The sequence below is a fragment of the Vitis riparia genome, chromosome 7 (genome assembly GCF_004353265.1).
Source record: "Vitis riparia cultivar Riparia Gloire de Montpellier isolate 1030 chromosome 7, EGFV_Vit.rip_1.0, whole genome shotgun sequence".
NCBI lineage: Eukaryota > Viridiplantae > Streptophyta > Magnoliopsida > Vitales > Vitaceae > Vitis > Vitis riparia.
In genome coordinates this window covers 29,259,621-29,331,709 of record NC_048437.1, presented here as the reverse complement: position 1 = coordinate 29,331,709, position 72,089 = coordinate 29,259,621, and the positions used below count along the sequence as shown (strand labels likewise).

The 72,089-nt window shown below is 33.8% G+C and overlaps 4 protein-coding genes, 1 long non-coding RNA gene and 3 pseudogenes across 9 annotated transcripts in view; all 8 read right to left on the bottom strand.

Annotated features, from left to right (window-relative positions):
- Window positions 1-3,192, bottom strand: part of LOC117917942 — a 4,215-nt gene extending 1,023 nt beyond the window's left edge. For 3 of the 4 annotated variants that reach the window (XM_034834420.1, XM_034834421.1, XM_034834423.1), the window contains exons 1-6: window positions 2,664-3,192; window positions 2,275-2,424; window positions 1,717-1,827; window positions 1,135-1,257; window positions 678-1,019; window positions 1-286 (exon numbers count right to left, since the gene is read on the bottom strand). The exon at window positions 1-286 is cut by the window's left edge. In XM_034834420.1, coding sequence (XP_034690311.1) covers window positions 1-286; window positions 678-1,019; window positions 1,135-1,257; window positions 1,717-1,827; window positions 2,275-2,424; window positions 2,664-3,180 — 1,529 coding nt within the window. In that variant the 5' untranslated portion in view covers window positions 3,181-3,192. The remainder of the gene's footprint in view (window positions 287-677; window positions 1,020-1,134; window positions 1,258-1,716; window positions 1,828-2,274; window positions 2,425-2,663) is intronic. The other variant, XM_034834422.1, reaches the window with a different exon arrangement.
- A 1,253-nt stretch (window positions 3,193-4,445) lies between these two features.
- Window positions 4,446-9,489, bottom strand: LOC117917503 (annotated as a pseudogene).
- Window positions 9,490-11,366: 1,877 nt separating this feature from the next.
- On the bottom strand, window positions 11,367-12,659 carry LOC117917504 (annotated as a pseudogene).
- Window positions 12,660-16,514: 3,855 nt separating this feature from the next.
- LOC117917506 lies at window positions 16,515-17,144 on the bottom strand. Its single transcript, XR_004651698.1, has 2 exons — window positions 16,894-17,144; window positions 16,515-16,786 (listed from the first exon to the last, which is right to left on the bottom strand). It is a non-coding gene; the product is annotated as an uncharacterized LOC117917506 (long non-coding RNA).
- A 5,915-nt stretch (window positions 17,145-23,059) lies between these two features.
- Window positions 23,060-25,604, bottom strand: LOC117918249 (annotated as a pseudogene).
- Window positions 25,605-45,643: 20,039 nt separating this feature from the next.
- Window positions 45,644-50,234, bottom strand: LOC117917915. Of its 2 annotated transcripts, none has more exons than XM_034834384.1 (8): window positions 49,321-50,232; window positions 48,983-49,132; window positions 48,682-48,813; window positions 48,012-48,071; window positions 47,585-47,698; window positions 47,257-47,490; window positions 46,591-46,937; window positions 45,644-46,505 (listed from the first exon to the last, which is right to left on the bottom strand). In XM_034834384.1, exons 1-8 carry the CDS (start codon window positions 49,829-49,831, stop codon window positions 45,897-45,899), a joined length of 2,157 nt encoding a protein of 718 aa, XP_034690275.1. In that variant the 5' UTR covers window positions 49,832-50,232; the 3' UTR covers window positions 45,644-45,896. The 2 variants fall into 2 exon arrangements, with proteins under 2 accessions (XP_034690275.1, XP_034690276.1); XM_034834385.1 differs by having other exon boundaries at window positions 46,423-46,510; window positions 49,321-50,234.
- Window positions 50,235-51,492: 1,258 nt separating this feature from the next.
- LOC117918248 (ankyrin repeat-containing protein ITN1-like) lies at window positions 51,493-53,332 on the bottom strand. The gene is made up of 4 exons (XM_034834754.1): window positions 53,176-53,332; window positions 52,467-52,804; window positions 51,828-52,212; window positions 51,493-51,716 (listed from the first exon to the last, which is right to left on the bottom strand). The coding sequence occupies exons 1-4, from the start codon at window positions 53,330-53,332 to the stop codon at window positions 51,610-51,612; spliced, it is 987 nt and encodes a 328-aa protein (XP_034690645.1). The 3' UTR covers window positions 51,493-51,609.
- A 9,381-nt stretch (window positions 53,333-62,713) lies between these two features.
- Window positions 62,714-66,886, bottom strand: LOC117918247. The gene is made up of 4 exons (XM_034834753.1): window positions 66,644-66,886; window positions 65,662-65,845; window positions 63,795-63,982; window positions 62,714-63,558 (listed from the first exon to the last, which is right to left on the bottom strand). The coding sequence occupies exons 1-4, from the start codon at window positions 66,884-66,886 to the stop codon at window positions 62,947-62,949; spliced, it is 1,227 nt and encodes a 408-aa protein (XP_034690644.1). The 3' UTR covers window positions 62,714-62,946.
- Between the last annotated feature and the right edge of the window lie 5,203 nt (window positions 66,887-72,089).

Genomic DNA, 72,089 nt, shown 5'->3' with positions numbered 1-72,089 from the left:
CTATAATCTCCTAAAGTTGCTGCAAGATGTAATGCACTGTTCCCCTCACTATCAACCATACGAAATGCACTTTCTTCCAGAGGTTTCCGATTGAGTAATAGCTCATAAACACTGATTTGTCTATTCTTCACTGCCAACAGCACTATATTCTTCTGGTCTGAATCTACATGGCGAATGGCTGCTGGAAATAGTTTGAGGATCTTCTCCACCATTTCTATGATGCCATTCTCTGCTGCAATTAATACTGGTGACTTCCTTTTTCCCATCCCCCAAGTTCTCTTCAATGCTGACAAGATTCAATATCTCAAGGTTCAATTCTTGAGCCAAAGTGGCCAATGTTCTGCTGTTACAATAAGTATCTTTGTTTTTCTACTTCAAATATATCTTCCTCTTCATCAGTGATACTGAAAGTAAAAGTTAGTATTTTCTTTTTTTGGACGTCTGTGCATTAGTAACTTGCTAAATATATTGATTACATCACAAATATATGACAATAGGTTTTTCAGTTCAATCCACCAATTGCAGGGGCAGTAGGTGATTTAAGCAAGGGAAGTTAAGCTGTATCTTTCATAATTATATACCTTATATAGATAGTACATCTGCTGCTAACTGCATATACATTTGGCTTTATTAAGTTATAATTTGGACTTTCATAGTAGGCAATGTGAGAAAATTACCTTCTTCCTTCTGTTTAATTTCTGAAGAATGATGTGCAGAAGCCTTCGGCCTTGGCTCTTCCTCAGACTCACTATCATCAGGGTTTGCTTCTCCATAATATGCCAAGAGTGATGTTTCCTGATCAAAAACTTTCTTATAACGTTTTCCTGGTACCATCCAATGTGATGTTGGGTCAATTTGATCATAAGGTACTGTTTCTCCAGATCTCGGTTGTGAGAGCTGGGGAATACTTCCACTATCATATTCGAAAGGTTCAACATATTTAAGCATTTCATCCATGATTTGAACAGACCATGTGTGCTTTTCTTTCTTCTCTTTTATCTTATTTATATGTCTTGATCCTGTCCACCACAATCAAACACAACATACATTGAACCAATATTAGCACTTTGGATATGAACAGAATATGTGTATATCATTCTAGTGTATGAATATATATATATATGGTGATCATACCAACTATAACAGCCGGCAATGTCCATGCTTTAGCTACAAGCTTGATGAAGTTCTCATAGCAAATGCCATAATAATTTGGATGAGGCCGCTCTTGTCTTCGAGCGTTATGGCTTGATTGTTTACCTGTAAATTAAAAAGAGGTTTGGAGTATTCTCTAGTTTATTTTCAGAGCAAGACTCTTACACTAGTGTTCATTTGGGATATACGTAGCACACAAATTGAGAACCCAAAAAATAAATAAGTAAATAAAGGTTCTCAAAAGAAAACATTTATGGACTAATTAAACTTGTTGATTAGGTGATACAAGCAAGAAATTTATTGGAAGATATATCTCAAGCTCAATAAATTAATGATTTAATTTGTACTCAATAAATTAATGGTTCTAAAAAAAAGTGCTCAATCAATTAAAGTTTAACCAGATTGTCTAGAATTGAACTTTTCGTCCTAATTTGCTCTTGAGCTGAATTCAAGAAGGTTCTGGATTTACTTATTAGCCCAATGCAAATTCATGAGTAACTATCTGGTCAAAGTCTCCTATGCATAACTAAAATGATGAATTAATATGGGAATCACTTAACCCACCTGATGCTTTGATCATGTTCCATAAGTTGGTTAATATATAGAAATTCTCTGTATGGTTAGGGTTCTCGTCAGCTTCATATTTCTGTGGAAGGAGCTTTTTGACAGGCACACCTTGCAAAATAACATTGCAATGAAACATTTTCACATAGTAAACTAATGCATGATTGCCCCAAAATTATCCTACAAAAACCTTCATTGAAAAATAGATATGGGATTCTCAATGGCTTCAAGGCAAGTGATTTATGGATGTGCTTCTCTCACGCACACCCTAGGCTAGATTTGTGAATAAAAACTTTTATTATAATATAGTTTAGATTATTATATAAATTACAGATACATAATGACTTAGGATAATGGGGTAGATGACTTTAAACAATAAATATCAAACATAGAGCATGAAGTAGATCTGCATCAGGCATTGATCGGCTGGCTGTCGTCACTGGCCCTGAAAATTAGATATCAAAACCTGTGGGCAGCCCTAGGTTCCAATTCAGCGACTCCTATGTCACAACTTTACAAGTTTATTGGAAATCCTTTGGTCAGTGGAAGGATACTTACAAAGATAAATGATTTCATCGAACCAATTCAGTCGAGTTCCGCTTCTGAATAAAGTAGCCTTAGAAGCAAGGAGGTGGAGAGGGGAGATTCCTCTCTCATTGACATAATTGACGAGGTCAGGATACTCATGAATAATTGTAAATGCCAAATCTATCATGCACAACAATGAAAATGTTATATAAATAAAAGCATGAGCCTTTTGTTATATATATATCAATTGGTCAATTCTGTTGAGATGATAACATTATAACAAATGTATAAAACACAAATGAAAATAGAAAATATGTTACCCTAAGTTATAAGGCTTGAAGCAAATAGATTATCTATTCCTATAGATGTTCAGATGAATGAATAGAAAACAATAAATAGGGCCTGAAAGCATTGCTCACCGAAGTATTCTCCGGTGATGGCACAGTGAAGACTATTTTCTCCATCACTCCTCCGAAGGTACTCATACACTTTGTTGTTAGCTGTACTGCTACAAATGTTAGAGAGGCAAAGGAAAGCGTCTTTCATACCATGGAGAGCTGTTAAGAAGAGAGGGGTCTCATTTTCATTGTTGCGAACACCCACCAGTTCTGGATACTCAGCAGCTATGCACTTGCACATGCGAACGTTGCCTACTGACGCCGCCAAATGGAGAGGGGTGTTCCCTCGATCATTTTTTATATTAACCAGATACACGTTGCGATGGGCCATCAGTTGGACTAGTTTTACCACTACATCTTCTCTGCCATCTGATACTGCTATATGCAATGCCGTGTCCCCTGATGTAGTGGTCTTCTCATCATGAGCCCACGGATCTTCCTTGCATATATCTACAACTTTTTCCCATTTCCCTTGCATGGCATATGAAATCAAGCTTGGTCCAGTGGCCCCTTGTTCTGTGTCTACGACAAATGCCATTCTTCCTCTTCTTAGAACAACTACTACTGTTCTATTGCTGAAGGTACCAAGGATGATTATTGTATATGTAGAGCAAACAAGCTGTCCCAACTGTGGCAAGCCACCATAAACTGAAAGTGATACCTTGCTCTGGATTCGGGATGAGCACAATTTTATGGACCCCAAAAGAGAACATCCATGTTTCATTATCCTCTTAACTATCATATTTTAAAATTTTATTTAGAAATTTTGAAAAAAATAAAAATGGGATATTTAAAACGAATCAAATTGCTTTTTAAATGTGAATGACTCGTTCAATTATCAAATGTGAAATGAGTTATAAGTAATAACCTTATAATACTGATGAATAAAGTAAAGCTAAACTCTTGCACAGAAGAACATTCTTTTCAATGAATTCAAGGAAAGAATAATTGTGGAATAAAGTAAAATCTAGTGAGAGGATCTCTATCTGGCAACAAAAACTCAAGGAAAGTATCATCTTGAGGAAATTAAAATAAAGAAAAGAATAAATAATGAGTAAAATAAGAGAAAAATTATTTTCTTTGTCATTCTACATCGAGACAAACAAAGAAGAAGATCCTTGGTCAAACTCTGTCCCTAACACCATCAATGAAGAAAATGAAAAGGATAAGGGTTCTTCAACTTGGCTACTAAAATACAGATTTTTTTATTTGTAATTTTTCTTTTTCACTAAAATCCTTTTTGTCTTAATTTCCTTCACAGAATATTTAAGCTCTAAATCTAACCCATGGATCGAAATCTTAATTTCTGAAAACGAAAAAGTCTAATTATCCATTTCTCCTTACCCTTCATACAAAAAATTAAAATTTATAAAACTATATATATGAATATTGCAACAATGGTGCATTTTTTAAGCAGTCTTTCCTCTTTGGACAATTTTGAGATTAATTAAAATTTTGAAAAATGAAAGAGACGTGTTGTTGCATATAACCATTTCAACAATTGAAAACCAATAAGCCACGATGGCTGAAATAAGGCTACATAAAATCATGCAAAAAGATGATGGTTTTCAATAAACAAAACTCAAGGGAGCACTGTATCTATCTAGGAATGAAGTTAAATTAATCTGTGCTAATAGAGATTTTTCTCAACAAGCGCAAGAAAAGCATAAGGAAAAACTCGAAACACATATATTCATACCTAAAAATAAAAATAAAAAAATAAAATAAAAAATCCCAGATCTTCCTTTTCCCTGGGGCATCTTGCTTTTTGTAAGCAAGGTTTATAATGGCTCAACTCAATTGTAACCACAAATTCAATAGTCCATCATATCATTTAATCACATAACATTTAATATAGAAGAAGACACTTGTACATAAACATAATATCGATAAAATCTCTTCTCACCATCACTAAGAAGACACCACCCGCTAAAACATGGAATCCACAAGCCCAAAACAACGAAGTCAAATCTATATAAGGCAAAACATTAGAGAGGAGCCACCTTGTAGCTTCGCTGTGGCACCTTCTTAAAAGTGGCCCACATAAGATCGAAGTACAGAGGAAACTGTGCCACGGCAAAGAAGATTACTGGAAGGCAGGTTACTGCATATACAAGAATGGCAGTGTATTGCAGTTTATCCATAAGGACAAAGTAATGTCCGGCACAGAAAGAAATTAGCATGGAAGCTATGGACACAAAGAGCGATGTCAAGCCTACTAGAAGTTTCCTTGGCAAGTAGATGCGAAAATCTCTCTCTTGGTATCGAGAGGTTAGAATGGCAAGAAACATGATCACAGCATTGACTGAGAAACAAAGCGCAACAAGAGAAGATATGGCAAAAATGTCAAATGCCGGCTCGTCTTCTAGCGTTGGTGTTCCAACTTTTTCTTTCACCCCACCCGGCACAGTGGTAGACGTTGCAAAGGCCACGGTTGCAATGAGGGCTGCTACCACGGAGCATGACTCAGAGGTTTTGAACAGCCATTCACCACCAGCTTGGACAAGATCCATGTGTTTCTCGGTGAAGATATCCTTTGCAGTCTCACCCTTCTGGTTGCAGCGTACAAAGAAATGTTGTGGCACGGACCTCTTGACAAACTGCATAGTTCAAAGTCCAAATTAACAAGGAAAAGGAAGAGTTCTTCATAAGTTTCTCCATCCGTTTTCTTTTTTTCTATATAGCAATATATCATATAATTTTACAAAATTAAAAACATTTACGCATTTTGTCTGATCATAACTTCAAATATTCTAATTAATTTTCTTAAGAATCTGGTATTACTCGATTATCTAGAATGATGCAGCCAACAGAATGTAAACTTCTGAACCTCACATTGTTCAGGCAAGCATTTCAACCACAATTAGTAGTGTCCCTGAGAGTAGCAGGTTTAGGGTTTAATCCTCCTACCCCAATATATCGTACCCTTCATTTCTTATGGTCTACACCATTTAAAATGGAAAGTTAATACTGAAATCATAATGGATAATTGCATACCTCGTACCACTTTATTTCCCACTGCATCTGCAAAGCGGCACCAGGTATAAGCCAAGGCTTATTCTCTCCAAGCATTGCAGCCAGATGTAGTGCACTATTGCCATCTATGTCCACGTGCCGAAACACGGCGTCTTTGAGGACTTTTCTTTTGACTAACAGCTCATAAACATGGGGTTGCCTGTACTCCACTGCCAACAACACAATGTTCTTTTTTTGGAAATCCTTGTCATGGATGGCCACTGGAAAAAGTTCTAGAATTCTCTCCACAATTTCCACCACACCATTCTTTGCTGCAACTAATAAGGGTGTCTCTTTTCTCTCCATTTCCGATGGTTCCTTCTTATCTGCCAACATCAGATGATTAAATTTTATTTATTAAGAAATTCTGACCATATAATGGATGACAAGTATTCGATCAAAGATAAAACTCTTGCCAAGAATAAATATAATTGCTAGAGATAACTGTTACCTTGTTCATTTTTCTTATTTTTACCATTGTCATTCTGTTTTCGCTGAGCTTCTGGCGAGCTTTGATCAGCGGGAGCTCCTTTATCTTCACCCTGTTGATTAGTTGCTGAAGAAGGTTGAGCTGCTGTGCCTCCCGGTAGATGCTGACTTTCTAAGGTGTTGTCAAAAGAAACACCATGATCATCCGAGATGCAATAAGGTGTTGTGTCAGCATCCTTCTTCTGTGATGGTTGTTGAGGATTTCTTCCATTATCTTCGTACTCATAAAAAGAAGCATGACAAAGAAGTTCATCCAAGATCTGTGCAGCCCATACGTGCTTCTCTTTTTTCTGCCGTACCTTCTTTACGGCCTTAAATCCTTAGTACCATCAGATATAACAACCTTTGAGAAAATTGAAGTCCTGCATACTAGACAATTGAAGTCTAAAGGATTGGTGTAAAGGATGGTATGGAAAGGCTTACCAAATCCGAGAATTACTAATATTGCCTTGGATACAAACTTGATTATATTAAAGCAAGTGTGGTAATTGGAGGGAATCAGTTGATGCCCTTGTGACTGCAGTTCTCCTTTCGCCTTCATGTTTGATTGGTTTCCTGCACAAAATAATTGGAAAATTCTATTTGAATTGTCACAACACAAAAATTAAAAAGGAAACATAGAGATCATTACAAGCAACCTATAATGTGCAGAAACTTAGGCAATTTTACTAGCGGAAACCAACCCGAATGGTTCTTTCAGAGATCTTGTAATTGTTTTTTATATAAAAAAAAAATGACGCATTCAAAGGATATAGCCCAAAACAAATTTTAGAAACGTATTGCTAAACATGTTCCTGCATTATTTTCACTTTTCATGTTCCTGGAAATGGAAGACAGTAGTATGCACTTCCTCTAGGAGATTGGTCCTTTACATAGCAAAATTGGATATAACCATGTGAGAGCTAGCAGAAAAATCTATCCCTTTTTTTGTTGCATGTTGGCTCATTTTAATGTCTCAAAATATTCTTTTTATGATCTTACAAAGGTTCTGAAGTGACATTTAATTTCAATGTAGGCTGCCCCCCGTGCACAAGACAATGCTCCATAAGCTGCTCTGAGTATACTGTGATAATGCATATAGGAACAGGTCATGCTTTTTTTCTGAAGCCCATTAAACATAGATGCCAGATAAAGAAGATGATTGCTAACCACTGGGATCCTCCAGATCAGCTTGCCCACCATTTCTTGGATCTTTTCCGGTATTAGCTGAAAATGGGAAGTAGCTTAATGACTACTTTTCGTAACAGAACATTCAAAAAGCAAGGCATCAGCTTAATGCTGCCAATTCACAGATCCATGGATATCACCATGCAAATAAGCCTATTGCTAAAGAGTATTACTACATGTACAGAGGCTTCGCATAAGAGATTCTCCGCACTACACTCAATGAAAAGTGTCACCCTCTATTTTGCAGAAGATTATTTTATGTTCCAGAGTCTGTGAGAGAATCAATAGAGAGAACCTCTAAAACAAACTTTATTCCTCCTACTACTAAATATGTATCTTTCTAGGCCAACATGCATAATTTACCTCAACTTAGGCTTGCACTGACTTCTTGCATTTCACGTTTCTATGATAGCTAAGCTGCTAACATCTCAGCAAAATAATTTATAACTGGGGATTTTTTTTTTCCTTTATAATGTTTTTAAAATTTTAAAACATAGTTAATGCACAACAAAAGAGATGATACTTACCATTGGTAGTCTTCTGTTCTGATTGCTCAAGATTTGTGTTTGGACGGTTTCCAGGATCAACTGAAAATGGGGAGAGGCTCAGTGAGGGCTTTTTTATTAGAATACAGGAAATGGAAGTGCCAAAGACAAATATATAAGAACAGTGCCTAATCCAGACCCGAATGAATTTAAGCCTGAAAGCCTAGCAAGAAATAACTTCAGTGAATTGGTCTGATGGCCCTGACTTCGGATGGAAGTACACTGATTTTGATTTGTATTTGCAGTCTTCATAGAATATGCGAATTCAGGGTCGCATGCTTCGATGGTGCTCATCTAGTCTAAGATTAATAGATGGGAGGTCCCAGAAAAATCACCTCCCAAAGCAAAATTACTTATATGGTAAAACACTAAAACTACTTAGTTGGGACAACACAAAATATGATTAAACAAATAAAAAGAAAAAGTGTAGTTCTATGATATCGTCACCCACATAGTATTGTCAAGGCCGACCAGGGCAATCGGAGGAAATTGATGCATGTTTGGTAGTTCTCTGGACATAGAGGATCCTTTTCTTCATCAAAAGTTTTTACGATAGCTTCCTCCTGCTTGAATGTTTCCTCCTTAAGCTTTTCAACAAATATACCTTGAAAATAACAGTCAATAGAGCAAAGTGAAAACTGTAGTTATGAGACAATGTTCATCATTGCCAAAATACATTTAAGGCCTTGTTTGTACAGGCTTTCAAAGAGAGAAAAGCTCTTTTACTCAAATGGAGTGTCAAAAAGATAAAATCCTATTCCCATGAAATCCACTTGATTTGCCACCAATCCCGTGCAGAGGATTGTGCTTAATTCACGTCTAGGCAGAACTGGAATACCAAAGTAAGGCCTATTGAGGAAAGGGAAATGTGCTGCCAGACATTATTTGAGGAAGGAAGTAGTTTTGAAGGAAAAGTGATTCTTACAGTGATATATGATGTTGGTGAACCATCGAAAATGACTCCCGCTTCTGAAAGCAGAATGCTTGGTGGCCAGGAGATGGAGAGGCGACAATCCTTGCTCATTTACGGAGTTAACAAGATTCTTGTACCGGAGAATTATTTGAAAAGCCAAATCTATCAAACACAATGATAAATCTTTAATCAGATTATTTTCAAAGGATAAGATATACTTTAATCAGATTGAGTTGCTTATCGATATAGAGTTATTTTCAAAGGATAAGATATACTTTAATCAGATTATGAACAAGATTCTAGCAAAGCACTCACCAAAGTATTCTCCCGCGATGGCACAATGAAGAATGGTATCACCATCATTCCTCCTACAGTAAGTGTTGCCCTTATCCAATCCGCATATTTCATCGAGGCAAATAAAAGCTTCTTTCTTCCCATGTAGTGCAGCCAAGAAGAGAGGAGTCTCACTGTCATGGTTGCGGGCGCCAATCAGGTCCGGGAGTGCATCAGCAATGCACTTACACATCTCCATGCTCCCCATAGATGCTGCTAAATGGAGAATGTATTCCCTCGCTCATTTTGTATCTTGAGAACCTCCTTGACCTTAGCTTTACCCCGGATAATGAGTAGTAGCTGTTCCACAATACGCTCTTGGTCATCAGAAACTGCTACATGTAATGCTGTGTCCCCTGATTTTGTGATTTTGGCCATGTGAACTTCTTCATTTCCTTATATATGTTCACAACTTCATCCCATTTACCCTGCATGGCACTTCTGAACAGTTTCTTTTTAATCACCTCCATATTTGGTCTTGTCTCCCGAGTAGAAGCCATTTTTCCTGTCTTCTTCTTAAATGTAACTACTTCTGGAACTTAATTTGGATGGAAAAGAATGGGGTAAGGATGATGATATTTATGCTGTTTAGTAAAGTATGTTTGGATTATAAAATTCAAAAGAAGTTAGCATGGTAGGACTGAGATAATAGGATTTCTACTTTATCTTGCATCGAAATGGCTAAAGAATATATGATGAAATATTCCTAACTGCTAAACCAAGAAACCTTTCTGCTTTAGCCACAATCCTCTTGATGTGTCGCCCACATTTAAATACAAAAGTCTGCAGTTCACAACCTTTTTTTTTTTTTTTTTACTATTAATTGCATATTGTCTTTACTCTCTCTCTCTCTCTCTCTCTCTCCCACATATAAATACAAAAGTCTGCAGTTCACAACCTTTTCTTTTTTTTACTATTAATTGCATATTATTTTTACTCTCTCTCTCTCTCTCTCTCCCACATATAAATACAAAAGTCTGCAGTTCACAACCTTTTTTTTTTTACTATTAATTGCATATTGTTTTTACTCTCTCTCTCCCACAACAAAATACAAAAGTCTGCAGTTCACAACCTTTTTTTTTTACTATTAATTGCATATTGTTTTTACTCTCTCTCTCACCCACATTTAAATACAGAAGTCTGCAGTTCACAACCTTTTTTTTTACTATTAATTGCATATTTTTTTATCTCTCTCTCTCTATATATATATATATATATATTAACTCGTATTACTTTTTAGATTTAGAGCTAGCTAAGATCTTGACGTACATTATTTTTTATATTCATGCACTTGATCGATTTTCCCCTATTAATTAAACTCATAATATTTCAAATTTATTTTCTTCAACATCATGACTGTGTGGCCTTTTTCTTTTCCAAAATGCATCCTTATCTCATTTAAAGTAAGATAAGAGAAATAAAAAGAAAGTGAATGCAACAGAAGCTTTGCAATGCACATAGTCAAAAGCAAATGTCTGGTGCAATTAATAAAATGGTGGAATGTGTGAATGGGAAGCAGGGCTTTAGATTGGCTACCTTTCTTTTCTTTTGATTTTATCACCTTCTCTCCCTTTTTCTGGTCAAAGAAAGGGCAGTGTCATATTCTTAGACTTGATTTACATGATCTGTTGAATATATAAATATTTATACCTACCTGCACACCATAGTGATAGATGAAGATATGACCATATCACCATGCAACTTGGGGGAATTGGTAAAGTTGATTATTAACGCAAGCCCAATCTTATTGAAGAAACAATCAAATTCAATTTAAATTCAACCCAAACTCTAATATGAGGTACTCGACCCTAGTCTAACCCAACCTCATTTTTCTAAATTCGGTTTAAATTCGAGTTAGTCAAGTTAAACTCAAATTGATCGAGTTAAATTCAAATTGGTTGTGTTGATTAGGTTATAAGATTCAAAATACATTCATAGTAGTGTAAAAAAAAAAATCTATATATTTATATCAAAATTTAAAAATATAAATAATATAAAATTTTAATATAATAATAAATAGTAAAAATAAACTTATATATTTTTTATTAAAAATGAAAAAGCACATAATATAATTATAATTTGGTATTTTTTTTCTTTAAAATCTAAAAGAAAAATGAATATTATCATATAAGATAATAAAATTATAAATATTATAAAAATATTAAATCAAATTCGCGTTAAACTCGATTTGTTTGAATATTGACCCAAACTCAATCCAAATTGAGTTTCAATTGTAAAAACTTAACTCAATTTCAATTCGAATAATGAAAATGTTTATCCAAATCCATCCAAGCATCAGGTCCAACTCAAGTTGGGTATCAGGTTGGGTTGGGTTAACACTTCGAAATTGCACCCCTAGCTATGGAGCAAAGAAAACAAACCACAACAAATATTGAGATATAGGACAAAGGAAAAAAACAACTAGCAACAAATTTGGAAGTTTATCTATCCCCAAAATACTAAAAACCTCAATAGCCACACCCATTAGGGCATTCCTCATGAACATTAACTTATGGTTCTGAGTCCTCCATAACCTCAAGCTTGACAGGAGCATAACCAGGTTCATCAACAATGGCGTCCAGGTCTCCAGTCTCCCCTTCCAAATGAGCCATCAGCATGGCCACGACAAGCCCACCTACACACTCCATCATCGATGTTTTATCACCCTTCCCACTCTTGCACATGGAACCCATAATCGCCCCAATGGATGTTCCAATGCAATTGGTACAATAATCATCATCTAACATGTCCATGTGACCATAATCTGGAATAACAAAGCCAAGGCAATTATCCTTGCACTCGTTGAAAAACGCCGCGTAGTTGAGCCCATCAGGAGCACAAGAACATGGTATGCAACCGATGACAGACTCGCCCCCAAGACCCGTACCGATTACCATAACCGGGATATCCAGATTGTAGGAATGAGGGACACCAGTTAGGATCTTTGGACACATTTTCATGCATTTATTTGCCCCAGCAACCGGGTCTATACCTATTAGGGTTAAGAACTTGAGATTCATGGATACGTTGGCATTCCCCAGTGCAAGAGCAAATGCTAGATAACCCCCTCTGCTATGGCCTGCAAGGGCGAGCCTGCTTAGGTCTGGAACAACATTTTCTGGGAGCACAGGTTGAAGGCCCTAGCTTAACCAGTTGGTGACTTCCGCTGCAGAGTTGATATCCGGTCGGCCGTACAAAGAACATAGGCTGAGTAACTAGACAAACCATCAACCATTGCATAATATTAGTTGATTATGAAAGAATGTAAAAATAAAAATAAAAAAATAAGGGAAAAGGGAGTTGGACAGATACCCTAGGAGCCACAACAATATATCCATGAGAAGAAATATGCTCAAGGAGGTTCGTATAGCAGCAGGGGCAGATGTTGTAGCCATGAAGAAACAGGAGAACTGGGTACGTTCCTTCAGTGTCTGGTGTTACAATAAACAATGTCTTTGGAGCGTTACAAGTTATTATGGGTTTCGCTGTGTACTTTCCTCGCTTAAAAACATTTGTTGCTGCCGCCGGTACAGGCCTAGCTTCTAACGCTGCCATTTCTCTCCCTCTCCCTCTCTCTCGGCATGTTGATGTTAAAACTCAACCAAGGTGAATACCCTAATTTCATATATACTGGAATATTTCTTGTTATAACTCAACCAAGGTGAATACCCTAATTTCATATATACTGGAATCTCCTGATTAAAAAAATGAGTAGAAAAATAATAGCGGAAACATACCTGAATCCATTGAAGGAGAAACCTTATAGGAAGAAAACCCTTTGAGATGGTCTTCCAATTCTGGCCACTAGATTCTGTGTCAATTTCTCTCTGAGAGGATTTTCGGAAATTAGAATGCGTAGTGGTAGAATAGGGACCATAACCCTATTTATAAACTGCTAGGGCAGTTTTAATTTTATCACAATTATATTTCTTCCCCTCATAGAAATAATAATTATCTAATGGTATCTACACAATAATCTCATGACAATTATACCCTTAAGCCAATTAATCAATTATTATTAGATCACTATATTTAGGCTTAATTAAATGATAGCACACACATTTTAATTATTTACATGTGTGGCCCAAATTATAAATTAATTACAAAAAATTAATCTAACAATCTCCACTGGGCCACATGCATATGTAATCAAATAAATGTGCTTAACCTTATGAGCTCAAAATTTGCTATCATGTCCTTAGGGTATATCCGAACAATCTCGTCCATTAACTATACTGACATAGGATCAAGGTGGCCTTTGTTACATCAATCGTTACTAGACCAATCAATGGTCACATATATCTACACAGCTAAATGACATAGATCAATCATGAGTGCATAGCATGGAAATTACATGCAATGTGATCTGTTCATGCCTATTTCCAACTGGTCCTACTTAACTTATTGAGATCAAATCTTTAGCATAATTTAACAGAGTGCAATAAAATGAATACTTTATTTCTGCAGAACACAATCCAAATTTATAGATAAAGTCTAAACATAACATAGAGCAATATACAATGAATAATATAAACTCCCACTAAATTTGGATATCCTCAAATGAGACAACACCCATATGAGCAGTGTGCTCATGAAAGACCTTGGGTGGTAATCCCTTTGTAAGCGGATCCGCTATCATGGAGTTTGTTCCAATATGCTCTATGGATATCTGTCCACTCTGTACTTTTTCTTTTACAACTAGGAACTTGATATCAATGTATTTGATTTTGTAGAACTCCTGTTGTTATTGGAATATAAAACTGCTGATTTATTGTCACAAAATATCTTCAGTGGTCTTTCAATACCATCCAGAACACGCAGCCCAGTGACAAAATTTCGTAGCCATATTCCTTGATTGGATGCCTCATAACATGCTACAAACTCTGCTTCCATGGTGGATGATGTTACGAGTGTCTGTTTGGCAGACCTCCATGAAATTGCTCCACCAGCCAACAGATAAATATAGCCTGATGTGGATCTTCTGCTGTCTTGGCATCCAGCAAAGTCGGAGTCGGAATACCCAATGAACTCCAACTGATCCAATCTCCTATATGTAAGCATGTACTCTTTTGTTCTCTGTAAATATCTCATAACCCTCTTCGCTGCTCTCCAATGATCCATTCCAGGGTTACTTAGATATCTGCCTAACATGCCAACAATGTACGCAATATCCGGACGTGTACATACCTGAGCATACATTAGACTCCCCACAGCTGAAGCGTAAGGAATCTTTTGCATTTCTTGACTTTCTAAACTATTTTTAGGGCATTGATTAAGACTGAATTTGTCTCCTTTAGCGACAGGGGTATCACCTGGTTTGCTATTTTACATGCCATACCTTTGGAGGACTTTATCAATATAGGTCCTTTGTGACAATCCTAAATACCCCTAGAACGATCTCGGTGTATCTGGATTCCTAAGACAAAGGAGGCATCACCAAGATCTTTCATCTCAAAATGTTTTGATAAAAATCTCTTGGTGTCATGCAATATGCTAATATCATTTGTGGCTAGCAATATGTCATCGACATATAAAACCAGGAAAATATACTTACTCCCACTGAATTTGTGATACACACATTCATCCATAAGATTTGCCTCAAACCATATGAGACAATAATTTGATGAAACTTGAAGTACCACTGACGAGAAGCTTGCTTGAGCCATAAATGGATTTAGTTAATTTACAAACCATATTCTTTAAGTCTTCGGACACAAAATTTTCTGGTTGTACCATATAAATTGTTTCATCAATGTCACCATTGAGAAACGTTGTTTTAACATCCATTTGATGTAACTCAAGATCATAATGTGCAACTAGTGCCATGATTATCCTGAAAGAGTCCTTCGTAGAAACTGGAGAGAAGGTCTCTTCGAAGTCAATTCCTTCTTTTGAGTAAAGCCTTTAGCTACAAGACGTGCTTTATACCTTTCTACATTACCATTTGAATCCCGCTTGGTTTTAAATATCCATTTACAACCAATGGGCTTCGTACCAACTGGTAATGGGACAAGTTCCCAAACTTTATTGTCTTGCATAGATTTGTACTCTTCATTCATGGCTTCCATCCATTTCTGAGAGTTGGAACTTTCATGGCTTGCTGGAAGTTGATTGGATCATCTTCCATCATTCCACTTTCTACCTCACGTTCCTGGAGATATACGATATAATCGTCCGAAATTGCATTTCTCCTCTCTCTAGTGGATCTCCTTAATGGCATATTTTCTTGACGTTGTTGAGTTTGTTCTTCAGGAGCAATGTCCTCATTTGCAATTAAGGGTTGAACAATATTGTCTGTTGGTTGAGGATCCAAATTTACTTCTTGATCAATGATAGGTAGTGAAACCTGTACATTATCAAAAGCAATAGTAGATCCCTCTTCCTCCTCAAAGACAATATTCCTAGCCTGATTTCTCCCCCAAACTCAACATCCTCAAAAATGTTGCAGTTCCCGTCTCAAAAATTGACCTAATAGCAGGATCATAAATTTAAAACCCCTTGATCGCTCTGCATAGCCAATAAAGTAGCTGCTAACTGTTTTAGAGTCCAATTTCTTTTCATGAGGCTTATAAGGTCTCGCTTCAGCTGGACATCCCCAAATATGAAATGCTTTAAACTGGGCTTTCGACCCGTCCAAAGCTCATAAGGCGTTTTAGCAGCCGCTTTAGTTGGCACCTGATTTAGGATATAAGCTGCCGTTTTGAGTGCTTCACCCCAGAGTTTTTCGGGTAAAGTAGAATGACTAATCATACTCCTTACCATGTCCTTAAGGGTTCGGTTTCGTCTTTCTGCTACACCATTCATGCTAGGTGATCCTGGCATGGTGTATTGAGGGACGATCCCACATTCCTCTAGGTATTTAGCAAATGTCCTGGACATTGTTCACCTGATCCGTCATATCTACCATAGTATTCACCACCACGGTCAGATCTGACGCTCTTTATTCTTTTGTTGAGTTGTAACTCAACTTCTGCTTTAAATGTTTTGAACACATCCAATGATTGTGATTTCTCATGTATAAGAAATAGGTAGCCATATCTTGAATAGTCATCTATGAATGTTATAAAGTACTGTTGACCATTCCAAGATGCCGTAGGGTATGGTCCACAGATATCTGTATGAATTAATTCTAAGACGTCTGTAGCTCTATTTGCACCTAATTTCTTTGTTTTGGTCTGTTTTCCTTTAATACACTCAACACAAATATCAAAATCTGAAAAGTCAAGTGAATCTAAAATCCCATCGGACACAAGTCGCTCAACTCTAGATTTAGAGATATGACCTAGGCGTTTGTGCCACAATGAGGCCGAATTATCTTTATTCAATTTACGTTTTGTACCTCGTGATTCCACATGCAAGGTTTCATTATAGGACGGAATAGTTTCCAACAAATATAGATTATCATAAACATTAAGTAAACCGGTTCCTACAATATTTGAATTAATAGATAATGCAAATCTATTGTTTCCAAATGAACAAGAATAACCTGATTTGTCCAAAACAGAAACTGAAATTAAATTCCGTCTGAAAGACGGTACAACGAAAGTATCTATTAAATCCAAAAAATAACCAGATTTCAATAATAATCTAAAGTGCCCTATTGCCTCCACTTCTACCGACTGACCGTCTCCGACATAGATGCATCTTTCAGCATCACTTGGTTTTCGGTAACTCAGGCAACCCTGCATAGAAACACAAATGTGAGTAGTAGCACCAGAATCTAACCACCATGTGTTTCTAGATACTGAAGCTAAATTAACTTCAGAACAGACCAAAGTAAGAATTATACCTTTCTTAACACGCCAAGCAGCATACTTGGTACATTCCTTCTTAGTATGTCCAGGCTTATTACAGAAGAAACATGTTACCTCAACTTTCTGTTTCTTTTGTTCTAGGCCATTAGAAGCAGCAACCTTATTATCCTTATTCCTTCGTTTGCCCTTATCCTTGGAAGTGCTAGCCAGATGAGCACTTTCGGTCTTGTCTTGCTTCAATCTCTCTTCCTCTTGCACACAGAATGAAATGAGCTCATTAAGAGTCCATTTATTCTTTTGACAGTTATAACTGACCTTGAATTGATTAAATTGTGCAGGAAGAGAGATGAGAACCAAATGCACGAGTAAATCATCAGATAACTCAAGTTTCAAAGCCTTAAGTTTTGAAGCAAGATGAGACATCTCCATGATGTACTCCCGAACATTACCCTTGCCTTTATACTTCATTGAAATCAAGCTTGCTAAAAGCGTGCTCGTTTCAGCCTTATCGTTTTTGGCAAAACGTTTCTGAATTTCCGCAAGGAAGTCACTGGCATTAGTAACCTCATCGGTTACCGCACCCCTGAAAGCTTCTGGAATTCCGCGCTTCATGATCATAAGACTTAGCCTATTTGAACGTTCCCACTTACCCCAATAAACCTCATCCTCTTGAGTACTTTGCTCATTAAGTTCATCGGGTTTGGGCATTCTCAAGGCTAAGTCTATATCCATGCAGCCTAAGAGAATCATCATATTCTCTTTCCAGTCCTTAAAATTAGTCCCATTTAACATAGGGACATTATTGATGTTGGCAGATATAGAAGTAGTTGATATAAAAGCTGAATCCAGAACAAAATAAAATGAATCAAATAAACCATCATGCTCACATAAAATAAGCAATTAAACACATAATCTTTAAATTTAAAAGCAAATTATGACATTTCAAGATACCTAGCACAACATTAATATCAAGTCTTTGGACAGTAATATTAACTGTAAGTGGTACTCTTGTTGTAGTGATCAAACATTGATGATAAGTTATGTCAAATAATAAATCTATCTTTGGATTGATTTATTATTCACATTAAGTTACCTTTATAATCATCACATATTTATCATCACAGGTATGTATGCAATTTGACCAAATATTAACTTTCCTTTGGGCCAATCAATACCCGCATGAATCACATACACACAAATATCTAACACCCCGAACAGACTAATCTACACGAAAGATGTCACTTTGGTGATTTTCTGCTTTAATTAGCCTATTTAAAATGTTAGATCAATAACTTAAATATTAATATCATAAAATGCTATTAAATAATAATAATAATAATAATAGTAATAAAAAAAATTTATCAACTCAATATTTCATAAATCTTAATCCATTGACATATATATATATATATATATATATATATATATATATATATATATATATATATTAAAATAATAACTCAAAAATTAATCAAGGAGTTGGCTCTGATACCACTTGTTAAAACTCAACCAAGGTGAATACCCTAATTTCATATATACTGGAATATTTCTTGTTATAACTCAACCAAGGTGAATACCCTAATTTCATATATACTGGAATCTCCTGATTAAAAAAATGAGTAGAAAAATAATAGCGGAAACATACCTGAATCCATTGAAGGAGAAACCTTATAGGAAGAAAACCCTTTGAGATGGTCTTCCAATTCTAGCCACTAGATTCTGTGTCAATTTCTCTCTGAGAGGATTTTCGGAAATTAGAATGCGTAGTGGTAGAATGGGGACCATAACCCTATTTATAAACTGCTAGGGCAGTTTTAATTTTATCACAATTATATTTCTTCCCCTCATAGAAATAATAATTATCTAATGGTATCTACACAATAATCTCATGACAATTATACCCTTAAGCCAATTAATCAATTATTAATTAGATCACTATATTTAAGCTTAATTAAATGATAGCACACGCATTTTAATTATTTACATGTGTGGCCCAAATTATAAATTAATTACAAAAAATTAATCTAACAGTTGAAACACACAGGCGGTCTTATCCTATAATGGGTGGAGGATCGGCGTTCACCCCCCACATGGTGATCCAGTGCGATATTTTTCTATTCTAAATAATAAAAAATATGTTGATTGATAATAAAGGGTTTTGTCAAAAATATACTGATTCTAAATACTTAAAATAGTCAAAAATAGATTATTCTTCAAACAATAACATAGAAAATGTCAAATTCAAATGAGAATTATTTCATCCCTTTTAACCAATTAATTCTAATAAAAAAACACGTTTAAACTACAATCACCCGATATTTCCTTCACACACACAGCCTTGCGACATGAGTTTGAAGAAATATGCAATAGAGCTTCAAACTATCAGAAGTGTATACCTTAGAACACGCAAAGTATGTAGTGTTTGTGCTGCATTCAATCTGCATAATTAATGGGATTCAGCAAAACCCCATTAGTTATACTTATATCTTTATCTCCATCTCCATTTATATTTTTTTGAGGTTTTAGCTCAAACTCTTATGATTTAACTAATGTTTGGTTGGCGAAAAATTTGAGGAAAAATGTAAAAGAAAAAAAATAAAGATGAAAAGTATTAAAAAAAATTAAAAAAAAAGTAGATTTAAAGTCATAATTTTTTTTTAAGTGTTATCTTAAACTCATTTAACTTACTTTTCCACTTGTACGTGAAGATAAAATAATTTTAAAGTGAATAAAATTTTAATTAATTTTAAATATATTTTAATTTATTTCATATTTTTTCATAATAAAACTAAACATAAAAAAATTATTTTCATAGGTATTTTTTTTTTCTTTGCTTTGTACTATTAAGAACTAAACACACCCTAAATGAACTTGGGGGAATATTCTTGGCTAAAATGTCACCTTAAACTTTATTTTTAAAAACATAGCATCTCTATTTCAATTAAAGATTAATCTTTGAAATGGTCCCCACCCCAAAATTAAAAAAAAAAAAACAAAAAAACAAAAAACTTTATTTTTAAAAACATAGCATCTATATTTCAATTAAAGATTAATCTTTGAAATGGTCCCCACCCCAAAATTTAAATAAATAAAAAAACTTTATTTTTAAAAACATAGCATCTATATTTCAATTAAAGATTAACCTTTGAAATGGTCCCCCACCCCCAAACAAAACTCAGGAAAGTGACCCAAGCCAAGAATGACAAATTTCAATAAAGACAGTTTGGCTGCACTTTGCAATGAGTTAAGACAAAGTATTATTGATCTTCATGCAACAATTCCTAGTGAAAAAATTAGAGGGAAAAAAAAAGACACAAATTTAACGTGGTTCAATAGATTGCCTACGTCTACAAGAATAGAAAAGAAGATTTTCACTATATTTAAATTAGGGTTACATAAAATGGTATTTATACTAATCCTGAGGTATTAAAATTTCAAAAATATTCTTGAACCGTACTACATGGGTATTTGCCCCTTTTTCTCTATATGTTTTTCACTCAATATAAGCCACATATTACAAGTATCTTGGGTTTCATCTTCAATGGGTGTGTCATTTTCTTTCTTTGAACAGAAAGAATAATAATAAGTATAGACAAAAGCATATTGTATGGACAATATGGATCGATCCTTTCATATTTGCATTCTCTGATTTCTCTTTTAGATATTTTAGCACCTATATATTGGTTAACCTTGAAGGGGACACAAAGGATTTGGGTGTCATTCTCAAAAGAATTAACCTTTCTTGTCTCTCATAAAATTTGTGCTAAATCCAAGTAATCATCTTGGATTCATAAATAATGGTTAATTTTAAGTGATCTTAGACTCACAATGTGATAAGGAAAGGTTTAGTAAGAGCAGGTTTAAAAGCTTCGAGCGGTTAGCACCTCCCAATACAACCCTGAGATGAGATGATAAATATGTTTGATGGATGTCTTACTTTTCATGGAGCAAGTGTTTAAATACAAAAAAATACTCACACAAATGACCACTAAAATAGAAACAAACCAACTACGTAAATGAATGACCCATATCTCATGCAACTCACTAGCAACTAAAGACTAGGACAAATAGTTAAAATGTAATCAATGCATATCTTCATCTATTTAATTAATAAAATAAAAGGTATAAAAAAATACTTAATACATATTCTTAAGCCCAAGAGCGGGTTGTCTTTTATCATAGACTACCTTAATCTTCGACCATCCTAAAGCATTTCGTCTTGATCATTTGACTATCCATCAAGTGAAACGGTTCCTCACTAAAGAAAACCAAAGTTCCACTCCAACCAAGGAAAGAGATAAATCACATCTTGGCCAAATGTCAATCCTCCTAGTTTGACTATATGATGAAGTTACTCAATATATATATATATATATATATATATATATATATATATATATATATATATTATGTTTTTCATCAATTATTAATTTATATTTTTTGGGGCCTTCAAATATTTTTTAAAATATTATTATTTTATGTATTTAGTGAGTTATTAACTTAGTATACTAGTCCAAGTTAGAATCGAAAAAATTCATTATTTAAATGAAATTATTAATTTATGAAGGTTTTACTGTAATGTTTCAATCGTACATATTGGGAGCAAAGGTTTCATATTGTTATAGTTTATTTGGTTGACTACAAATAACTCATCAATAGAGAGAATTACCCCCCTAAAGAAAAATAGTTCTTAGTCTTTTACAAATTTTTACTTATGTCATTAATTTGGTAAATTCTCATCTCATCTATAGAAAATATTGTTAATAAAACAAGTTCATAGTATTATAGCATAAGATTGTACTTCTACATGGTAGCATACTATTATTGTCGACAATTACACTTTAGTCCATTAATTTTGAAAAATTATACCAACACCCCATGACCAGCCTGATTAGAGCAAGACCACCCTTTTGACCAACTATGACCATTGACCTATAGGTGATTGTTAATTATCGCCATTGAAAATTTAATGAAAATATATCCTTAAAATACCCTCAATTACCTTATTTAATATAAAATACCTAAAATACCCCTTAAACCTTATCTTACATAACCTTATCTCATCACATTAATAAAATTTTATTCCAAAAGAATTGAAATTAAAATTTTGACAAATATAATGATTAAATGAAGTTAATATTTGGACAAATATCATGAACGTCTTCCTCGATTCCTCTCCTGTAACAAAAGAAGAAGGATGTTTGTAGTCATCTAACTAGCAAACCTATTTCCAACGTTACCCCACCAACGACAATTTTCACCAACACACAACTTTAGTGAATAAATTTTGATGGCCCATAGCCTTATAAGCTAGAGGAATTAATGAATAAAGGAAAGCCCCATATGAATGTTGACGACCATTGTGCATCTTCCCCATCAACTCATCATCAAGTGAATTTCAAATGTCAAAGTTTAGTGCTCGGCAAATTAGGTCCTACTTGATAACCATCTTTTAAAATAGTTTCCTATTTCTCCAAAAAAAAAAAAAGGAAAAAAATATATTTAACAACCAAAAAAACAGGAAACAATTTTTTTATTTTTAAAAACATAAAACAATTTTCTATTTCTAAAATCAGAAAATATAATATTTTAAAATAATATATTTTAATTGTTTTAAGTTATTTTTTCTTATTTTCTTTTTAAGATTTTTTTAAAATAATTATATAAATATAAAGAATAACTAAAAATAAAGTATTATGGATAAAAATTATTTTTAAAAACATATTTAAAAACAAAGAAAATTAACAAGTTAAAAATATTTCAAGATTTCAAATAAAATTTTGATTTACAAAATATGATAAAATTATTTTTCTAAACCGTTTCCAAAAATACTCCTCAAACATAGTCTTTCCACACGCCTTCATATGTTATTTGCTCCCAAAGGTATATATACCCAGTACTAGAATAATGCAAATTCCAATTAATCAATGGTGCTTTAGCTGAGTTGGATGGCAGTGTACTGCATTTTTATTATCAATTAAGCATTGCCATGTAAGAGAAAAAAACAAACATAATAATTGGAAACAATTAATGATCATCTATTGAGACCCCATCAAAAATGACCTAATCCACATGTGATGTTCTTATAATATGGAACACCTAATCCCCCATTCTTAGTCTAACACAAATGATGGGTCTTGAGAATATTAGAGGTCACTAGCAATACAAGTACATAGTTTCGTTTATTTCAATCTTTGTTCCCAAAGAGGAACAAAAAAAAAATCTGCTGTCACACTCTTTATAGCATAGCAAAGAATCCATGATTTCATGCTTCTATGAACTCAACAGGATCAAGCTTCACAGGAGCCAGATCAGGTTCATCAACAATGGCTTTGAAATCTCCACTCTGACATTCCAAATAAGCCTTCAAGAATGCAACAAAAAGGCCACCCACACATCTCCTCATGGGGTCCTTAGGACCCTTCCCACTCTTGCAGATATAACCCGAAATCGCCCCAATGCAGCCTGAAAGATGATCATCTAACATGTCCAAGTGACCATATTCAGTAGTCACAAAGTGGGAACAAGGAGGTTTATACTCACTGAAAAACTCCACATGGTTCACCCCATCTGGGGCACATGGACATGTTAGGCAGTTCCTTGGCTCATCGCCCAACCCGGTGCCGATTACACAAACTGGGATTGCTAGATTGAAGGAATGAGGAACATAGGTTGGGATTTTGGGAACTGTTTGGCAACATTTACTCAACCCACCAACAGGGTCTAGTCCTAGTAGGGCTGAGAAGTTGAGGGATGTATCAGCATACCCTAGTGCCAGAGCAAATGCTGTCTTTCCCCCTCTGCTGTGGCCTGAAAGAGCAAGCTTGAGTAGGTCTGGTTTCACATTTTCTGGGAGCACAGATTGAAGGCCTGAGGATAGCCAATTTGTGACTGCTGCTGCTGATTTGATCTCTTGAATTCCAGAAGGAGGCAATAGTCCGTATAACTATATAGAAAACCAATTCACAGTACTGCATGTCAGAGATTGGAGATTAATAGAAAATGTGTTTGTGCATGCGGTTATTAATTGAAAGTTCTCCCAAATGCCTTGATTAAAAATATTAAATCAAGTTCGGGTTAAGTTCAATTTCCTAAACTTTGGTCCAGTATAATTCAAATTGAGTTCAAGATTGAAAAACCCTAATATAAGACCAACCTAGATGTCAAAAATGATTAACAAAGCTCATCTAAACATTGGGTTAGGTTGGATTTCATTCGGGTCAACCTGTGAAACAGGTTGCACCTCTAGTACGGGATACTGATGGGAAAATTGAAGCAATTTGTCCAACAGTGGGGTCTCCAGCCCAGCCTTGGTAGATGTTCCCACAAATCAGCCAATAATTAGTACTTTAAATCCATAAAAATCCAGCTTACCTCACACGTTTTTCTTAAGATTCGTGGCTTAAGCCACTGCAAGACTTCCACTAGGTACTAACTGTTTATCTACCCCAATCAACTTGTAGCTCGTGGACCCACTTAGACATTTTTATTTTTTCAATTGTTATTAATTTTATTTTATATGATAATACCAATCATTTGGATTTTATGAAAAATAATAAAATACAAAAATAAAATGTACAATTTCAATTTTGCTCTAAATCAAATTAACTAAATTAATTCATGTTGAATTAAAATAGTTTGAGTGAATAAATAAATCGATTTTAATTGGGGTTAACCCAATTTAGTTGAAACTAACCAATTCAATTTAATTCTTGTAGTGGTTCAAGCCGATCTAAACTCAATCATGCTCGAACCTACTCTTATGACACTAAGGTTCAAACTCATAACCTTTCGATGATTAAACCTATATCTTTTAAAATTTTATTAAATTATATATTAAATCATTATATCAATATATTAAAATATATTGAACTAATTTGGAGCGCAATACTTCAATTACAAATATCATTACCTTTAATTTTATAACTATATATAGGGATGACAATAGGACGGCTTTTTTCGAGTACCTGTTCCACTCCACCCCGCCTCTAATGGAATAAGTTTGAAATTTAAATAAATGAGTTTAAGACAAATTTGGAATTTTTTTAAAACCCAGATAGGTTCAAAGTGGGTTTAGGTATTGTCTAGTCTTGTCTCGTTCCATCCCATCCAAAATAAAATAAATTATAAAAAAATTATAATATTTTTATTATTTACAAACCATATTTATTTTAATGTAATTAAAATAAATAATTTTTTCAAAAAAAAAGTTAAATAGGCGGGGCAAGGCGAATATGGTAAATTTGCATACCCACCCTGTCGGTTTAACTTTTTTAATAAGATGGAAATAGAAACTATTTTGAATAAACAAAACGAGGTTGAAATGGGCTAACTCATCCTGAACATGAACCCGCCCTATCATCCCATATTATATATTAAGTACAACTAAATGGGAAACTAGTAGAAGAAGAAAAAGAAAAATGGGGGGAGGGGGATAGTTAAGAGGGAAGAGAGGTTGAGAAAGCACCTGAGGAGCCACCACAATGAATCCATGGGAAGAAATGAGTTGAAGGAGCTGAGTGTAGAAGGTGTTGCGGAGCTCGAAGCCATGAAGAAACTAGAGTACTGGGTATGTCCCTTGAATGGTTGGTGTAACAATCAACAATGGCTTGGGAAGGGAAGCGATGTTTGAAGTCTCCACTCGAATGCAACTCACACTCAAATCTCCTGGCTCAAAAACACTGGTTGTTGTCTTCAAATCAAGCTTGATTCCCTGGGTTGAAGGATTACCTCCTAATAGTGCCATTGCTCCCTTTTAGAGTGTGTGGAAATCAAGGTATAGATCTCTCATTTTATAATTGGAAAGAATGATGAATTGCAGCCATTGGGCAGCTATGCAGCTGGGCCCAAGAGGAAGAGCCCCCACTCCAAATAATTTTAGCAGCCTTCTAGTCAATCAATACTAGTCAAGTACACCAACTAACAAGCCCCCACCCTAACTTTTAGCAATTTGGTGACAAACTTTGAAGGTTAATTATGGTAAAAGAAAATAAAAATAAAAATAAAAAGGAATGAAAATAAAAGATATTTCAAACTAATTTCACTTAACTCTTAGACTTAAAACTTAAATAATTTGAAAATATATAAATTTTTAACTAATTTTAATTATATTTTATTTTATTTCATATTTTTTATAATGTAATTAAATATAAGAAATTCATTTTTCTTAATTTTTTATTTTTTTTAGTATTTTAAGGTCTGGTAAAAAAATTTAAAGGCGAACTAAAATAATTTTTAAAATTGTTTTTTAAAATTGTTTTAAAAAACAATTACGACAACAAAACCTAATAGGATACAACCCCACTTGCTTTTCCCACGATTTTAGCAAGACGAAGAAAATAAAATGATCAGTGGTTGAATCTTTGTCAGTACATGGCTGCTTTATCAGTAGCCGCCCTATGGTTTGTAGTGATAAATTGATAACATGCGGTTTGTGTACACGGCTTTAGCAAGAAAAGGGAGGAAAATTCCACGTGGAAGTTCATTTTTAGCCGGAAAGTCAAGCGACGAGGTCGCCTCCATTAATTGTCGCCCTCGCGTTTGGTATTTCAAGATTAGGTACGGATGATCTTATCCAATGATTCCAACTGATTACTACTCAAAAAGAGCATATTTTAGATAATAATTTTCATGAGTTTCACGTCTTTTGAGTAGTAATTATATCTAAAACACTCAATTAGCATGTTGTTGTCCTTGCAAGAGTTACTAACAAGTTTTATGAAGTTTTGGAGTCATTTCAAGGTATGATTTTGATAAATTGGTGACAAAGGAGATGAATCAAATTGAAGAAAACAAATAAAGTTGATGATAATCCAAATGCATAATGAAAGAAGCAATGCAATCGGTTTGGATTGGGATTTGGAGCTTAATTGAAGGTGGTGGAGATGGATTAAAAATGAAGAAATGGAAGAAATTGCAAGGAGGAGTCGGAAAAACATGTTTTTCAATTTCGCATGACCATGCGAAATTTTCGCATAGTCATGCGAAATGAAACAGAATAGGCTTGGCTGCAGCACATAAGGGAAATGTGAAAAGTGATTTCTCATGACCATGCGAAATTTTCGCACAGTCATGCGAAACACTCCAGCAAAACGAAAATGCAGCTAATGGACTTTCCACTTCGCACCATCATGCGAGATTGCTAGGGGCTCGTGCGAAAATGCATTTTCTCCAGATTCCTTGATGAAGAAGCCTCCGGAAGACCTCTTAGATGATGCCAAGAGTCCACTTGACCTTGGCCTATAAATAGAAACGTGATTGACTCATTTAAGCACTTTTGATACATTTTCTATTGTAGAACTTTTCATACTTCTTCTCTCTATATAATTCTCCACTTTCCTTCAGTTTCTCTTATTTTCTTGGTAGCCAAACATGTCTTGTGAGATCAAATCTCCAAGCATGAGTAGCTAAATCTCGTTTTTCTTGGAGGAAGGAGAATCTAAAGGCAAGATCTATGGTGAATGAGAGAATTGAGCTTGAATTGCAAAGGTAATTTGATCCAATTGATTGATTAATTGAAATTTGGGGATTTTTCTCTTCAAAATGTCTTGGATGATTATTACAATGCAAGCTAGGTAGATTCATCAAATTCTTAATGCCAGATTTGATGAGATTGAATAGTTGCATTGTGTGAATCATTGGAAGATAATTTAAGATGAATTGAATATATGATTCAAATTGATTTCTTGGATTAGATTACCTAATATGAAGAGAAATTAGATCTAGACCTAAAGCTAAATCAAAAATCGGTTTAGATGAAAATTTAGGTTTTCAATCTAACTTGATGAAAATTAGATCTCAACACCCATTCACCATGGAAATTGCTTTCTAGAAAATTCTAACTCCGAGAATCTCACATCTTATTAATTTTCTTTTCTTTTACACTTTATTTTCATTTCAATTTGAATACATTGCTATCTTGAGATTTTATCATTCAATTTCAAGTAAATTTCACTTGATCACCATCATTTCTTATCATCTCATTCAAGCCTTAATTACTGAGAATAATCCATCCTTGTGGACAATACCTAAATACCACTATACTACAGTAATTTGTACTAAAACCACTTTTTGATCGGGTACAAATTGCTATAGAATAGTGAATTAGGTTATAAATTTTGTTTTGATCCAATAAACGACAAAATCCGAGCGATCACCAACCCTCCTCCCTTTATTTAAAATAATTTTTATTCATGTTTAATCGAAAAAATTAAATAGTACCCATCCTTCAACTTTTTTCTGAAATTTTTTTAAATTTTTTCAAAAAAATTTATTTTTAAAATTTTTTAATTACATCAAAATAAGTAAACTTTATAAATAATTAAAATATTATAAATTTTTATAACTTATTTTATTAAAAATCATTTATTATTATTATATTAAAAATAAGAAAATACAAATTAAATTAAATTAATTTTTAAAATCAATTATTTGTCATCCCTATTTAAGCCCAATATGGAGTTGATGAGTGTACTTAATTGTATGCCATATGTATTTATTACCAATAAAAGTTTCTTAAGTATGATTGAATGAAAAAGAATTTCTACCATAACAAACACTTTCCTAAGGTTATGTTGAATTCCCAAAATGTATCAAAGAAAGAAAAAATATTAAGCAAAATTATTTTCTCATTTGGTTGTGGTATGAAAAATATAAATAAAAAAGATCGAATATAATTAATACTAGTTACAAATTTATACATTTTCAAATTAGTTAATCTTTACATTGATGGGTTAAAATAAATTAAATAAATTTACAGTAGCAAATAAAAATAATTTGTTGACTTTGAATCTAATCTTTATTTTTTTTTTTACTTTTTCTTTCCTTTTATTTTTTCCCTTACATTTTCTTTCAAATTTTTTTAGAACCAAACATAGCCTAAAAATTATTTCTTAGAGAAAATGTATTATAATAAAATTATTTAAATAAGTTATAAAAATATTGCTTCTTGTTGAATGTTTGTCATGACTTAAACCAAAAGTTGCTACTTATTTGAGAAGGAACTTTTGCTATCTCGATATCACTAGCTCTTTCAAATCTATAAAATTTGAATTTTACGAGTGAATTTTAATTGTGGATTATATGGCTAAGATGGAGTAAACCAATGTTATAAAAATCTCAAAGAGTACCTCACAATTTTAATCTTCTCCCATTTTTCTCTTTCTTAATTTTTTAACAAATACAAAAGAAACATGCAAGGGAAATCATCGTTCTAATATGGACTTGTTTACAAATATGAAATTCATGCTCTAACTATATTAAAAGAAAAATATAAAGGAAATTAGAGATACAAAAACACAATAATATAATGTGGAAATCTTTGAAGAGATTAAGAAAAATGCACAAAATTTACTATAAAAAAAATACTAAATACAAATTTTACTTCATTGAATACTTTTAATCACTCTCATGGACTACTTGAAACTTAACTTCTCATGGTCTTCATATAGAACTCTTTGGAATCCTTCTAAACATGATTTTGGCTTATTCCTTATAAAGACTCTTAGTTTGACATTAGTCATTTTGGTACAGGCAAGTAAATGCTCAATGTATCAACATTGGGAGAGAAGGAGCTCATGTTCATATGGAACAACCTCCACACCAAGAAAGTAGTCAAAAGGTCCAAGGTCCTTAAGAGAAAACCGTTGGGTTTCTGTGAAAAGGCTGTTGTGTTATTTATGCAGTACTTCTAACCATGGACTCCTCTTCCACAATAACTCTACCATATCGCTTCATGCCTTCTCTGATGCAAATTGGGTCAGTAATAAGGATGGCTTCACTTCAACAAAGTGAGTGTTTATATTGTTTATCTGGGTCGCAATCTCATCTTATGGAGTAATAAGAAACAGTGTATTATTGCTTGTTTCTCTACAGAAGCTGAATATAGGTCGATTGCTACTACAGTTGTCAAAATCAATTAGGTGTGCTCTCTTCTCACTAAGCTTAGCATTCAGTTTCCCCAAGCACTTAGGATTTATTGTGACAATGTTAGTGATATTCATGTTAACCAAACATTTATAAACTTTATAAGAAAATAATTATTTTAAAAAACACTTTTGGATGCATAAAACAAAATAAATGTAAGTACTAAAATAATGATCATATTATTACCTTGATCCATGATATCAATAACACTTTTGAAGTGAGATTGAGTCACCTTATGAATTAGATTGTCAAGGTTTTCAACTCACTACTCTCATATAGTGAATGGGTCCCTTGTGTGGCGTATGTTGTTAAAAATAAAACAACAAAAAAGACATGAGAATGAGAGTGTGGCTTGGGACCTCAACTTATAAAAAATTGTACATCTCTTAGTCTTCCCATCAAAGACTATATGGGAGTTATACTCATTATTTACACCCATTATGTACAAATTAATGGGTAATGGTGGGTTATTAACTTGAATGCATCTCTATAATTGCATAGGTTACACTTTTCCATTTTCCTCCATTACTCATAAACAGAATGTACCAAATAAATTTCATAATGATGGGGTTATAAAAGTTGTAACACCACATTCATATAAATTAAATTTTCTAACTCCCTATTTTTAATTTGAGTCTTACATACATAAGACTCTTGGATGCCCAATCAATTGATTCACCTACCTGTCAATTGATACCCTTAAATAATATTTACACAAATGTAATTATACATGGCCACACATTATAGGAAAAAAGCTAACAATTCATCTTTTCTCTTAACCAATTTTTCTTTCACGTATGAAACATATGGCCATTAATTTTAACTTCATTCATGACCAAGCTCAAAACGGTGCTCTTCACGTTGCTCATGTATCGTTTGAAGATCAATTAGTGGATGCTCTAATAAAACCACTTCCATGCGCCCACTTTGTTTCTCTCATGTGTGTTCAAGATTGGACTATTGACCGAACTTCTCTATTGTACCAAAATACTTAGTCTTTTTACGTAGTAACTCTGGTAAAGAAAAACTAGAGAAAGAGTCACTACGACTTTTGTAGTGTTTCGGGTATCGTCCTCAAGGACTGGCTTATGAAAATTTTCAATACTAGAATAAATGAATTGTTTTTGTTTAAATCCTAAAGTGAACAACAATATGTGAATAATGTGAAACTAAGTAAAATAAATTAAATTAATAACAAAAATGAATATTGATTTTAAATTCAATTGATTCAAGTTTGGGGTTTTCCACAATCCAACCTAGGGTATAGAAATTAGAGAAAACAAGGGTCTTTTAAGTAATATGATCTTAGGGTTTTGGAATCCTTGGCTACTCGCGGTTGAGTTCTGTAACTCAAAATTGCATCTGAAACCTAATTTTTCCTTTTTAAAACAGATTCCTAAAACCATCAAATGAATGAGATTGATTACCAATTTAAGATTTAGCTTTTTAACCTTTCCTACTCCTTATAGCTTTGTTTAGGGGCAAATAACGATAAGGAAGACAAGGATAACTAATGATCAAGAATTACCAAGAATCACTAGTATCAGGTAATAACCTACCATATAATTCTCTAAACGAACTCACAAAGATAGGATAAAAAAATGATAAATTGTTACCCAACCAATAATTAATCTCATTATTATAATAATTTACCCATTGTCCCTATAGGTTTCCTAGCCCTTAGGTTTTCATGCTTCAAGCCCCAAGTTGGCTCTTAGCCTCTCATGGGGGTGATGTCACATTCACAATCCATAATAGGGTAAAAATCCATAATTTAAATCAAAAGAAACTAAAAACAATATATTTAATAAAGAAGAAAAAGAAAACAAACCAAAGTTCTCATTTTCTTCCATCTTCAATGTCAAACTCTTTGGAAAAAAATCCAAGATCCCTAAAACCTAGAATTAAAAGAGTTTATATAATATCATCAATTATCTAACATGTGACACATTCTCATTGGCCACTTATTACAAAATAATTTCCTAAAAATGATTAAAAAAATAATAAAATAGTGATTTCTAGTCGTGTGGGGTCCACTTAGGGTGGATGAAGTGCCCTAGATGCAATTCCCGAGGTAGAAGAGGCGAAACATCAAAGTGGCAGTGAGTGAATTCGAAATTGGTGTCATTTCGAAGTGGATTTCAAATTCATAAGTTGAATAGATGCAATTCTCGAGGTAGAGGAGGCGGAATATCAAAGTGGCAATGGGTGAATTCGAAATTGGTGTCATTTCGAAGTGGATTTCGAAATCATAAGTTGAATTTCGAAATCATTTCGAAATGACCCTCCAACTTGGTGCAGTTGTCTTCAAATGGCCATAACTTCTTCATTTCAGCTCCGATTTGCACGCTGTTTAAAATATTGGACTTCTAACTTCCCGAGCTTCAAAATGATATATAGTATGTATATAATGGACTCCAAAAAGTGCTTTAAATTTTTCCTCAAATTCAGAGTATATAATGCCATCAGATTTTTGAGTTCTAAATTTCCATGCAATTGAATCTTGCTTCATGCCTCATTTCCCATGCTTTCTTGCCTTCTTTCTTACTCCATAATGGTCATTTCTCATCTTCCAAACACATGATATCCTCGTCTTGCCTTTCCTTACGTTCAATGAGTCTTGACTCACTTATTTCCTCTTTTAGCCCTTTCTTGATCTTTCAAAATTTAAAGTGATTCAACTTGCACCATTTTCTTCCCTTGAACCTGAGATAAGTCTCCAGAGTAAAAATTAAACTCATGGCTAGGGCCTTAGCATTGATTGAGGTCAAGTTGGGTGATTTGAATGTCCTTTGGTGCACAAATCATGTAGAATATGTGCCATTAGAGCACATATTTTGGCTCCAATCAACTCTCCACCTGGGGGGCATAATAAAGGAAGTTAATATATTCTCTTCCAATCACTAATTTGTTTCCTTTTGTAAATAACATATTGACTATAAATAAGTTATGTTCTAAGTTATGATTTTAGGTAATTAGGAAACTTTCTGAATTCATATTCTTTATACATACATATATATATATATAAGGAAAAATATACAATAATTTACCATTTTCATTCATCTTCAACAATCCCAATAGATGAAGAGCAAGAGTAGCTAGTAAGGAGAGGAAACCAAAAATGAATCAACACATTTCATTGAAAAACTTCTCATTGGTCAAATTTAATATTCAACTCAAATATTTAAATTTTTTCTAAAAATGAAAAATAAACACGCCTCATTGATGTAGAAAAGTTTTACTGACGAGGAGATGGAGGGGAGTGAGTCCTTCCTCGTTGACAGAATCGACAAGTGTACCATATTTATCAATTATTTGATATGCCAAATCTGTCAAGCAATGATTTCATCGTAAGAGACTGATTCGTTCCCATTTTGTGTCTCAGCTGATTCATGTCCAGCTGGTGCTCTTTGATTGAGAGAGTAATCAACAAAATTTATAACCTATATCACCATGCATTAGGATAGCTTAGCTAATATAGCATAGTGGCTCTAGGATCGTTCACTAGGAAGGGTTTTCAACTCACAACCGATACCAATTCAAAGTAAATTGGTGCTTTTTCATTTCAAGGTTAGCTTTAAAAGAAAACATAATCTTTGGTGAAAAAAGTTTGGGTTAAGTTAACCAAAAAGAAAGTAATGGAAATTACTTATAAAGGAAAACATTCCTTGGAGGTTCGGGTTCACAGGAGAGATTCCTTATGCAAAAACAGAGCTCCGGTCATTTGGTTCATTTCCTCGCATTAGAGAATTAACATATAGTCGATTCTCTAACCGGTGCTGTACAGATGTAACCTTTAAATGGATTTCAGCTCTAATTCCCTCTCACTGATGCAACTTGCAATGGCTCGTGCCTCTCACCTAGCATTTGCCATTCAAGGTGATCTTTAACTTTGGACTTCCCTTCTCAAGCTCGTAAGAGATAACTAATGGATGTCTCCTTGGAGTCTAAAAGCTTATCAAGTGTTGGCAATTCTAGAAAATCCTACCTCCAAATCACTTCCCAAAAGCTCACAAGAGATAAACAAGTGCATCTCCATGGACGGAGATCAAGTGCCTTACCAAGTGTTGGCTCAAGTGAATTGAAAGTGTTTTAAGTTAACTAAAAACATAGAAATCATTAAAGGATTACACTTTCTCTTCATTAAAGACTGACACCACAAAGCTACTAATTCTTGCACTTGGAACCTTTCCCGGCAACCTTAACTCCAAGGAACTAAAAGTCTAGCCACTCATTCTCTAAGGAAAATTCCTCAGAGCTTGTTTGGCTAGAAAGAAAACTAACGAGAAAACAAATATATGAAGGAAAAACAGAGCAAGTGCTCTCTCAAATATATTTCTTCCTTCCACTGATTACATAATTGATGATCTTTGTAAAGAAAATTACAAACTATATATATGAGGTTATTCACCCTTTTTCTTGCTTAAAGACTAAGGAATCCTATGATAGGTGGATTACAAGGAGACTTTGGGGATTTAGACATCAAATATCTAAAGCAAAATATCCCAAAATATCTCAAAATGTCGGTCGAAAATATCAGGAAGCTTCAGGAGAACACTGCAGCTGTGCATGTCTGACTAGGTAGGCGCTACCAGAGGATCCAGATAAGTCTGACCAGAGAAGTTGAAGCGTCCTCCTCTCTCATCCGGCTATGAGATATCCGGATGTAAAATGTCGGTGCCCAGAATTCTTTCCCGGGTGAACTGAGCTATGCTGCGCAATGGGGACCGTCTGCGTGTGCAAGGTGTAGGGACCCCTTTCCCGGATGACACGGAGCGCACAAGGCTATCCGGAGCAACTCCATCCGGATTCCTCAAGAGGACATATGGCGGCGCTCCTCTATCCGGACTTCTTCAGAGAAGCACACGGCACTTGTGAATATCACACCCGGATGATAGCATATCCTATCCGGATATGTTGTCCAGGTCATTGACTAATGTGATCAAGCCTTGCTACAGCCCACGTTCCGCCGCTCTCCAATGGTGTGTCCGGACGCCCTGTCCGGACATCTTTTGCCATGGATTCCTAAAGAACTCTCATCAATCTCTGATTGCTTTGGTGATCAAAAAGCTATCAAAACACCAAAACTTAACACAATTTGATTAGAATTTATTGCAAGCGTCCTTAATATGTTAATTGGGTTAAAAGGTGATAACTACTACTCAAAAGTGTTTAAAAGAGTTTATTACAAGCTATGAAATAGCACTTTTTGAGTAGTAATCAGAGACAATAATAAATTTGTTGTAATTCCTGCAACAATTCCTATTGAAGAAATTAGGGAAAATAAAATAAAACACATGTCGTTTGGCAAAATGCCTACATTCACGGGAATAGGGTTAAACACTTTCACTATATCAAAAATTAGGGTTATAAGAAAGGGTATTTATACTAACCCTTAAGTATTGAAAAATTCTAAAAATACCCCTAAACTATATCACGTGGCACCCAAACCTATTGTTCATCCTTAACAATAAAAATACAAGTTTGAATGGCAAATTCCTTCATTTCACTCTGGCATTTGCCCCTTCTTCTCCATATATGTCTTTTACTCAATATGAGCCACGTGCTATAATATAGTTTGTTACTATTTATGTGTGTATGTGCATTCCACTCATATAACCTCTAATATGGGATGAAACTTAGATACTTACCGAAGTATTCTCCAGCAATGGCACAATGAAGAATAGTTTCACCATCGTTCTTTCGGTAATACTTAGAGCCTTCATTAGGGCCACATATTTTATGGAGGCAAAGGAAATCATCTTTCTTACCATGGAGAGCGGCCAAGAAGAGGGGTGTTTCAACTAATTTGTTGCGAGCACCCACCAGGTCTTCATGCTTTTGAGCAATACAATGGCATATGCGAACATTTCCAATTGATGCTGCTAAATGGAGAGGGTATCCCCTCGCTTGTTTGCTATCTTTAGAGGGTGGCCTTTAGGTGTTTCTGCAGAATCATTCCCTTTCGTTTGCTCCTTTGCTGCTGAGGCAGACACTTCCGCCTTAGCTATTGATTCAGATGCTTGCTCCTTTGATTCCAAGGCAGACCCTTGGTCCTTCAGTTCTGAGGTAGACTCTTGCTCCTTTGCTGCTGAGTCATTCCCTTTCTCAGGTTTTTTAGCAGTAGCCTCATCAATCAATCTAACTAGTTCTTCAACTATATTTTCTTCCCCATTCAAAACGGCTATGTGCAATGTTGTGTCCCCTGATCTCGTTATCTTGACCTTGTGAGTGTTTGGGTTGATTTTGTAACTCTCCGTAACCTTGTTCCACTTGCCTTGCTTGGCCCATTCGTACAAGTTTTTAGGCTCTTGCTGCGGGTTCTTCTCAGCCTCCATTGAAGTTGGCATTAGTTCTTCCTTTTTTCTTACAAGTGAACAAGCAACCACTAAAACAACCAATATATACAGGGAACAAGCTCCAACACAATGACTAACAAAAGTGCTATATATGGACCCCATAAATCTAGTCACATAACAGCTCTTTAAATATTAATGCATTTTTAAATGTGTCCATCAACAGCTTATTGATCTTAAATTTTAATACAAATAAGCCATCGATTTGGTTAGAAAGAAGGGAACATATCCTGATACCACAAAACCTAAGGTGTGATAGAGTGTTTAATTTTAATAGCCACCCTTATTGCTAATTTTCATATTAATTTTTGCTTAATCCTTTTGTTCACATGTCCTCGTGTCATGTGGCAAAACCCATCTTGATGCCATCTTAATCTTTTTCTTTTTGTTTTTTTCTATTATTTCCTTCCTTTAGCATGAGGGAAAGCTTTATCCTCTTGATATGAATAAAAGAAGAAAAAAAAAAGGGGGAAAGCAAAAGTTATTTTCTTAATAAAGAAGAAAAGACAAGGAAGAAGGAAAAAAAAATCACCTCTTTCTCTTTATTAAGCATTGACCATGGATTTAAAATTTAATTTAATAGCAACAATTACAAGCCTACATTCTAATGGGATCTCTTGCCACAGACTCAAGTAGTTGAGTTTTTTTGGTTCTTTTCTTATTCTAAATTTTCAATATATTTTCTTCGCAAATTTATTCCTAAATATATATCACTGGTTGATGATATGTAAAATGACTTTAAACTTATCTTGGGTGTCTTGAAATCCCCCACTACTACAAAAACAATTTATGGTGTCACTTTTAAAGTAATGACACCATAAGGTTTATAATTAATAAAGGTGACACATCATATTAAAAATCTTCAATTGAGGTAGTTACATGATGTTAGTTTTATATTAATAGTGTCATTTTTCGGAAAGTGACATCATATAAAATAATTTTTTTAAATATTATAACTTAATGAGCCTACTTGAGCCCACTTTTAGAATTAATAATGAGGACCAATATATAAAAAGGCCATTGTTTCCACATGATACCCACAATCCAAAAAATCTCAGTATACAAACCCTATATATAATAAAACTCACAATCTTTTTCTACCTTTTCTCTCACCCATAGTCAACACACTCACAATCGACATTCTTCCCTTTGTGGACTCCCAGGTAAGCCAAAATCTCTTAGATCTATCATCTTTTTTCTTTTATTAATGTCATTATATTGATTGTTTCAACATTTTTGTATTATGGTTTTTATGAACTGTGTTTTTTTGAGTTGTAGGGAAGAAAAACTTAGGTTTAAAGTTCTAGCATAGAAGAAAAAACCTGTAGATTAATTGATTTTTTAATCTGAACCAAACACATGATCAACTCCATAAAAACAAGTGGAAAACAAGAAAAAATGAATGATTTTTAATATGTATTTGTGTGAGAACGATAGGTATAGATTTTTTTTAGATATATTGCCACATAATCTTCATCCTTCTCAAAAATGAGAGAGAGAGAGAAAAAAAAGAATGATTTTTCTGTTTGTATCTAAGTGAGAATGAGATATAGAATTTCGTTAAGAGTATCCAATCCCAAAAGGACCAATCTGGGAAGACAATATCCAAGGTGTCATCACTTGCGCAGTAGCGAAACAAAGACGACACCTTCTTATGCAAACACATTAATTTTATCTCATACTGCCATGCTAGACCAAATCAGCCCTTAACGACAACCACACTGTTTGGGGGGGGGGGCTGGCTACTGTTGTTCCATTATATTTAAGAGGCCGTTTGGGGTTGTCACAGAATCTTCAAATCCATTCTTTGGATTAATCTGCATGAAGAAATCTTTTACTGTTAGTGACGGAAACCTGTTACTGTTAGTACCGGAGTCAATTGTTTGACTGGGTGGGTTCCAATCAGACCCTATGGAATGGGTCCAAAGGTCATCCATCAGAGTTAATGGAATTCATTGTTGTTCTTGTGCCTTGATGTGTGAGCCCAACACGCATAGATACAACAGTATGAGTCATGTGCAGGTAGATTTGAGTAGACACATCTTGGCATTGGGATGGCTTGAGCAAGGTGTAGTCTCCTACAATAGGAAGCATGGTGAACTAATGCATCACATGAGCAAGACTCCTATTGCATGAGACATACTCCTATCACATGAGACTTCTAGTCAAAGTAGGAGATTGAGACCTGATGTAGGAAGAAAAAGGGACTCTTGACATGAGAAGACTCCTAATCGGGATAGGAAACTAAATCTTCATGCATAAGGAGATAGAGAGATGTGGCATGAGAGTTTTAGATTCAGTAGGACTTGGAGTCCTACTCAAATTTGTCATCTATTTGAATTTTCAACATGCTCTCCTTATCATCATCGATGTTTTTGTCATGAAACTGGTTGTTCCATCTGGAATTGGTTGTCTTTGATTGATATGTAAATCATCTTCATCAAATTATTACTAATAAATGTTTTGTTGTAGGATGAATTACTAGAAAATGCTAAGGAGATTGGACTACCTCCACCTGGTCCAAATGACATATTAGGTCAGGCATTGGGTAAGCCTGATCATCCAGGACGTGTGGTAGGTCAAGACCATTTGGTTAGGCCTAGCTCATACTTTCATCAACCATCTGATGACATGAAAAAAATCAAAGAAGAAATATGGAAAATGGTACGAAAAGAGATGGAAGATGCTGCAACAAGACAAGTTATGTCTCCCCCCACACCCCATTCTGATATGGGTAGTAATAACATGAGACAACAACTTGTTTTACAACCAGTTGTAGCAGAAAAACCAATGTTTAAAATGATAGAAGAGCCCTAACCACCAGAACCACCACTGAAACACAAGGTATGCATTTACTTACTAATAATACAATATTAATATAAGTGATATAAAGCCTATGTAAATGATATTATTTGTTGTATTGAAGGTAATTAAATATAAATTAGCAGTGAAAAGAAAAGGAAATGTTGTTGCAACTGGTACACTAATAGAAGAAAAAGGATCGAATAGGTTGGTTGTAATAAATGTTGCACACAAGCCAGATGCTAGACTCCCATTTTCAAATCCATATGAGATTATCAATGTTGGGGATGCTATTGGCTTTGAGCTTGACTGGCCAACAAGCCTTGTCATACTTGAAACTGAACATCCTCAGGTATGTCATTTTATGCCTATAGTAAATTTGATTGTAACTTGGTATTTTATTGTTTAGGAGTATATATATCTAACATTCCTTCCTTTTTCATAGCTGTTGGATAAAGGAAAGAAGAAGATAGTGAAGACACCAATTATTCGAAAATCTAAGCCTCAAAATCATTCGGTCATTAAAAATTTTCAGAAATTTGTGGATGGTTGTCTTGGTAATGACAAGACATTCCCAATACAGCTCCCCATTTCACTATTTGGTGTCGAATTTCAAACATATATATCTAGAGAGGATTGTGAATACATTATTTCATCTTTAGAGGTGTCATCAAACTGCATCTCCTTCTATTTATGGTGTGCATCTTTTATTTTCATTTGTTTTTATTTTTTACTATGAGTTGCCCATGTTGAATGAAATTGGATATGACTAATGATAATTTTCTTTTGGTGTTTTGATACAATAATAGGCACATGCATGATCAACTACATATTGCCAAAAAGGAATCATAATTTATATTTGTTAATCCTTTTACAATATCAGGAGCAGGCCTTAGTACTCCTCAAACAGAGAAAAGAGCACAATTGTTGTCAAAAGGCTTAATGGAGTGCCAAGATGCTAAATATGTTTTCATACCTTACAACCCCGAGTAAGTGACAAATATTATACTTTAATTTGAGATTTTATGATTGATTTATATTTCTAATTAGATGCTACTTTTGTTTTTAATGTTTTAGCTTTCATTGGGTCTTGATAGTGATTGAGCCAAGGAAAATGATAGTCCACTATCTTAACCCTATGCATCACAAACCATGTGAGGACTTAAAGGATATCGTAAACATGTAAGTTCTTCCTATTATTTTTCATAGTATTATTTAAAAAAAAAATACATTCATCTCAAACACATTTTTTTTTATTATTTATATATATGTTAAAACATATAACATTTACCTATTTTAAAAATGTACCTGTGAAACCAAGGTTTGGTTAATCTTGATTTTGATGATAACAAAACAAGGTTTAGAACTAATGATCATATTTCAAGTGTGACTAGGCAAGACAACTTCCAAAGTGGCAATCCAAAGACAAATCAAGCCAAGGAGAAATCATGAAGAAGAAGACCACCTCAAAGAGAAGAGTTTTTCAAGACCAAAGCTTCTTAGGATCTCTTTGTAAGGTTGTTGGTGCACTAGGACTTTCATGCATTTCATTATTTATTTATGCACCAACATCATCCAAGAGTAATATTGTTTTAAATATCTTAAGAATTGGATGATTTCATGTTTTCAACTAAAACCTTGTGTTAAATGATTTTCAAACTTGTGTTAAAAGGTTTTAAGTTGAAAAAGGTTGAGTGTTGAGCCAAAAAAATGGCTCAACCGGTTCAACCGGTCGACCGGTTGTGCTCGTTCGGTCAAGGACCAGTTGAGGAAGGCCAAAAACTTTCTCTCTCTTCCAGTGGCCTTCTCTTCCCTGTCAAGGTTGAACCTTAACCGATTGAGGTCCGGTCGAGGTCCAGTTGAGGTCCGGTTGAGGCCCAACAGTCACTTTTCCTAACGGCTAGTCAACCGATCGAGCTAGGTCGATCCCCTAACGGCTAGTATGACTTTTTTCTTCTATAAAAAGGCTCCAAACTTCATTGTTTCATAAGCTAAACCTTCCCAAATCATTCTTGATTATATTTAAGCCTTGGAAGAGTGTTTTTTAGTGCACCATTGTTTCATAACTTGCATATCTTTAGTGCACCATTCAATCCTAGTTTTTCTTGTATCTTTGAACCTAAAGTTCTATTACTAGGATTTTGAGAGATCATTATTTGTATATCTTTGTGAGGAATTTTCTCAAGTGAGGGGTATCACTTGAGAAGTTGTTCAAGAGAGGGATATCTCTTGAAGAAGTATAAAGGGTGCTTGGAGCCAAAAGTCCAAGAGGGTGAATTGGAACCATAATCTAATTGTAAAGAGATTGGAAGCTTGGTTGAAGCTTCAAGATAGTGGAACTCTCACTCGGTTAGGAGGTTGAGGAGAATGGACGTAGGCAAGGAAGTGTCGAACCACTATAAACTTTCGTGTTTGCACTCTCTTTTCCCTAACTCTTTTAAATTATATGCAATTGTGTTTATTTTGTTTATTATATATTTGCATATAATTGTCTCTTATTTTTACATAGTTTAAATTTGTGAAAAATAGACCATCACCCTATTTACCTCCCCCCCCCCCTCCCTCCCTCTAGGGTGATCACCATAGTTTGGATTAGCCTCAAATTCCTAACAGTACCCATTGAACTTATTTACATAGGGCTCTTCGAATATCTGCAAAGAAAACATCTAAAAGGGAGCCATCTTGGCAACTAGTGCAGGTGACATCCAAAAAAATTTCTTTACACATTAGTTTATGCATTTGCACCATATATATATATGAGTACTAATGTTATTTTATAATTGATCGATTAGTGTACGTCCAAGACAAGAAGGAGGGTTCGAATGTGGCTACTTTGTTATGAGATTCATAAAAGAGATAATTTTTTATCCTACAATTATTGCTTCAAAGGTATTACAAATTTAATGAATTGTACATAGTTTTAGGCTTCCAAATGTTGTGCATTTTAATGTTATTTTCTTATTTGATTTCAGTTTGGTGATAAAAAAAAACATATTCTCAAGTAGAATTCGATGAAATTAGAGGAGAATGGACTACTTTTGTGCTACAACTAATCATGAATCATGTTGATGCATCATGATCACCATGCATGGTGAGTCCTTTAGCTACTACATGAATTTTTCCATAGGTTCTTTGAATAATGTTTCTATTTGAAAAAAAAAAAAAGATTTTTTTTTCATTTATGAAAACATCGATCCATGTTTATTTTCTTCAATAAAAATCTCTAAAACTCATTAAACTATGAAATGCAGGTATACACTTTTGGGATGGTGGAATGGAGAATAAAAAGAAAGAAGAAGGCAACAAGATTTTGGGTTTTTAAATGCAACTCTTATGTCATACGTTGTAGGACATAAATGTTACTTTAATTAGTACTGAGAAATTTAGATTTTTAGATGAGACTTTTATGTCATTTTATAGTTAGCTGGTTTTATGCTTATGAAATGGAGGTATACATGAATCTTGGGATCTTTAACATTTCTAAATCATGTTTTGGTATGTATTCACTCTTCTTTTTTTAGTTTTGATGGGTTTGATATGTTGGATGTACTATCTTTTTGTGAATATTTGATATACAAATATTATTAGATGATCAATGTATTATGAGTTATTCCAGAAACATTATAGAAAAATGAGTTAAATATAATATGATTGTTATATTTATGGACAAAATATAAACAGGTTAATCTTACTTAGTAATTCATAAGCATTACAAAAATCTATAACTAAAAGCAATCATATCTTCCACAATAATTTACAATGATGTGACACCATTACTCAAAGGTGACACATTTAATATAACATCATAACTCAAAGATGATGCATTTAATGCAACACCCTATCATCACTAGAAATATATGGTGTCACTTCCGAATGGGTCACCATTTATCTACTTTGGTGTCACTTCCAAATATGTCACTAATTGGTACCCTCTATGGTGTTAGTGGAGAAGGTGACGCTATGTTGTAGTGACACCCTATGTTTATGGTGACTCGTTATAAATGTCACCATATATCTTTTTCCTTGTAGTGCCCTTTTTTTTTTTCCTTTTATTCTTCCTTTTTATCCTTTTCTCTTCTACTTATTTACTAAATTCCAACAGCTGACAAGGCAAGTCCTATCCTCCCTAATATTGATAATAAAATAAAATAAAATAAAGAAAAAAAATGTGTAAAAGGAAAAGAGAAAATAAATAAAGGAATAACAAAGCAAAAGCTATTGTTCTCTCTTATGTCTTATGTCATGTGGCAAAACTCATCGTGATGTCACCTTCATCCTTTTCTTTCTTTTTCTTTTTCAGTATTCCTTTACCAAGCATGAAGGAAAGCTTATCCTCTTGATATAAAGAAAAAAAAAAAACGCAAAAGTAATATTCTCAATAAAGAAAAGAAAAGAAAAAAAAAACAAAATCAACACTCCTCTTTATTAAGCATGGACTGCTTTTAAGTATTGTTTTAAAATTTATTTTAATAAAGATAATTACAAATCTACGTTCCAATGCTAATCCATGTCTACTACAAGTAGTTGAAATCAATTTTTTTTTTCTTTTTCTTTTTTTATCCTAATCTCTTCCCATTTATTAATTTTCAAGAGTGGGCAAGGCAAGTGCTATCTCACCTAATATTAATAAATAAAATAGAAAAAAGGAAAAAAAAAAAAAAAAAAGGGAAAGAATAACAAAGCAATAGCTATTCTTTAGTGTTATGTCCTTGGTGGAAATAAAGAGTAAAAAGGAAAGAAAGAAGAAACCTTTTCTCTCTTTTCTAATGTTCATTTCAATTTTTTGACCGGTAAAGAAGAAATATGTACCAAAAAGCAAAAGGAATACACCCAATGTTAATGATTATTGAGTTGTATCATTCTCTAGGTACGTATGTCTAAATTAAAATTAAAGCAAGAAAGTCTAGTTACTTTACGCTAACTTGAATATTACTTTTACTATTGATTTTGTATCACATATATTATTATCCCTTCAATATAACTTAGCTAAAACATGAAATTCATACTCAATACAATTCTTGAATGTTTCTAAATATGATTGACAACTAGAAAACAAAAAACTTTGATATTTTCTAATAACATAAAAAAAAATTAAAAAGTATTATTATTGTACTAGAAAATATCAAAAAACTATTATTGAAAGGATTCCCAAATATAGTCTTGATATTATCTAGAATAGATAAAAATAATTTGGGAACTTGCAATGTTTTCAACTTATTTTTTATGTTATTAAATATTTTTTATAAAATTAATTTTATACATAGTCATTTATTTTCAATTATTCTTTGTATTTGTCCTATTATTTTTTAAAATAGCCCATAAAAAATAAGTGAAAATAAATGAAAATAACTAAACCATGTTCTTAAAAATATATATTATTTTATGATTTAAAAAATAAAAATCCGTTTACGATTTTTCAATTGCTAGATATGTTTTCATATTTTTTTGTTCTTAAAAGCAAAAAAAAATATTTTTGAGAACAACTAACAAGTAGACCGTATGCTTTTGGCTTCATATTACAACTTTGCTTCATGTTTCAACTTTTAGATAAAGTAAAAAATAAGAAGCTATCACAAATGATGTATTAATATCTTTCAATATAAAGTAAAATTCATGTAGAGAAAGATATATGAATGTTTAAAAAGGAATATAATAATGCATTAACCCTTTGTTAGGCCAAGCATGCAGAAGGTATGATAGTACTTGTTGGAAAAAGTCACAACATCCAAAGTTAGCATGAAAAATAAAATGAAATAAAGGGTATAAAATATTATATGATTCAATGTAATCACCTATGTTCTTGGAAAAAGAAAATCAAATTTATTGTAACTTTCAAGAAGACACACTTCAAACCCGTTCCTTCTCTACCCAAAACCCAATATTCCTTTTCTATCTCTCTTCACTCTTTTCTTACCGTTTCTTCTTTATGTCTCTTCTCTTTGTAAATCTATTATAAAACTATATATTTATAGAGTCCTATGATTTAGCATTAAATTAATTGTTTTCTAATCTAATCAAACTTAAAAAGGATTATTTTCTAAAATACAAACTCTATAAATATTGACTTTTCTGAAAATAAAAAATATATAATTTGAGCGGTATCTCAACACCCACAAACAAATAAAAGAGATTACACAATGTGAATGCTAAAAATGTCCAAAATTAGAAGAAAAGGGAAATTTAACTTAATTAATTAATAATAAAATTATATTATGTAAAAAATATATGCTGCTTGTGAAATATTATGTTGGTCATTATTCTATGTATGTTTTGATATAGGTGTATTCTTAGAATCTCTTTAAAAGAAAAAAATTATCAAATTTCATTTATGCCCATTTACACAAACAAATATTATCTACCAAAACTCAATTCAATTTTTATATTATACAACCACTCCAGGGTCCTTACAATCAATCCTAGAGCAGTCCTGATATATTGCCTTTGGTTAATTTTAACCAATTCTGATTCTTAAGACTCCCAAAATGATTAGAAGACATCTTAATTCTAATTTTTCAAAAAAAAAAAAAACTCTCTACATTTTCTAGTTTACTTTCCTACCTTGGGATGATTGAAATGAAACATGACAATATTTTAAATTAGCGACAATGCTTGTACGAAAAAATTGTTGGATTATACTGCATGGCAGCATAACATCATATTAAATTTGAAATTTTTTTCTGCACAAAAAGGAAAGAAGGTTTCCTTTTCCTATGAGAGAAATGCTGATTGTAATTAAAAAGTAATCAAAAGCAATTCCTGTGGACAATGAAAACATGTTTCTCCCACAAGCAATATTGCGTTCCTATGGTAATTAACTAAGGGAATTCCCTGTGGTACATGGAATGATATTATGTTCTTGATATTAAAGCACTGATATATACATTCCCTTCTATAGATCAGTAACCACATTATTTCATCATCACTGTAGCTCAAACAAAGATGGTAAACATGAAACCCTAGAGATCCACCTTGTAGCTTCTCTGTGGCACCTTCCTAGAAGTAGCTCGTAGAAGATCAAGATATAAGGGAAACTGAGCCACAGCAAAGAATGCAATTGGCAGGCAGGCCACTGCATATACTGGACCTGCAACATGTTGCAATTTGTCCTTAAGGACAAGATAGTGTGCTGCACAAAAAGAAATCAACATGGACCCTATGGATATGAAGAGAGCTGTTAGACCCCAAGCAAGCTTCTTAGGCAGTTGTTTGTGAAAATCTTTTTCTTGATGCCTGGAGGTGAGAATGGCCAGAAACATGATGAGGGAAGTCACCGAAAAGCAAAGAGCAATAAGTGATGCAATTGCAAAGATGGTAAATTCTGTAGCGTGTTCAAGGATCGGTAGGCCGTTTTTATCATTAAAACTGCCTGGTATACTGGCTGTTGAAGAAAAGGCCACCGTTGCAATAAGGGCTGCAACAACAGAGCACGAACTGGAGGTGTTATTTAGCCATTTTCCTCCTTTGCGCACAAGCTCACCATGATTTTCTGTAAAGATCTCCTTTGGAGTCATATTGTGATTGTTGAAGTGACTGAAGAAATGATGCGGCATAGACTTCTTCACATACTGCACTAAACAGAGTTCCAGTTACCATTGCATGCAAAAACACAGAATCAAAAGGGAAAAATGAAAAGAAATTAGTCCGGCAGACCTTATACCACTTGATCTCCCACTGCATTTGCAATGCATGGCCAGGTATATGCCAAGGTAGGGTGTCTCTTAACATTGCAGCAAGATGCAATGCACTATTCCCCTCATTATCCACTGCACTGAACACAGTGTCTCTCATAAAATTCCTCTTAACTAAAACCTCAAATACTTCAGGTTGTCTATTCTCCACTGCTAAAAGCACTGCATTCTTTCTTTCTGAGTCCCTGTCATGAATGGCTACTGGAAATAGTTCAAGGATTTTCTCGACCATTTCCTTCACACCATTCTTTGCTGCAATCAATATTGGAGTATCCATTTTTGCCAGCTTCCTAGTTTTCTTCTTCTCATCTGCCAAGAGCACAGACGTGATTCAGGTTACAAGAGATAAACTCTAAGGCCTAGGATTGAGTTAAATGTTTAATTACATATCATTCACTATATCTACTGATCAAAATATTACCATGTTAAATTCTTAAAGCAATACGGGGTTTTTCCTTTTTCCTTTTTCTTTTTCTTTTTCTGCACTGAGCTTTTAAAGCCGGCCTAGAATCTTTTTTGTTCAAAGTAATTCTTTCTGGTTGAACTTCTGCACAAATTAAGCAGTTTGTGCTAGTGGTGGCAGTATTATGTCGTAAAATTAAACAGCATAGGAGATAGGAAATACTACCTTTTTTATTCTCATTTTGTTTCATTCCTTCTGTATTCTCGTTTTGTTTAGTATCTGAAAGGAATACATTTTCAGGCCTTGCCTCCTCATCTCTATAGTATTGTGGTGCCAGGGGTTTCTTTCCAGTCCTATCGTACTCGTACATTGAAGCACGTTGAAGTAGTTCATCCATGATCTGACACGACCATGTGTGTTTCTCTTTCTTCTCTTTTATTTTCTCTATATTTCTTGTTCCTGACAAGCATACAGAAAACAAAATAAGCATTTGAACCAGTACTGTTTGGATATAAAGAGAAAGGAAAATTGAGATGGTTTTATGGCATAATACCCAATCCTAAGAAAACCAGCATTGCCTTATATGCAAGCTTGATGAACTCAAAGATAATGTCATAATTTGGCGGCAACAGTCGATGTTGTTGAGCTCCATTTCTTGATTGGTGACCTATGAAAAATATGTTTAGTGATTGCAGACAGTATATTTCAAATATATTATATGAAGAATGAAAACTATTTAAAAAAGGATTAAACTTCATTTCTTTGAGTGATCTAAGCAGAACCTAGCTAATTGAATTATATAAGGCTCAGCAATTCATTTTTTTGGGAAAACCTTGACAGCAGTATTTCCAGTTATGGCTTGGATTCTAGCTTTTACTGATCTGGTAAAACAAATATGTGGAGAGAAACCAGTTTTCCTTGAAGTTACTTTAAAGCATAAAAAAAAAATAGCAATAAAAAAAAGTTGATTCAACACTCACCTTTTTCTTTAGGATTTTCTGCATCCATTGAGTCATCGCTTTTTCCCCGACCCATTGAAACTGTGGAGTAGTTTGGTCATACAGTATTCATGATCAGGCATAAGTGCAAGAAATGCTGTAAAAGTTGGGATTTAAAATCTGAAATGCCTATCAGTAGATTAATTTTCTTTCACACAATTAAGGCACCTAAATGTAACGAGAAGCACTAATTGCTTACTTCTCAGGCAGTGATGGGGGTGGATGCATTTCTCATAGATTTCCCTTTTGATGAAGTAAAAGAAGCCCAAGGTTTGGGGTTAGAAACAAGCAAATATATATGTGATATTCAGTATGATCCAAACATTTTTACCATGGACAAGTATCATAGAACTCAGATTACAAAAATCCGATGCAATTTCAGAGAGCAGACCTATAGAGAAAATTTTGAGATAATGAAGTAAAACAGCTTTTCTTTATCAAGGAAACCTATTAAGGATGATGAATATGTTCCTCGTATAAATATGTATATAGACGCCCACTTGGGAACCATTTATCACAAAGAAGTCTACTATATTTTACTCTATAGTTTGATCTGATAAATATTTTGGACCACTTAGCCATACATCTTCTTGACTTGTGCAGTAACTTGAAGCTAATTGAATATTTGAGTCTCCTTCAACATATCACATACCTGGTACTTTAATTATCTTCCAGAAACTCATACAAGTTCCATAGTTGTCTGGATACCAGGGTTTCTTGTCATCAGAAGTTCTGTTGAAATGATTGTAGCCCTCATTTTTCTCCAGCTTCTCGACAATTAGACCTTTCAAATTAAATAACAATGTGACTAAACGTTTCAGCACATTAAAGTTAATACAAATGCAAGATTAGCACCATTCTTAATTTGTGGCAGCAGAATCCTCCGTTTGGATTAAAACAGATTCTGACCAGCCACCATTCAGCCCTCATTATCTTAACTTGGGATGTCTTACATTGATAAATGATATTGCTGATCCAGCTGAGGTGAGTACCACTTTTGAATGCACTGGGCTTACCAGCCAGGAGATGCAGTGGAGTAAACCCTTCCTCATCAACAGAACTAACAAAATCTTCATACAGATATATTATTTGGAATGCTAAATCTGTCAAGAACGACCACAAAAGAATCAAAATGCATATAAATCATGGAGCAAGTAAAAATATAAGACATAGTAGCTGAAGCAATGATTTTAATGAAATTAGCCATTTATTATGTGCTAATGAACATGTGCACATGCATATGTGAATGCATCCCTCTAATGCAGACCAAAACTTCCTGAAAAAAGCTTACCTAAGAATTCTCCAAAGATGGCACAGTGAAGAATAGTTTTGCCATCCGCCCTTCGACCATACTCATACTGTTTGGTCCTGTCACATATTTTGTGAAGGCAGAAGAAAGCATCTTTCCTACCATGAAGGACAGCTGAGAAGAGGGGCGTTTCATTTTCATGGTTGCGGACACCAACCAGTTTCGGATGCTTACCAGCCAAACACTTGCATATGGGAACATTTCCCATTGATGCAGCTAAATGGAGAGGGGTGTTCCCTTGCTCATTTCTCATCTCCAGAGCATCCAGATCTGTTTCTCTGATCAACTCAACTAGTTCCTCAACTATACTTTCTTTGCCTTCTGAGACCGCAACATGCAATGCAGTGTCTCCAGATACAACGATCTCAGCCTTGTGAGCCCTTGGCTGTTGCCTGCATATGTTGACAACTTCATTCCATTTGCCTTGCATGGCATAATTGAACAAGTTTTTCTTAATGGTATGCAGATCTGCATCCTCAATTGTAAATTCCATAGTGCTCTTGGAACAACTACTAGATAGTACTCCTATTGGGATGGTTAGATATATATGGGGAACCAGACGATTCTCTGAGAGGTTTAAGCGTATGGCCTAATAAAGCTCCATACCTTGCTCCAGATTTGGGATAAGAACAAGCATGTACCCCAGAGAAGATACACACAATAAGAAAGCATTAGAACTCATGTCAATGTTGGATGCCTCTAGTCAACTTTTGTGTTACTTGCATTACAAAGTAGTTAACATTTGAATTCTTTCTTTCGTGTTAGAGAATTATTTAATGAATTCTCCTCTAGATTTTTCTTAATTCTATACTTGTGGGCAAACTATTCTATGCTAAATATTGTAAAAGGGCTTTAATATCACCCTTATGAGAAAGTCACTTATTTTAACTGATTTTATTTGATTAATTTTCTGGAGTCAAAAGGGAGATCAGTTTGTCATGTTACAAGCAGAAGAAAAAAGACAAAAGTAAAAGGCAAATGCACAAGCAAAGCAAAAAAAAGAATATGACATATTGTCGAAGACTCTGAAACACACCTACCTCTCAGTAAGCATGATTTTCAGTCCTCTTTGAACAACCTGTTTTTATGTTTGTGCTACAACAAAATTCTAGTTAGTTCATTTTCTTCATAAGAAATCCATATGAAAATTTGAAGTACCTGACTTAATATTATTTGTATTATCAACAAATTTGAGAAGATAATTTTTTTTCCCCAAAATAAAATGGCCTTGCTTGCATGTTGAAAGCAACTGATTTTCCTTTTATTTGCGAGTGTGAACTTATATAACACCAGTTATTTCTTCGGTTCTTCTAATAATATCAGAAATCTGATAAATATTTGAACTCAAGGATTTAATTTGATTAATATTATTTTTTATCATTTTTTTTTGTTTTTTAGTAACAAGAAAAGAAAAAAAAACTAAGGTTAATTTGATGCTATGTTGTGTGAGAAAAGAAAAAGAAGAGAAAAAGAAAGAAAAGTCTTGTGCTTCACAATAAATTTGGTCTTGCACAGCAAAAGCAAGCATATTTAAAGTGCCATGTAATAAATGGTTTCTCTGCAAGGAAAAGGAGTGAGAGAAGCAAAAGAGATTATGTCTGACCATTTATATATATATATATATATATATATATGTTCATGTGCTCAAAAGAAAAAATTTAAATAGAAATTCATTATTCAAAACCAGACTCCATCACCATGATTTAAACAAAATAATCACCCAAACTAAATTGATATAAGATGATCAAAGTATATCGGAATTGTGTGCATGATGCCGTTTTGCATATTTTGAGCTCATACTGTTTTTGGATGTGGACAAAAAATAAAAATAGGAGCATATACTGTTAACTAGTAAGTTAATGTATTAAGCCTACATTGACACATGCAATTCTTGCATTACTAGCTAGTTCAGGGTTGTAAATGTTGTATGATTATTTAAGACTTCATGGTCTTAGCCTTGATCATCCGAATGTTTGCAATAAGACTTAACCATTCCACAACACACCACCCTTTCCTGGGCTTCAACAGGGACTTAAGACACACCCATCAGGGCTTATTCCTAAGCCACCATTTGTCGTAGTGGTATTATTGAATACCTAATGGAATTGATAGATCAATAAAATCTATCAGAATTTTTGCAATGAATAATTGTTTTACTAACAAGACAAAGGCATGAGATCAAGGCTAGAGAGTTTATAAGCAAGATAACCAATTAACACAAGCCCCAAAAGGAGGGGAGAAAAACAACTGCAATTATTTACATTTTAATCACTAACCATAGATAGTACGCTGTGGCACTTTCTTAAAGATGGCCCATATGAGATCAAAGTAGAAGGGAAACTGTGCCACCGCAAAAAATGTTACTGGGAGGCACGCCACTGCATACACGGGGAATGCAGTTTGTTTCAGTACATTTTTTAGTAGGAAAAAGTGCCCTGCACAGAAGCAAACCAACATAGCTCCTATGGATATAAAGAGAGATGTTAAACCTAGCAATAGCTTTCGTGGCAACCCTCTACCAAAATCTTTCACTTGGTATCTAGATGTTAGAATTGCCAGAAAAGTGACCACAGAGGTGACTGAAAAGGATAGAGCAATGAGGGATGAAATTGCATAGACCAGAAATCCCGGATGATGTTGAAGGGTAGGTTCGCTGCTATTTTCCTTGAAGCCTCCTGGTATAGTGGCTGTGGTGGCAAAGGCTACGGTTGTAACAAGTGTTGCTACTACTGAACATGAATTTGAAGTGTTGTTTAGCCATTTGCCGCCTTCTCTTACAAGTTCTTTGTGTGATTCTGTGAAGATCTCCTTTGGGACCTGGTTCTTGTTGTTGTAGCGAATGAAGAAATGTCTTGGTACGGAATTCTTTACGTACTGCACCATTAAACCCATGCATTAGGGTTAGTGTATAATAGTCTGCTTACCGAGTTAAAACTTTACGATATGCTTTCCAAAGAATAATGCTAATTCATAGAAAATTAACAACCCCATATAGAGATGTTCATGATTTTGTACGGTCGAGAAAGAATTTTCCATGAGGAGAACTAATTCAATTGTTGATACATCATCTTCTGAAAAAAAAAAAAAAAAAACAACCAAAAATAAATAAATAAGTCTGGGTGGCATACCTTATACCATTTGATCTCCCATTGCATTTGCAAAGCTGCAAAGGGATATGGCCTATAATCTCCTAAAGTTGCTGCAAGATGTAATGCACTGTTCCCCTCACTATCAACCATACGAAATGCACTTTCTTCCAGAGGTTTCCGATTGAGTAATAGCTCATAAACACTGATTTGTCTATTCTTCACTGCCAACAGCACTATATTCTTCTGGTCTGAATCTACATGGCGAACGGCTGCTGGAAAAAGTTTCAGGATCTTCTCCACCATTTCTATGATGCCATTCTCTGCTGCAATTAATACTGGTGACTTCCTTTTTCCCATCCCCCAAGTTCTCTTCAATGCTGACAAGATTCAATATCTCAAGGTTCAATTCTTGAGCCAAAGTGGCCAATGTTCTGCTGTTACAATAAGTATCTTTGTTTTTCTACTTCAAATATATCTTCCTCTTCATCAGTGATACTGAAAGTAAAAGTTAGTATTTTCTTTTTTTGGACGTCTGTGCATTAGTAACTTGCTAAATATATGATAATAGGTTTTTCAGTTCAATCCACCAATTGCAGGGGCAGTAGGTGATTTAAGCAAGGGAAGTTAAGCCGTATCTTTCATAATTATATACCTTATATAGATAGTACATATGCTGCTAACTGCATATACATTTGGCTTTATTAAGTTATAATTTGGACTTTCATAGTAGGCAATGTGAGAAAATCACCTTCTTCCTTCTGTTTAATTTCTGAAGAATGATGTGCAGAAGCCTTCGGCCTTGGCTCTTCCTCAGACTCACTATCATCAGGGTTTGCTTCTCCATAATATGCCAAGAGTGATGTTTCCTGATCAAAAACTTTTTTATAACGTTTTCCTGGTACCATCCAATTAATGTGATGTTGGGTCAATTTGATCATAAGGTACTGTCTCTCCAGATCTCGGTTGTGAGAGCTGGGGAATACTTCCACTATCATATTCGAAAGGTTCAACATATTTAAGCATTTCATCCATGATTTGAACAGACCATGTGTGCTTTTCTTTCTTCTCTTTTATCTTATTTATATGTCTTGACCCTGTCCACCACAATAAAACACAACATACATTGAACCAATATTAGCACTTTGGATATGAACAGAATATGTGTATATCATTCTAGTGTGTATATATATATATATATATATATGGTGATCATACCAACTATAACAGCCGGCAATGCCCATACTTTAGCTACAAGCTTGATGAAGTTCTCATAGCAAATGCCATAATAATTTGGATGAGGCCGCTCTTGCAGCTCACTACAAGGAAAATGTCAAAAGATGACGCTTTTTAAGTGTCAAGATAGATATAAGATGACGCTTTCTAAAAGTGTCATGTATTAGACTGTCATCTTTTTAAATCGCATACGTTGACACTTTTTAGAAGCATCATCTTCTTTGCACGTCAACCATGACGCTCATAGTAAGTGTCATTATTTGAAACATTGACGCTTTATAAGTGTCATCATATGTTAATAATTTCATTCATGTCAATATTGACACTCAATGAAGCGTCATTGTATAGGTAGAAGCAACATTGACACTCAATATAAGTGTCATCTTATAACTTTTTATTTGTAGGAGCAACGTTGACACTTAATAAAGTGTCATTGTATAAGTAGAAGCAACATTGACACTCAATATAAGTGTCATCTTATAGCTTTTTTATTTGTAGGAGCAACATTGACACTCATAATAAGTGTCATCATATAGCATGTTATACCTTGACACTAAAAAAAAATGCCATGTTTTTTTAACATCAACCTTGACGCTTTTGAGAAGTGTCATCTTCTGTTTATTCAAGTAAAGCATGACGCTTTAAAAAAGCGTCATCTTATCTCATATAAAATTTTAATAGCCGAGAAATTAAAATGTCCTAATTATGCCCTGTTTTATAATTTTCTATCAACAATTAAATTAATAATGAAAACTTAATTTAAGAATCTCCATTGACAAAAAGTATCAAATATGGTCTTCCTTTTTCACTATTACAATTTATCCATAAACATCATACATAATCAACAACTAAAACCAACAATTTTACAACTTCTTCTTCAACTTTGAATTGTTCATAACCTTCACTACATCTAGTTTTACATCATTTTTCTTCCAAGTGCAAAAGGATGGTTGTAACTCACTTTCTAGATGCTCAATCTGCAAAATAATTGAGAGGGTTACATATTTATTAGTATTAACAAATAGTTAAAAAGCAACTTTGTAAATGAAATGTGTATATGCCAATTTTTAAATTTCCAAAATATCTTTCTTCCATTGCAATAAATTTCAAAATATCAAAAGAACTCAACAAACTCCAATAATTTTATTACACCAAATTTCTAAATATTTTAGAACTCTTATTCTATTTTTTTTTAAAAACAGAAAAAAAAAAAAAAAAAAAAAAAAAAAGTTTTTATCTCATTGACTATTTTGGTATGATTTTTATCTTATTTATGAAACTTCAACCATTAACATCTTCTCATTCTTCTTATAAGTTGTACAAGACATTAGATGTTTTGCATGAGAAGAAACTAAGGAAAGAAAAAAAAAAACAAAAAAAAAAACTAGAAGTCCGAAAAATTATAAAATTGTAAATTAACATATTTATGTAAAATTATAAAATTGTGTTAAAATATCTATGTTCTTCTTATTGTATTAGTATATCAACATTTAATAATATGAGGATATCTATTATCTAAATATGGAACTTGCATGAAATGATCTCTAAACATGGAATTGATTCATAAAACTTACAATAACCACAACATGTTACCTCCAAATTCTTTTGATGATATATTTTGAATTGTTTGTGGGTGTCCTTCATCAAGAGCAGTAGTGACGTTGTTAATAGAATGACCTATGCCTTTTTGTACAACCTGAAGAGTATATAATAAACAATTTAACAACCAATTAGTAAGAGGTGTTATTTCCTTCCATAGGCTTATTTGTAAGAAGTCTTAAACTAACTTCCTATTTTTTATGTAAAAGAAAATGTCATATATTAGACTGCTCACTACAAGATAGCAAATGCCATAATAATTTGGATGAGGCTGCTCTTGTCTTCGAGCGTTATTTGATTGTTTACCTATAAATTAAAAAGAGGTTTGGAGTATTCTCTAGTTTATTTTCAGAGCAAGACTCTTACACTAGTGTTCATTTGGGATATACGTAGCACACAAATTGAGAACCCAAAAATAAATAAGTAAATAAAGGTTCTCAAAAGAAAACATTTATGGACTAATTAAACTTGGTCGATTAGGTGATACAAGCAAGAAATTTATTGGAAGATATATCTCAAGCTCAATAAATTAATGATTTAATTTGTACTCAATAAATTAATGGTTCTAAAAAAAAGTGCTCAATCAATTAAAGTTTAACCAGATTGTCTAGAATTGAACTTTTCATCCTAATTTGCTCTTGAGCTGAATTCAAGAAGGTTCTGGATTTACTTATTAGCCCAATGCAAATTCATGAGTAACTATATGGGCAAAGTCTCATATGCATAACTAAAATGATGAATTAATAAGGGAATCACTTAACCCACCTGATGCTTTGATCATGTTCCATAAGTTGGTTAATATATAGAAATTCTCTGTATGGTTAGGGTTCTCGTCAGCTTCATATTTCTGTGGAAGGAGCTTTTTGACAGGCACACCTTGCAAAATAACATTGCAATGAAACATTTTCACATAGTAAACTAATACATGATTGCCCCAAAATTATCCTACAAAAACCTTCATTGAAAAATAGATATGGGATTCTCAATCGCTTCAAGGCAAGTGATTTATGGATGTGCTTCTCTCACACACACCCTAGGCTAGATTTGTGAATAAAAACTGTTATTATAATATAGTTTAGATTATTATATAAATTACAGGTACATAATGACTTAGGATAATGGGGTAGATGACTTTAAACAACAAATATCAAACATAGAGCATGAAGTAGATCTGCATTAGGCATTGATCGGCTGGCTGTCGTCACTGGCCCTGAAAATTAGATATCAAAACCTGTGGGCAGCCCTAGGTTCCAATTCAGCGACTCCTATGTCACAACTTTACAAGTTTATTGGAAATCCTTTAGTTAGTGGAAGGATACTTACAAAGATAAATGATTTTGTCGAACCAATTCAGTCGAGTTCCGCTTCTGAATAAAGTAGCCTTAGAAGCAAGGAGGTGGAGAGGGGAGATTCCTCTCTCATCGACATAATTGACGAGGTCAGGATACTCATGAATAATTGTAAATGCCAAAACTATCATGCACAACATTGAAAATGTTATATAAATAAAAGCATGAGCCTTTATATATATATATATATATATATATATATATATATCAATTGGTCAATTCTGTTGAGATGATAACATTATAACAAATGTATAGAACACAAATGAAAATATGTTACCCTAAGTTATAAGGCATGAAGAAAATAAATTATCTATTCCTATAGATGTTCAGATGAATAAATAGAAAACAATAAATGGGGCCTGAAAGCATTGCTCACCGAAGTATTCTCCGGTGATGGCACAGTGAAGACTATTTTCTCCATCACTCCTCCGAGGGTACTCATACACTTTGTTGTTAGTAGTACTACTACATATGTTAGAGAGGCAAAGGAAAGCGTCTTTCATGCCATGGAGAGCTACTAAGAAGAGAGGGGTCTCATTTTCATTGTTGCGAACACCCACCAGTTCTGGATACTCAGCAGCTATGCACTTGTTGTTATATTTATATATATATATATATATATATATTGTTGGTTAAAAATAAAGTGTAAGAAGAGTTACACTTTTGAAAAATAACTTTTGAAAATAAAGTGTAAGAAGGGTTACACTTTTAATGTGTGAATTAAACACATGATTAAGTTTTGAAATGTTACAAAACTTGAAAGGTTAAGGAAGACAATGAGTCTTCTCATCTTTGTAACTTTATAAAACTTAAGAGGTTAAGTGTAAGAGAGTTACACATTTGAGATTAAATCATGTTTAATGTGTGAATTAAACATATGATTTAATTTTTTGAATGTTACAAAGATGAAGAGATTGAGGAAGACAATGGGTTTTTACTCATCCTTGTAACCTTTTTTCAACCCTAAGAGTGCTTTATATGACTTTTCTTCTTTTTGAAATCTTATGCAGAAAAGTGAAAAGGCTTGATCAATCCCAAGACTATTTCCATTTAGTTCCCTAAAGATTTCTAGAAGTGGGAGGAAATAGAGTCTTTGGACAAAGTTCCAAGAACTTGTTTGAGCCTTTCTTGTGTTCTTCTTCTTCTTGTTCTTATTTTGTAACTTTGAGAGTTTTATTGTATCAAAGTGAGTGTTTGAGAGTGTTTCTTTTCTCCATTGTATCCATATTTTTTTTATAACAATCAAAGATTCTATCTTCAATGGAAGGAGAGACTATCAAGATTATGAACCAAGACCTTGTGAGGTTGGATCGTTTTGATGGTTCCAACTTCACTAGGTGGCAAGACAAGGTGAGATTCCTTCTCACAGCACTCAAGATTTTCTACATCCTTGATTCTACCTTGGCACCGTTACCGGAACCAAAGGAAAATGACACACCTCAAGTGGTGGCGGCAAGGAAGAAGAGGGAGGAGGATGAGCTCATATGTAGGGTCATATTTTGAACGCCTTATCCGATAGGCTATATGATCTCTACACCAACACCAATTCCGCGAGGGAGATTTGGGAGGCTCTTGAAAACAAGTACAAAGCCGAGGAAGTAGGTACCAAAAGGACCAAAAAGGGGCTGTGGTGAATGCAATTGATGAGGAGATCATTGCAACACTAAGCGATGTGTGCATTGTCCAAGGAAATGTGCAAGGATGGTGGTATAATACTTGTGCCACAGTTCATGTTACCTATGACAAATCTCTTTTTAAGACCTTTGAAAATGCAAAGGGAGATCAAGAGGTTCAAATGGAAAGGAAGGAAGCCTAATATAGGTTACTTCAAAGTGTGGGGGTGTCTTGCTTATTGCAAGAAAACGGATCCAAATAAAACAAAATTGGGTCCAAGAGCCATTAAGTGTGCATTTGTAGGCTATGCCTCAAATAGCAAAGCTTATAGGCTATTAGACTTGGAGTCTAATGTGATAATTGAATCAAGAGAGGTAGAGTTCTTTGAGAATTTGTTGAGTGATAACAATTCTCAAGTACCTACTAGTGTTGGAGAGTCTCAAGAGGAGACACCTTCAAAGGTTGTTGAGCAACCCATTGTGCCTCGGAAAATCCAAAGAGCTAGAAAAGAGAAAGTGTTGGGATCGGATGAGATTAACTCTCAAAGAATTTTCTTTTACTTAGTAGAAGGAAATAGAGAAGATATTATAAGAAAAAATTCCTATAGTACTTCAAATAAAGGAGGATCCCAAAACATACAAAGAAGCTATGGCTTCTAAAGATGTTGCTTTTTGGAAAGAGGCTATCAATGATGAAATGGATTCAATTATGTCCAACCAAACATGGGAATTGGTAGACCTTCCACCAGGTTCTAAACCAATAGGGTGCAAATGGGTATTTCGAAGGAAATATCACACCGATGGCATGATTCAAACCTTTAAGGCTAGATTAGTAGCTAAGGGGTTTAAACAAAGAGAAGGTATTGATTATTTTGATACCTATGCGCCGGTGGTTAGAACAACATCGATTAGGATATTGTTTGTTTTGGCATCAATTCATAATCTATTTGTTCATCAAATGGATGTCAAAACGACATTCTTGAATGGGGATCTCAATGAGGAGGTCTACATGGAACAACCAGAAGGTTTTGTTCTACTGGGGAATGAAAACAAAGTGTGTAAGGTTGTCAAATCATTATATGGTTTAAAACAAGCTCCCAAACGATGGCACGAAAAAATTTGATCATGTTATTCTTTCGGATGGATTTAGACACAACAATGTGGACAAGTGCTTATATTCTAAGACTTGTGATGACTATGTGGTCATAGTGTGTCTATATGTGGATGACATGTTAATCTTGAGTGATGACATTAAAGGAATAATAGAAACGAAAAGGTTTTTATCCTCAACATTCAAGATGAAAGATCTTGGAGAAGTTGATACTATATTGGGTATCAAAGTGAAAAGAAATAGCGGGGGTTATGCTTTGAACCAAACCCACTATATTGAGAAAGTAGTTAGCAAATTTAGTCATCTCAAGATTAAAGATGCTAATACTCCATTGGATTCAAGTATAAAACTTGAAAAGAATGATGGTAGATCGGTGGCTCAACTTGAGTATGCAAGTGCAATTGGAAGTCTTATGTATGCTGCTCAGTGTACTAGGGCTGACATTTCATTTGCAGTTAGTAAACTAAGTAGGTTTATTAGCAATCCAAGCGTGGAACATTGGAAAGCTATTGGTAGAGTTCTTGGTTACCTAAAAAATACCAAAGAACTAAGCCTCCAATATTCAAAGTTTCCTGCTATACTTGAAGGGTATTCAGATGAAAGTTGGATATCGAGTGTGGGAGATAATTTATCTACCACAGGTTGGGTGTTTACACTTGGTGGTGGGGCTGTCTCTTGGGGATCCAAGAAACAGACTTGTATATCACACTCAACCATGGAGGCAGAGTTTATAGCTCTAGCTGCAACTGGAAAAGAAGCTGAGTGGCTTAGGGATCTCATGATGGACATCCCTTTTACTGCAAATAATGTGTCAACAATGTCGATACATTGTGACAGTCAAGCCACTCTAGCTCGTGCAGTGGAGTGTACAATGGGAAGTCTAGACATATAAGCATTAGACATGAGTATGTGAGACAATTGATTTAAAATGAAATCATCTCAATCTCATTTGTGAGGTCAAGTGGAAACTTGGCGGATCCTTTTACTAAACCTCTTACAAGAGATTTAGTAAGGATAACATCTAGAGGGATGGGACTAAAACTCCTTAAATAAAATTCACCAATGATGGTAACCTAACTTAATACTAAGAAATGACTAGTCTTAAGTTCAATAGGTAAAAACAAGTCATTGATAAGTGGGTTGTGGCAGCATTAGAACATGTGAGTTCCATCTGTGATGATTAATGCTGGTTGTTACCGTTGGAGGGTTAAGCTTAAAGTTTTTAATGAAATTCAGTCTATGTGTGACAAGCATCTTAAAGGTAACAAGGATGCTGGAAGAATTTCACCTATGTGAACTTAGGGGTGGTGCCGCCTCTCATGAGAGTTGGAGTTTCTTTCAAGAAATTTCATGAATGGATTGAGCACATGACCATAAAAGTGCTAAGCAAGAAAATAATGGGCACTCGTGTGGTTAGTGGAAATGTGTGTGTTGTTACCGGTTTCGTTACAAGGAATAACTGGTTCAATGCTACAAGCAACCTGGGATTTCAACGGAGCTTTGTGACAATTACACTAAGGTAAAATTCAAATCGAAAGATATTTTATTTTATGCATTTTCACTGTTACGCTTATAAGGGTTGATGTTTATTTTTAACCAAGTGGGGGATTGTTATATTTATATATATATATATATATATATATATATATATATATATATATATTGTTGGTTAAAAAATAAAGTGTAAGAAGAGTTACACTTTTGAAAAATAACTTTTGAAAATAAAGTGTAAGAAGGGTTACACTTTTAATGTGTGAATTAAACACATGATTAAGTTTTGAAATGTTACAAAACTTGAAAGGTTAAGGAAGACAATGAGTCTTCTCATCTTTGTAACTTTATAAAACTTAAGAGGTTAAGTGTAAGAGAGTTACACATTTGAGATTAAATCATGTTTAATGTGTGAATTAAACATATGATTTAATTTTTTGAATGTTACAAAGATGAAGAGATTGAGGAAGACAATGGGTTTTTACTCATCCTTGTAACCTTTTTTCAACCCTAAGAGTGCTTTATATGACTTTTCTTCTTTTTGAAATCTTATGCAGAAAAGTGAAAAGGCTTGATCAATCCCAAGACTATTTCCATTTAGTTCCCTAAAGATTTCTAGAAGTAGGAGGAAATAGAGTCTTTGGACAAAGTTCCAAGAACTTGTTTGAGCCTTTCTTGTGTTCTTCTTCTTCTTGTTCTTATTTTGTAACTTTGAGAGTTTTATTGTATCAAAGTGAGTGTTTGAGAGTGTTTCTTTTCTCCATTGTATCCATATTTTTTTTATAACACTTGCACATGCGAACGTTGCCTACTGACGCCGCCAAATGGAGAGGGGTGTTCCCCCGATCATTTTTTATATTAATCAGATACACGTTGCGATGGGCCATCACTTGGACTAGTTTTACCACTACATCTTCTCTGCCATCTGATACTGATATATGCAATGCCGTGTCCCCTGATGTAGTGGTCTTCTCATCATGAGCCCACGGATCTTCCTTGCATATATCTACAACTTTTTCCCATTTCCCTTGCATGGCATATGAAATCAAGCTTGGTCCAGTGGCCCCTTGTTCTGTGTCCACGACAAATGCCATTCTTCCTCTTCTTAGAACAACTACTACTGTTCTATTGCTGAAGGTACCAAGGATGATTATTGTATATGTAGAGCAAGCAAGCTGTCCCAACTGTGGCAAGCCACCATAAACTGAAAGTGATACCTTGCTCTGGATTCGGGATGAGCACAATTTTATGGACCCCAAAAAGAGAACATCCATGTTTCATTATCCTCTTAACTATCATATTTAGAAAATTTGGAAAAATAAAAATGGGATATTTAAAACGTATCAAATTACTTTTTAAATGTGAATGACTCATTCAATTATAATACTGATGAATAAAGTAAAGCTAAACTCTTGCACAGAAGGACATTCTTTTCAATGAATTCAAGGAAAGAATAATTGTGGAATAAAGTAAAATCTAGTGAGAGGATCTCTATCTGGCAACAAAAACTCAAGGAAAGTATCATCTTGAGGAAATTAAAATAAAGAAAAGAATAAATAATGAGTAAAATAAGAGAAAAATTATTTTGAGATTAATTAAAATTTTGAAAAATGAAAGAGATGTGTTGTTGCATATAAACATTTCAACAATTGAAAACCAATAAGCCACGATGGCTGAAATAAGGCTACATAAAATCATGCAAAAAGATGATGGTTTTCAATAAACCAACTCAAGGGAGCACTGTATCTATCTAGGAATGAAGTTAAATCTGTGCTAATAGAGATTTTTCTCAACAAGCGCAAGAAAAGCATAAGGAAAAACTCCAAACACATATATTCATACCTAAAAAAATAAATAAATAAATAAATCCCTGATCTTCCTTTTCCCTGGGGCATCTTGCTTTTTGTAAGCAAGGTTTATAATGGCTCAATTCAATTGTAACCACAAATTCAATAGTCCATCATATCATTTAATCACATAACATTTAATATAGAAGAAGACACTTGTACATAAACTTAATATCAATAAAATCTCTTCTCACCATCACTAAGAAGACACCACCCGCTAAAACATGGAATCCACAAGCCCAAAACAACGAAGTCAAATCTATGTAAGGCAAAACATTAGAGAGGAGCCACCTTGTAGCTTCGCTGTGGCACCTTCTTAAAAGTGGCCCACATAAGATCGAAGTACAGAGGAAACTGTGCCACGGCAAAGAAGATTACTGGAAGGCAGGTTACTGCATATACAAGAATGGTAGTGTAGTGCAGTTTATCCATAAGGACAAAGTAATGTCCGGCACAGAAAGAGATTAGCATGGAAGCTATGGACACAAAGAGCGATGTCAAGCCTACTAGAAGTTTCCTTGGCAAGTAGATGCGAAAATCTCTCTCTTGGCGTCGAGAGGTTAGAATGATAAGAAACATGATCACAGCATTGACTGAGAAACAAAGCGCAACAAGAAAAGATATGGCAAAAATGTCAAATGCCGGCTCGTCTTCTAGCGTTGGTGTTCCAACATTTTCTTTCACCCCACCTGGCATAGTGGCAGACGTTGCAAAGGCCACGGTTGCAATGAGGGCTGACACCACGGAGCATGACTCAGAGGTTTTGAACAGCCATTCACCACCAGCTTGGGCAAGATCCATGTGTTTCTCGGTGAAGATATCCTTTGCAGTCTCACCCTTCTGGTTGCAGCGTACAAAGAAATGTTGTGGCACGGACCTCTTAACAAACTGCATAGTTCAAAGTTCAAATTAACAAGGAAAAGGAAGAGTTCTTCATAAGTTTCTCCATCCGTTTTCTTTTTTTCTATATAGCAAGCATTTCAACCACAATTAGTAGTGTCCCTGAGAGTAGCAGGTTTAGGGTTTAATCCTCCTACCCCAATATATCGTACCCTTCATTTCTTATGGCCTACACCATTTAAAATGGAAAGTTAATACTGAAATCATAATGGATAATTGCATACCTCGTACCACTTTATTTCCCACTGCATCTGCAAAGCGGTACCAGGTATAAGCCAAGGCTTATTCTCTCCAAGCATTGCAGCCAGATGTAGTGCACTATTGCCATCTATGTCCACGTGCCGAAACACGGCGTCTTTGAGGACTTTTCTTTTTACTAACAGCTCATAAACATGGGGTTGCCTGTACTCCACTGCCAACAACACAATGTTCTTTAACTCGTATTATTTTTTAGATTTAGAGCTAGCTAAGATCTTGACGTACATTATTTTTTATATTCATGCACTTGATTGATTTTCCCCTATTAATTAAACTCATAATATTTCAAATTTATTTTCTTCAACATCATGACTGTGTGGCCTTTTTCTTTTCCAAAATGCACCCTTGTCTCATTTAAAGTAAGATAAGAGAAATAAAAAGAAAGTGAATGCAACAGAAGCTTTGCAATGCACATAGTCAAAAGCAAATGTCTGGTGCAATTAATAAAATGGTGGAATATGTGAATGGGAAGCAGGGCACAGATTGGCCACCTTTCTTTTCTTTTGATTTTATCACCTTCTCTCCCTTTTTCTGGTCAAAGAAAGGGCAGTGTCATATTCTTAGACTTGATTTACATGATCTGTTGAATATATAAATATTTATACCTACCTGCACACCATAGTGATAGATGAAGATATGACCATATCACCATGCAACTTGGGGGAATTGGTAAAGTTGATTATTAACGCAAGCCCAATCTTATAAAATTTTAATATAATAATAAAATAGTAAAATAAACTTATATATTTTTTTATTAAAAAGGAAAAAGCACATAATATAATTATAATTTGGTATTTTTTTTCTTTAAAATCTAAAAGAAAAGTGAATATTATCGTATAAGATAATAAAATTATAAATATTATAAAAATATTATATCCAGTTAAACTCAAATTGTTTGAATAGGAATCAGGGCTTTTGACGGGTATGACCTTCTCTCTCTTTTGTTGGTCAAAGAAAGGGCGGTGTAATCTTCTTAGACTTGATTTACATGATCTGTTGAATATATAAATATTTATGCCTACCTGCACCATAGTGATAGATGAAGACATGACCATATATCGCTATGCAACTTGGGGGAATTGGTAAAGTTGATGATTAAATAAAGTTCAATCTTATTTAAGAAACAATAAATCCAAGCTCAATTCAACCCAACCTCTGATATGAGATACTCAATTCAAGTCCAACCCAAACTCATTTTTCTAAATTTGATTTAAATTTCAATTAGTCAAGTTAAACTCGAGTTGATCGAATTAGACTCAAATTGGTTGGGTTGATTAGGTTATAAGATTCAAAATTCATTCATAGTGGTGTAAAAAAAAAAAAATTATATATTTATACCTAAATTTAAAATATAAATAATATAAAATTTTAATATAATATTAAAATAGTAAAAATAAACTTATATATTTTTATTAAAAATAAAAAAATATATAATATAAGTATAATTTGGTTTTTTTTTTAATCTAAAAGAAAAATGAATATTATCATATAAGATAATAAAATTATAAATATTATAAAAATATTAAATCAAATTAGAGATAAACTCGAACGGTTTGAATATTGGCCTAAACTCAATCCAAATTCAGTTCCAATTGAGAAAATTTAACTCAATTTTAATTCGTGTAATGAAAATGTTTGTCCAAATCCATTCGAGCATGAGGTTGGGCTCAAATTGGGTATCACGTTGGATTCGGATTGGGTTGGGTTAACACTTCGAAATTGCACCCCTAGCTATAGCTATGGAGCAAAGAAAACAAACCGCAACAAATATTGAGATATAGGACAAAGGAAAAAACAACTAGCAACAAATATTGAGATTATTGTCCATGTGACCATAATCTGGAATAACAAAGCCAAGGCAATTATCCTTGCACTCGTTGAAAAACTCCGCGTAGTTGAGACTATCAGGAGCACAAGAACATGGTATACAGCCGATGGCAGACTCACCCCCAAGACCCGTACCGATTACCATAACCGGGATATCCAGATTGGAGGAATGAGGGACACCAGTTAGGATCTGTGTTAGAATAAATATGGACTCACACATATTAACCAGAGTTTATGATTTAGTTATCCGTACATATTTCGATTTATGTTGATTGAGTATGGGTCACCTTATGTGTAGAGCCCAATGCCAAAACGTGTCTTAGATGATGGGCCTAAGACACGTGAGGTCCAACAGTCCAAGGGATATGGTCCCTAAGGCATAGAGGGAATTCATATATAAGAGATTCACAAGGTTGGTGTCCGTTCATATTTTTCTTTTAATCTTTTATTAGACTAAAACGTTCTCTCCCGCTTCCCATCACCAGAGAGATACAGAAAGGGTGGTTTTCCCTCTATCGCCTTAGAAGATCCATACCTTATTCAACAAAGGCAATGGACTCGGTTTGTTCCCAATCTGTTAATGAAAGCATGTTTTCTATATTTGATATATATCAAGTTTCTGTCTTGGGTGATCATGGAGAACATAACACTTTGGACACATTTAGTTACCCCAGCAACCGGGTCTATACCTATTAGGGTTAAGAACTTGAGATTCATGGATACGTTAGCATTCCCCAGTGCAAGAGCAAATGCTAGATAACCCCCTCTGCTATGGCCTGCAAGAGCGAGCCTGCTTAGGTCTGGAACAACATTTTATGGGACCACAGGTTGAAGGCCCGAGCTTAACCAGTTGGTGACTTCCGCTGCAGAGTTGATATCCGGTCGGCCATACAAAGAACATAGGCTGAGTAACTAGACAAACCATCAACCATTGCATAATATTAGTTGATTAAAAAAAAATTAAGGGAAGAGGGAGTTGGACAGATACCCGAGGAGCCACAACAATATATCCATGAGAAGAAATATGCTCAAGGAGGTTCGTACAGCAACAGGGGCAGATGTTGTAGCCATGAAGAAACAGGAGAACTGGGTATGTTCCTTCAGTGTCTGGTGTTACAATAAACAATGTCTTTGGAGCGTTACAAGTTGTTATGGATTTCGCTGTGTACTTTCCTCGCTTAAAAACATCTGTTGCTGTCGCCGGTGCAGGCCTAACTTCTAACGCTGCCATTGCTCTCCCTCTCCCTCTCTCTCGGCATGTTAAAACATACAGGCGGTCTTATCCTATAATGGGTGGAGGATCGGCGTTCAGCCCCCACATGGTGATCCAGTGCCATATTTTTCTATTCTGAATGATAAAAAATATGTTGATTGATAATGAAAGGGTTTATGTAAAAAATATACTGATTGTAAATACTTAAAATAGTTAATAGCATTTATATCAAAAATAGATTATTCTTCAAACAAAAACATAGAAAATGTCAAATTCACAATGAGAATTATTTCATACCTTTTAACCAATTTATTCTAATAAAAAACACGTTTGAACTCCAATCACCCGATACTTCCTTCACACACGCCTTGCCACATGAGTTTGAAGAAATATGCAATAGAGCTTCAAACTATCATAAGTGTCGAACTTAGAACACACAAAATATGTAGTGTTTGTGCTCCATTCAATCTACATAATTAATGGGATTCAGCAAAACCCCATTAGTAATTTTTTTGAGGTTTTAGCTCCAACTCTTATGAATTTACTATAAAATCCAATGTTTGGTTGGTGAAAATTTTGAGAAAAAATGTAAAGGAAAAAAAATAAAGAAGAAAAGTATAAAAAAAAAATGAAAGAAAATTTAAAAAGTAGATTTAAAGTCATAATTTTTTTTTTTAAGTGTTACTTTAAACCCATTTAACTTACTTTTCCACTTCTACGTAAAGATAAAATAATTTTAAAGTGAATAAAATTTTAATTAATTTTAAATATATTTTATTTTATTTCATATTTTTTTCATAATATATAAAACTAAACATGAAAATATTATTTTCATTGGTATTTTTTTCTTTGCTTTGTACTATTAAGAACTAAACACACCCTAAATGAACTTCTAAGGGGAATATTCTTGGCTAAAATGTCACCTTAAACTTTATTTTTAAAAACATAGCATCTATATTTCAATTAAAGATTAATCTTTGAAATGGTCCTCCCACCACCAAAAAACAAAAAAGAAAAAACTTTATTTTTAAAAACATAGCATCTATATTTCAATTAAAGATTAACCTTTGAAATGGTTCCCCACCCCCAAAAAATCCTGAAGAAAGTGACCCAAGCCAAGAATGACAGATTTTAATAAAGATAGTTTGGTTGCACTTTGCAGTGAGTTGGGACAGAGTATTGTTGATCTTCGTGCAACAATTCCTGTTGAAGAAATTAGAGAAAAAAAAACAAAGAAAACACACAGATTTAATGTGATTCGGCAGATTGCATACGTTCACGGGAATAAAGAAGAAGACTTTCACTATATCTCAATTAGGGTTACATAAAAGGGTATTTATACTAACCCTCAAGTATTGAAATTTCAAAAATACCCCTAAACCGTACTACGGGGGTATTTGCTCCTTTTCTCCATGTCTTTCACTCAATATGAGCCACATACTACAACAAATATCTTAGGTTTCATCTTCAATGGGTGTGTCCTTTTCTTTCTTTGAACAGAAAGAATAATAATAAGTATAGATAAAAGCATATTGTATGGACAATATGGATCGATCCTTTCATATTTGCATTCTCTGATTTATCTTTCAGATATTTTAGCACCTATATATTGGTTAAACTTCGAAGGGGACACAAAGGATTTGGGTGTCATTCTCAAAAGAATTAACCTTTCTTGTCTCTCATAAAATTTGTGCTAAATATCCAAGTAATCATCTTGGATTCAAAAATAATGGTTAGTTTTTAAGTGATGTTGTTAGACTCACAGTGCAATAAGGAAAGGTTTAGGAAGAGCAGGTTTAAAAGCTTCGAGGGGTTAGCACCTCCCAATACAACCCTGAGATGATAAATAAGTTTGATGGATGTCTTACTTTTCATGGAGCAAGTGTTTAAATACAAAAAAATACTAATCCTAATGACCATTGAAATAGATACAAACCAACTACCCAACTTCGTAAATGGATTTTTCTCAATAGTACGGTAATTTAAAAAAGTTATGCTTAAATTACTGTAGTAGAAGAAGTTATTACAAATATACGGTAGTTTTTGCCACCTACAAAAGAGGATTTGCCACTTAGGAGAGAGGAGAGATGAGAGAGGTTCAGCGGATAATTTTTTTTTTAAACCAAAATCATCTTTTCAAATTTCGTCAAAGGGAACTCGTCTTTTGAAGAGACGAGTTCCATGAAAAAAAAATATAGTATTTAAAAAAATTCCCCATTTACAAGGGAACTCGTCTCTTCAAGAGACGAGTTCCATGAAAAAAAATTAAAAAAAAATAATAATAAAAATTCCTCAAGGTATATATTTTAAAAAAAATTCCTTAAAAAAAAAAAATCCACAAGGGAAATTCAAGAGACGAGTTTCCCATGGGAAATTTTTTTTTTTTTAAATATTTTTTTTAAAAAAAAATTCCCAAATTAAAAAAAAAAAAAAAAAAAAACAATTCCACAAGGGGAACTCGTCTCTTCAAGAGACGAGTTCCCCATGGGAAAAAAAAAATTTTAATTTTTTTTTTTTAAATTCCTAAATTAAAAAAAAAAAATTCCACATTTCCCATAGGAAAATTTTTTTTTTAAATATATATATTTTTTTAAATTCCCAAATTAAAAAAAAAAATTCCACAAGGGGAAACTCGTCTTTTCAAGAGACGAGTTTCCCATAGGAAAAAAATATTTTTTTAAAAAAAAAAATTCCCAAAAAAAAAACAAAAAAACAATTCCACAAGAAGAGACGAGTTCCCCCATGGGAAATTTTTTTTTTTTTTTAAATATTTTTTAAAAAAAATTCCTAAATTTAAAAAAAAAAAAAAAAAAAAAAAAAAAAACCAATTCCACAAGAGACGAGTTCCCCCATGGGAAAAAAAAAAATTTTTAATAATTTTTTTTTTAATTTCTAAATTTAAAAAAAAAAAAAAAAAAAAAAACAATTCCACAAGGGGAACTCGTCTCTTGAAGAGACGAGTTCCCCATGGGAAATTTTTTTTTTTTAATATTTTTTTTTTTAAATTCCTAAATTTAAAAAAAAAAAAAAAAAAAAAAAACAAAAAAAAAAAACAATTCCTCAAGGGAACTCGTCTCTTCAAGAGACGAGTTCCCATGGGAAATTTTTTTAAAAAAAAAATATTTTTTTTATAAAAAATTCCCAAAAAAAAAAAAAAAAAAAAAAAAAACAATTCCACAAGGGAACTCGTCTCTTCAAGAGACACGAGTTCCCATGGGAAAAAAAATACCCAAATTAAAAAAAAAAAAAAAAAAAAAAAAAAAAAAAAAAAAACAATTCCTCAAGGGAACTCGTCTCTTGAAGAGACGAGCCATGGGAAATTTTTTTTTTTTTTTAAATATTTTTTTTATAAAAAATTCCCAAATTAAAAAGAAAAAAAAAAAAAAACAATTCTTCAAGGGAACTCGTCTCTCGAGGAATTGTTGTTTTTTTTTTTTTAAATAATAATTTGGGATTTTTTTAAAAAATATATTTTTTTTTTTTCAAGTAACTCGTCTCTTCAAGAGACGAGTTCCCTTGTAAATGGGGAATTTTTTTAAATACTAATTTTTTTTTTCATAGAACTCGTCTTTTGAAAAGACGATTTCCCTTTGAAATTTGAAAAGATGATTTTGGTTTAAAAAAAAAATTATCCGCTGAACCTCTCTCCTCTCTCCTAAGTGGCAAATCCTCTTTCCTAGGTGGCAAAAACTACCGTATATTTGTAATAACTTCTTCTACTACAGTAATTTAAGTATAACTTTTTTAAATTACCGTACTATTAAGAAAAATCCCTTCGTAAATGAATGACCCATATCTCATGCAACTCACTAGCAACTAAAGACTAGGACAAATAGTTAAAATGTAATCAATGCATATCTTCGTCTATTTAATTAATAAAATAAAAGTTATAAAAAATTACTTAATACATAGCCTTAAACCCAAGAGTGGATTGTCTCTTATCATAGACTACCCTAATCTTTGACCATCTTAAAGCATTTGTCTTGATCATTTGACTATCCATCAAGTGAAACAGTTCCTCATTAAAGAAAACCAAAGTTCCACTCCAACCAAAGAAAGAGATAAATCACATCTTGGCCAAATGTCAATCCTCCTAGTTTGACTATATGACGAAGTTACTCAATATATATATATTATGTTTTTCATCAATTATTAATTTATAATTTTTTGGGGCCTTCAAGTATTTTTGAAAATATTATTATTTTATGCATTTAGTGAGTTATTAACTTAGTATACTGGTCCAAGTCAAAATTTAAAAAATTCATTATTTAAATAAAGTTATTAATTTATGGAGGTTTTACTGTAATGTTTCAATTGTATATATAGCATGCAAAGGTTTCATATTGTTATAGTTTGTTTGATTGTCTAGAAATAACTCATCAATCGTGAGAATTACCCCCTCAAGAAAAATAGTTCTTAAATCATTTTCAAATTTTTACTTATGTCATTAATTTGGAAAACTCACATCTCATCTATAGAAAATATTGTTAATAAAACAAGCTCATAGTATAATAGTAGAATAAGATTATACTTCTACATGGTAGCATACTACTACGATCGATAATTACACTTTAGTCCATTAATTTTGAACAATTACACCAACACCCCATGACCAACCTCATTAGAGCAATATTACCCTTTTGACCAACTTTTTTTTTTTTTTTTTTGATAACTGTGGATGTTCGGGCCAGCTTACACGCACCTCGACTAATCCCACGGGACCTTGAAGTTAACGACCAGGTAAACCTCCAGTAGCCCTGAGGGGACTCGAACTGGTGACCATTGAGGAGCAAACCCAAGGCCGGACCAACTGAGCTACCCCTCAAGGTTTACCCTTTTGACGAACTATGACCATTGACCTATAGGTGATTATTAATTGTGGCCATTGAAAATTTAATGAAAATCTTTAAAATACCCTCAATTACCTTATTTAATACAAAATGTCTAAAATACCCCTTAAACCTTATCTTACATAACCTTACCTCATCACATTAATAAAATTTTATTCCAAAAGAATTCAAATTAAAATTTTAACAAATATAATGATTAAATGAAGTTAATATTTGGACAAATATCATGAACGTCTTCCTCAATTCCTCTCCTATAACAAAAGAAGGATGTTTGTAGTCATCTAACTAGCAAACCTATTTCCAACACTACCCCTCCAACACACAACTTTAGTGTATAAATTTTGATGGCCATAGCCTTATAAGCTAGAGGA

What these genes read in the sequence shown, in the direction of transcription:
- LOC117917915 (XM_034834384.1), bottom strand. Translation starts at nt 49,831, where the DNA reads ATGGAATTTACAATTGAGGATGCAGATCTGCATACCATTAAGAAAAAC. An exon ending in AGAAAATCCTAAAGAAAAAG is followed by an intron (nt 47,699 to 48,011) that starts GTGAGTGTTGAA and finishes TATTTTTCATAG; the next exon opens with GTCACCAATCAAGAAATGGA. An exon ending in GCTGGTTTTCTTAGGATTGG is followed by an intron (nt 47,491 to 47,584) that starts GTATTATGCCAT and finishes TATGCTTGTCAG; the next exon opens with GAACAAGAAATATAGAGAAA.
- LOC117918248 (XM_034834754.1), bottom strand. Translation starts at nt 53,332, where the DNA reads ATGGTACCAGGAAAACGTTATAAAAAAGTTTTTGATCAGGAAACATCA. An exon ending in GGGAGATCAAATGGTATAAG is followed by an intron (nt 52,213 to 52,466) that starts GTATGCCACCCA and finishes TTAATGGTGCAG; the next exon opens with TACGTAAAGAATTCCGTACC. An exon ending in GCCACGAAAGCTATTGCTAG is followed by an intron (nt 51,717 to 51,827) that starts GTTTAACATCTC and finishes CCGTGTATGCAG; the next exon opens with TGGCGTGCCTCCCAGTAACA.
- LOC117918247 (XM_034834753.1), bottom strand. Translation starts at nt 66,886, where the DNA reads ATGGCAGCGTTAGAAGTTAGGCCTGCACCGGCGACAGCAACAGATGTT. An exon ending in ATATTGTTGTGGCTCCTCGG is followed by an intron (nt 65,846 to 66,643) that starts GTATCTGTCCAA and finishes ATTCTAACACAG; the next exon opens with ATCCTAACTGGTGTCCCTCA. An exon ending in CTTTGTTATTCCAGATTATG is followed by an intron (nt 63,983 to 65,661) that starts GTCACATGGACA and finishes TGTTGTTGGCAG; the next exon opens with TGGAGTACAGGCAACCCCAT.